Genomic DNA, 72089 nt, shown 5'->3' on the forward strand with positions numbered 1-72089 from the left:
CCATTGCTGGCTCCATTTTGGAGTAGGCATTTTATTCATAGCCACTGGGTGCAACAAGGGCAGTGCTGTTGCACCCCGCTACAACCAAGGCCCTTCTCCTTGTCCTTCCCAGCTGCGCCCCTACAACTTTGACCGACATGGCCAGGCAGTGAAGATGTACTGACCAATCTTCAAAAGATGAAACAATGCCGAACTCACCATAAAAATCTTTCTTTATGAATCAATAAAATACATAGGCTTTGAAGTGCAAGATGCTAAACAGAAGCGACAGCTATTTCGAACTGATTGCACTTCCACAGGCGCAGTCAGTGCAAAATGGCATCTTGCACTTCAAAGCCTATGTATTTCGCGGATTCATGAATAAAGAAAGGATTTTATGGTGAGTGCCGCACTATTTCATCCTTCAAAGATTGGACTGTAAAGTATTTGATCCAGAGCTCCACTTGCTGTATTACGCCTGCGCCAAACAGTACAGCGAACAATCAAGACTTCGGGGCCAGGTGTGAATATGTCACTGCATTGACCTGTCAGTCAAAGTAGTGGGAGTGCGGCCAGGAATGAAAAGGAGAGGAGCCTCGGGTGCAGCAAGGTGCAATGGCACTGCCCTCGTTACCCTCAAGGTCTAATTTGAAAAAAGGAAAAAAAAAAGCCTAGTTTCTCCATTATGGGACCACCGATGTAAATAGGACAAACACCATTAGAAAGTATTCACAAGTGAGCATCTTGCGCATAAGATGGTTTCATAGCGAGATATATGGTGACAGATAAAAGGGGTTATCCCACGAAAACTATTTATAACCTATCCACATGCTAGGTGATAAATATAAGATTGTGGGGGGTATGACTGCTGGGACTCAGTGATCCCTTATAGGGTTTTTTTTCCAGGATTTTAATATTGACTACCTATCCACAAGATCATCAATATTAAAATCCTGGAAAACCCCTTTAATTGTGCATTGGTGTGGCATGTTGCTCCATGGTGGATTGAAATGTGCACTACCACTCCAATCATAGAGGGGAATTAGGCATCTACCATTCTCTGGATCGCATGGGGTCCCAGTGGTTGGACCTCCAAACGTACAATGTTTATCAGCTATCCTGTATTCAGAGAGAAATGTAGACAACTTTATTCAATACATTATATGAACCTAAGGTGATGCCATTTAAAAAAGGGTATGGCTGATGAAAAAAACAAAAAATGTCCTGATTAAAACAAATTATGCTTTTCCCATAAAGAGATACAATCATTTTGACAAATTATGAGTGTTATAGGGGTGTGTGTGTATATATATATACATACATACACACACACAGAGTAGAGAACCGTGGTGTAGTCACACACAGCCTAGTCCCGCCTCCATTCAGAGGCTCATTCGTCCAGCTGTGATAACCCGGAAGTGCTTGCTGTGGTTGCCTTGGCGCTGCGGCGCCTAGGAGTGACGTCATTAGCCGGCGTCTCCAGGTCACCATGGCGGCAGCGCTGCAGGAACACTTTAAAGCGAACAGCAAGACCCGGGAGTTCCCTGCACACACCGCTAAGGTGCACTCGGTGGCCTGGAGCTGTGATGGAAGACGCCTGGCATCTGGCTCCTTCGATAAGACGGCCTGTGTGTTTTTGCTGGAGAAGGACCGGCTGGTGAGACTGCATGTGTCTGTCCTCTGCCTGCCGAGCTGAGTCTACATGTGCCCTCTTTAGGCTCAGGTTCTGTGTGCCTATCATGGCATGTTGTATGTGCCTGTGTGTATATATGGAGGAATTCTCTGTACACAGGGAGAGGGGTTCTGGCTCCATCGCTACAGGTCCTGGGGGTCATCATTTGGTGTGATTGCGTGCTGCCCATGCATTGGTTCACTGGGTCCTGTGACGCATGGGTAAGACGTGGATCTGGCCTCGCTGGTGGTTAGAAAATGGAGAAAGATCAACAACCCTTTTAAAGGGCTATAAATGGTTACTGCCTGTCTACTTGTCCCCAGTGGGACATATCTGTAAGTGGTGCTGCTTAAGATTCTGTAGACTTTATCACAAATTATATCCATCTCAAAAGGCTGCTCTAATTAAATATTGAAATCAGACTCTGCCACTGTTAAACCATCAGCTTGAGGATGAGATCTTACAACTCCTCAAACAAGCAGGGAGGCAGTGCTCCCCCAGCTCAACTGTCTTCCTCCTGGTCCATGGGCTGCAAGATGGCGACGGCTGCTCCTGGGTAGCTTCTGTTCTAAGCATCACAAAGGCTATCATGGCACTGACTATTATCTCTGCTGTCACTGTGATAGACAGGGAGGATCCGATCCAAATTCTAACAAAGTTTGCAGGGATTTATGAGGATAATCTGCCATCACCCAGAACTTTTAATTCTCTCCTCAGCAGAAAACCGCTTTACCCACTACTACTTGGGAAGCCTACTGCTATGCTAATAAGCTTGCCTATTGTAATATCTATACCTGTCTCCTCCCTGTGCAGTTTTAGTTCTCTATAGCTCTTAAAACACATTTATTACATAAAACCCCTCTTGATGTAGATGAAGTATTACCCGAGGTCATTGTACCCCATGAGCGTAGAATGGAATTGGGTCACATTGAACTTAAACAGTTAACATTTCTTGTTAAAAAATTTTCAATGCCAAGAAAATGTTCTCCTCTGGGTTTGATGGCTGGTCTGCAGGTTCATAAAAACAAACATTTTCCAATAGCATCAAGTTCATATTAATGGTCATTATTATTAAACTCCTGGAAAATCCCTTTAACCTAGTATAGGCATTGGTTGTCCAGAAGAGAGAGGGGGGGGGGGGGTGGCGGCGGCAGTGATGGTGAAGGTTGGACATCAGTGACAAGTACTGTATGTTCATATAATGGATACATAAATGCCGATGGTCCTGAAGCAGTGGCTGAAATACAGATAGATCTGTAGAACGTTCAGCAGATGGATGTAAAGTTTTGATCATTTTATTTTTCAATTGCAGATAAGAGAGAATAATTATCGTGGTCATGGCGATAGCGTCGATCAACTCTGCTGGCATCCTACAAACCCAGACCTCTTTGTCACTGCATCAGGTGACAAGACTATACGTATATGGGATGTTAGATCTGAGAGGTGCATTACTACTGTCACCACAAAAGGTGAGTATCCAGTATGCCCTGTGTTTATAGGCTGAAGCTAGAGGTTGGCCTTTCTTGTCGTGTCTTGAGCCAGGATAGGAAATGAAGAGATGAGAGGGCGGGGGGGGGGGGGGGGGGGGGGGTCAGTGAGGTTGAGTATCTGTTTTTTATGTTTTTAAGCTCCTCTGAATATAAATAGGTGGCAGAATATGGTGGGGGAAAAAATATTTTCAGACTTTAATTTTTTTAAAAAAAATTGAAGTTGTAAAACATAATTAATTATGTCAATTTGACATGGCTGTTATTGTATTGAGCAGTAGAATAAGGGCTCATGTACACAAATGTGTTTTTGTTTTTTGCAGACTGTATGCAGAACCATTCATTTTAATGGGTCCACAAAAAACTGAAGTTTTCGTTCATCAAAAAAAATAGAACATGTTCTATTGTCCGCATTACAGACAAGGATAGGACTGTTTTATTAGGGGCCAGCTGTTCCGTTCCGCAAAATACGAAATGCACACGGATGTCATCTGTTTTTTGGCGGATCCGTTTTTTGGGACCGCAAAATACATACGGTCATGTGCATGAGGCTTAAGGTTATGTCACTAATAGCGCAAAATGTATGTCATAAAAACAAAATTGTCTTTAATAATTCTTAGTAAACTTATCGAAGTTTACACTTTTACTTTCAGCTAAAATACATGAATGTATGGCAGATTTTGTGTTTTCAAAGATGGTGCCCATTCAGAAGCTGAATGGGCACTGTAACCACTGGTTACCTCCTGTTTTACACAGCAGAAACCCAGAGGCAGAGGACCAAATTACTTCCCATGCCTAGATTAAGGGGAGGCCTCTAGTTTCTATGCTAGCCATGGGCCTCCTGAAGGTTCTGAGGTCTGTCACAGGGAAGTTCCTATACACTTATACAGAGAATGCTCTCGTTCACTGATAGCATCTCCCCTGTGTACTAAGAGCGGTTAATAAGGAGTGATTTTTAAAGGGAATGTATTATTAGAAAATGACCTATTTAAATTTATGTTTTGCATATTTTTAAATATTTTCAAGGATTTTTAAAGCCTATGTCGGTGTCTATAATGAAGTGAAAACCATAAAATCCTGCAGTTTTCATACTGGCCACTAAGCCTAATAATAAGCACCACTTCTTGGTCTGTACAGATTACTTTACTGCAGTTATCTGCTTGTTTGTCATTCTAATCCTGCCTGATATCACCTCTGTGTATAGATAAGATCCACCATTCACAATAGGCGATTGTCAAAAGCTTATCTATTCTTTCCTTGTATAATGGCCTCTGCACAGGTCACTGAGCTATTCCAGAAAACTCTCCCGTAGAACTCAATTGTCCCCTCCTGACCATTGTGTCTATGGCCCATAGGGCTGCCATAATGCAATTTTCTTAATGCTTTCTAAATGCTGTTAAGAACAGCTCAGGCAAGATGGCTGCCCCCCTAAACATGTTCATGAAACGGAATGAAAAAGGATATGTGTCACTATCTGGTTTTAACTGGCAGATAACAATTTTGGTGACACATTTCCTCTTACGTTTAGGGAAAAATAATCTCACAGGGAAGCAATGGAGGGGGTGGTGCAGTGTTTAAACGGTATTAAGACAGTACATAGATGAGCAGAAGACTTCTTGTCTGGTTTATGAGCCAGTTTGTTAAATTCAACAAAGTGCTTTCTCAGTGCGATGTAAGGCTACTTTCACACTTGCGCTTGATCGGATCCGTTCTGAACGGATCCGATCATATTAATGCAGACGGAGGCTCCGTTCAGTACGGATCCGTCTGCATTAATAACTTAGACAAATTTCTAAGTGCGCAAGATGCCTGAGCGGATCCGTTCCCATTGACTTACATTGTAAGTCTGAACAGATCCGCACGGCCAGGCGGACAGCTGAACGCTGCAAGCAGCGTTCAGCTGTCCGCCTGGCCGAGCGGAGCGGAGGCTGAACGCCGCCAGACTGCTGCAGTCTGAGCGGATCCGCATCCATTCAGACTGCATCAGGGCTGGACGGAGGCGTTCGGGTCCGCTCGTGAGCTCCTTCAAACAGAGCTCACGAGCGGACCGACGAACGCTAGTGTGAAAGGAGCCTAAGAGGGTAGCAAGTTGGAGTTAACCTTAGTTAGATACAAAGTGGGTTGTCTCTGGGTAGTTTTATATTCTAAGTCTTTCTGTACTTTTGCATTCCTTTTTTTCAAACGGGAAGCCTCATCTATGATGGCACCTCCTAATGACTGATTTATGAGCAGCCCAATTAGGGTTGTTGCGGGTATCGAAATTTCGATACCCAATCGATACTTTTGTCCCGGTATCGATACGATACCGGGATTTCCGTTTTTTCGATACTGGGCTGCGCTTCTGCGCAGTCTAGTATCTCTGAACATGAGCGCGCTGCTATCGGCGCGCTCATGTTCTCTCAGCAGCACGGGGAGAAGGAAGCTGTCCTCCCTCCCCCCCTGTGCTGCTGCTGCTGCCACCAATGAGAAGAGAGGGGCGGAGGAGGGGCGGCAATGAGAAGAGAGGGGCGGCACCATGGAGGAGGGGCGGCAATGAGAAGAGAGGGGCGGAGGAGGGGCGGCACCACGGAGGAAAGGCGGCAATGAGAAGAGAGGGGCGGGCGGAGGAGGGGCGGGCGCACTGCGCCACCAATGATAGGTTTATTTCCACACAGAGCGGCGCCCAGCGATGTCTCAGCACTCACCATTAGTCCTGGGCGCCGCTCCGTTCGCCCGCAGTGCCCCATTACTGTCTCCTCTCCTGCTCCACATGCTGCTGATTACTATCGGAGCGATGGGAGGAGACATCAGCTTCACTAGTGGGCGTTCCTTTTCCCTGCGCTGCGATTGGACAGCGCTACAGCCAGGGAGAAGGAACGCCCACTAGTGAAGCTGATGTCTCCTCCCATCGCTCCGATAGTAATCAGCAGCATGTGGAGCAGGAGAGGAGACAGTAATGGAGCACTGCAGGCGAACGGAGCGGCGCCCAGGACTAATGGTGAGTGCTGAGACATCGCTGGGCGCCGCTCTGTGTGGCCTGATAGTGAAAGTCTGGAGTCCCGTATAGTAGTCAGTCTTTAACACATACAGGAGGCGGGTGCTGGCAGCAGAATCGCATTGCCGGCACCCTGCCCCTGACAGGGAGCTGCGATCAGCGGCAGTTAACTGCCGCTGATCTGCCAGTACCCGCCTCCTGTATAAAGGGGTAATTATCATTGGTGGTGCAGTGTGCCCCCCAACCCATTAAAATCATTGGTGGCACAGTGCGCTGGCCCATCTCAACCCCCCAGTATTAAAATCAGGGACCTCTCCCCTCCCCTCCCCTCATTGGTGGTGCAGTGGCAGCTTCTGATCGGAGCCCCAGCTGTGTAAGCCTGGGGCTCCGATCGGTTACCATGGCAGCCAGGACGCTACAGAAGCCCTGGTTGCCATGGTAACATCCCTGATGCTGTGTGCACAAAGCACAGAGCAGCAGGGACAGTGTGAAGTCCTATTCACCCTGATAGAGATCTATCAGGCTGAATAGGAAAAGGGATGAAAGATCCCAGGTTCTAGCCCCTAAGGGGGGGAAATAGTTATTAAATAAAAAGTGTAAAAAAAAACACTAAAATATGAAGTATAAATCACCCCCTTTTCCCAATTTCACATATAAAATATATAAATAATAAACATATTACGTCGCCACGTCAGAAAAGTCCAAACTATTAAAATATAAAAAAAAATCTAGGTGGTGAATGCCGGAACAGAAAAAATAAAATAAAAACTGCGTGATTCGCCATTTTTAAAAATGAGGAATGCACGTGGCTTTTTTTGTTTGTTTGGTTTTTTTTTTTTGCGTGGTATCGAGTATCGCAATACTTTTTCATGGTATCGAAACCGAATCAAAAATTTGGTATCGCAACAACTCTAAGCCCAATTGGTAGCAGGGGATCACATCTGAAGAGGTTCCATTCTGCAGTTCCATTCTTTTGAATTGAAGCTGTTCAACTTCTACACCCAAATTACGTAAAAAAGGAAACTGGTTGTTCATTGGGAGCATAAGAATTGAGGCACAGGCGATGAGTGAAACACTGACCAACCACAATAATATATCTTCCTTAAGGATCTATAATAGTACATTCATTTTCAAATGGTAAGGAATTCTTAATGGAAATGGCCACTCCACTGCTTTTGGAATGAAATGGGCCATACGATAATAGGATATATCTGTGATGAAAATATTTAGGAGGTTGGAGTAAAATGAGATTCCTGAATGCATACAGTATAATGTCAGGTTTAAGGCTGCCACATTGAGAATTAAAAGCTTTTCCATTATGAGATAATTCTACACATGGTATATTAATTATTGTAATAAGTGTTGTCTAGAGATTTGTGTATGTAAGAAAAAAAATAGTGCAAGGCTCCTACTAATGACCAGTGTTACAAAAATGAAAGGGAATGAGTGGAACATATATTATGAAGGTGGCTGCAGTGGACCCCCGAGACCAATATAACATCACAAATACTGCGTGCCCAAGGCAGTCAGGCTGACAACACGGGGCAAATTGGAGCTGCACCACAGCCACCATACAGTGATCAGATATAACAACACAAAAACAGAAATGGCATTTACAGATATCCAATAGATTAAGGAGTGATGAGTGTAGACCTACTGTACTACAGGACAACTTTTGTGGTACTTCGGGCATCAATAGGCTGTCATCAAACTAGGTAAAAAGGTGAAGCCTGTCATAAAGTTGGCCAAATTGGACTCACAAGACCAACAGCACATCAAAGACACTACGGGCATCTAAAGCAAACAGGCAATGGCCAAGGGTGAATGGAGGGGAGGTGCAAGACAGCAAACGTAAAGATGAAATAAACAGAGTAGACTGTCAAACGCCAAAGCAAAAGAAGAGAATATTAGGAATCAGGAGACAAGTCCAGTAATATTTGTAGGCCTGCTGTATAACAGAAAATGTTTTCATAAGGCTATCACCAGACTATATTGGTAGAGTAGGTGGAGCCCCAAAATCAGTGTAACATCAAAAAATGCAGAGAACACCGGAAACGGTCAGGCAGGCAAGTGCCTACAGCCACCATGAATTAATTACGTACAGCCTCATAAAAACAAAACTGATGTCTACAAACATTGAATAGACCAAAATAGGGTGTTGAGTGCCCAAACTAAATAGACAGAGTGTTGGCCAGTAATGTGTGGACATGCTTTACTGCATGGATGCATTTTAGACATCAGAAGACTGCTGCTAAACTATGAAGATGAAGAGGGTGGAACTGGTCTACGAGATCTCGTCGCTTATGGGTTGTGCTGCCTTTTAATTTGCCACAATCTAGCCAGTCATTGAGGCAATAGGTTGGAGATAGTTGCTTGATCAATAGAGATGCACTGTCGTAGAATATGGCATCCTTTCTTTAGTTGTTTGTTAATCAGATACTTGTGGTTTACAGTCTTGCAGGCAACATGAAACTGGAATCCTCAGGTATAGAATTTGGGCTCTATGTAGGACTATGGTCACTGGGTACATGGCTCGGCGTCTCTCTAAAGTTGTAGGCCCTCTGAAAAACCATTGTACTGAGGAATAGACACCAAAGTGAGGCTTTAAATTGCAAGCTGCCACTAGGCGCTGGTCACTTATCTTGGGATAATATTTCTTGGTACGTTAGGATTCCTAGGGTGGCAAAGTGTACTATGAATATGATCCATTCTAAGTATCATTGGGTCCGCTTGAGGTAAGAGGGCCCAGAAAACATTAAAAACAGTAAGCTATAGATCAGTGATTAGGTTCCAGGGAAAGCCTATGTTTGCTCTCTAACTGCGATTTTTCTAGATCCTCCAATTTGTTTCAACACATCCATTCTGATAAGATGGTCATTCAGATGAGACTTGTCCTCCTCCATTGCATTAGCTACTTCAATAATTTTATCTTCCAACTTGGTAACCTAAGCCCTGTAGCCGTTTGGTAAAATGTGCAACTGCCTTAAAAAGTTCTGTTGGAAAAAGCTGTTTTATGTTGGCATAGAGTTCACTGGGATCAAATGCAGTTCAAGTTTAGATGGTATCTGTGAATTTGTATTCCCGTATTGGAATTCTGATTTCTCGGGGTTGTGGAGTACAGAAGACTTCTGGGAGAATATGACGGGACCTCTGCCTAGACTTTTTTTTTTTTTTTTTTTTTTTTTTTTTCTGTGAATTTGAAGTCATTTTAGTTAATGAGTACGGCTAGTTTCAGACTAGTACTTGACATCTCGGGCAGACTTTTCCAGAAGGGAGCATCCTGCCCAAGCTGTCTGGATCCGGCAGCGCTTTTGTCCGTCCGATTCTCTGCATATTTGCCTGGTTGCAGTGGTCCCTTTCATAGTTAATGGGGCGGGCCGGATCCAGGCAACTTCCTGCTGATGTTCAGCGCTAGTGTGAGGCTAGCCTAAGCCAGTTTAATGCTAACAAAGGTGTCATGCTGGTGCAGGTCAATTCAGTAAGGCATTGTAGCTTTAAAGTCAAAACCTATTGTGAGGATGGGTGTTGCAGTGACTTAGAATCCCCACAAGATGGTGGTAGGTGATTAGTGATAAGTTGTGAGTGGTAGAAAAGCTGAATTCCAAAGGAACTATGCATGGTCCATTACCTTAGAGTCTAAGTGCTTAGAAACAATATGCTACACATCTGTAGACTGGCAATGCAGGGGTTGCTACACATGTGCACATACTAGATTGTAAGTGACTTGGAGGGCTAAATCGATTTGGCAATTCTTTTTTTTTTTTTTTTTTTTTTTACACAGAATCTTCAAAGGCAATCTAATTAGTCGCCCAGCCTTACTTTCTGTTTCACTACAGCTAATATATAATTCTGTCTTCTTGTCTTTAGGTGAAAATATAAATATCTGCTGGAGCCCAGACGGTCAGACCATTGCAGTAGGAAATAAGGACGATGTTGTCACCTTTATAGATGTAAAAACCCATCGCCCTAGAGCAGAGGAGCAGTTCAAGTTTGAGGTCAATGAAATCTCCTGGAACAATGATAATAATATGTTCTTTCTTACGAATGGGAATGGCTGCATTAACATTCTGAGGTACCGTGACTGTCCTTGATATGCCATCAATGTAGTAATATGTCATCAATGTAGCTATATACACGTTTTAGCCACCATCTTTGGTTTGCTGGCAGCAAGTGCTTTCCTTTACCACCTCAGCTCTGTTGGAGTGACAGTCCAGATTCTGCTTTAACACCATGAATACACTATCTGAAGTGGGAAGTACATAAAATGTCATCATCTGATATCCATCATACAGGGAGTTTCAGTTCAGCTCGCTTTTAATAGATGGCTATTGCATCCACAATCGGGTAAGCCAACTCTCAGTGACAGAATCCATTTGTATAAGACTGCCGTGAGCTGTCATTCATAGTGATGAACCTTTACATGGTCATGACATTTAGTAGATTTATGGGTTTCTACATCACAGTGAATGAAACATTGTGGCTTAGTAATCATGTAATACAGGGTACAGAAGAGGAATTCCAAAAAGTCACAACATTTTCCTTAAAGGGGTTGTGCAGCCTGTTTGTATTGATGACCTGTCCTCAGGATAGGTAATCAATAACTATTCAGTAGGGGTCCAAAACCCGGTATCTCGCCATTATGCTGTTAGAAGAGGAGGCGGCGCTCCATGCGGCATTACACTATGTGCTGTCTCCCCCTGTAGTGGTGTCGTAGTGTAAGTACAAGCACTTGCTCCATTCAAGTGAATGGAGCCAGAACTTGTAATTACACCGCCGAGACGATGAGCAGTGTAATGAAGAGGAAGTAGCGCTCGCATGGACCGCGGCCTCCTATTCAAACAGTTAACGGGGGTGCCGGGTGTTGATCCCTGCCAATCTGATATTGATGACCTATCCTGGGGATAGGTTATCAATACAGACACTCTACACAACCCCTTAATTATGGCGTGCACCAAACTTTGTGACTTTCTGAGGCCAGATTTCTGGTGTACAGGTGATACTGTCTGTGTATATATAATAGTGTGTATATATGCTGTTCTCAGCTTCAGCAGCGAATATCTTGTGGTCTTCTCCCTAACTTATGAATATTTTTCCTGTATTCCAGTTATCCAGAGCTCAAGCCAATTCAGTCGATTAATGCTCACCCTTCAAATTGCATTTGTATAAAGTTTGACCCGACTGGAAAGTATTTTGCAACTGGCAGCGCAGACGCACTTGTCAGTCTTTGGGACATAGAAGAGCTGGTGTGTGTGCGCTGTTTCTCCAGGTAAGTAGTTTTCCGCAATCGGAAGTCATGTGGTACATCAACTTTTTAATATATATATATATATATATATATATATATATATATATATATATATATATATATATATATATATATATATATATATATATATATATATATATAAATATATATATATAATCTCATTTTCTGCAGTTTGTAAAGTACCAGAGGCCATCCAAGATCCTTTCCTCTAAATAACACTGCATTAAGTGGAGGTCTTAAAAGGGGTTGTCTCACTTCAGCAAGTGGCTTTATTATGTAGAGAAAGTTAATACAAGGCACTTACTAATGTATCCTTACTACCAGCTGTTAAACTACAACTCCCACCATGCCCTGCTGTAGGCTGATACCTGTAGACTGTCTGGGCATGATGGGAGTTGCAGTTTTGCAACAGCTGAAGAGCCTCAGGTTTGCCACCCCTGCTCTATACTAAAGAAATTTGAGATTTTAAATATTTTGTGTTTTTTTTTTTTTTTTTTTTTTTTTTTTTTTTTTTTTTTTTTTTTTTTTTTTTTTTTTATACCAGGTTGTGGCGCAAATCTCCGGCACACATACGCTAAAAAGTGGCCCCCTTATGTATCCTATTGGGACAAAAAAAAAAAAAATGCAAAGTTTAGCCCCTTGTTTTGCAAATCTGACCAGTGTCACTTTAAAACGCTTTTAATTATCCAGGCCATTCTGATTTCCCCCCGTCACATATTGTACTTCGTGACACTGGTAAGGCTACTTTCACACTAGCGTTCGGGCGGATCCGTTCTGAACGGATCCGCTCATAATAATGCAGACGGAGGCTCCTTTCAGAACGGATCCGTCTGCATTAAAATGGCAAAAAAAAAAGCTAAGTGTGAAAATAGCCTCGGACGGATCCGTCCAGACTTTCAATGTAAAGTCAATGGAGGACGGATCCGCTTGAACGGATCCGTCCCCATTGACTTACATTGTAAGTCTGGACGGATCCGCACGGCCAGGCGGACACCCGAACGCTGCAAGCAGCGTTCAGCTGTCCGCCTGTCCGTGCGGAGGCGAGCGGAGCGGAGGCTGAACGCCGCCAGACTGATGCAGTCTGAGCGGATCCGCTCCATTCAGACTGCATCAGGGCTGGACGGCTGCGTTCGGGTCCGCTCGTGAGCTCCTTCAAACGGAGCTCACGAGCGGACCGACGAACGCTAGTGTGAAAGTAGCCTAAAATGGAGTTAAAAATAAATCATTTTTTTATTTATAAAAAAAAATACCAAATTTACCAAAAATCTGGAAAAATGTTCAAGTTTCAATTTCTCTACTTCTATAATACATAGTAATACGTATTACATTACTTTACATTCCCTTTATGTCTACTTACATTTTATTTTTTGGGGATATTACAAGGCTTAGAAGTTTAGAAGCAAATCTTGCAATTTTCAAAAACCCACTTTTTAAGGACCAGTTCAGGTCTGAAGTCACTTTGTGAGGCTTACATAATAAAACCATCCAAAAGGTTTTCAAGGTATTCAAAACCGATTTTACAAACATCGTTAACCCTTTAGCTGTTCTATAAGAGGTAATGGCAAATAAAGATAAAATTTCAGAATTTAGATTTTATTTTTTGGTTGTTTTTAATCTAATTTTTTTTTCCAGTTACAAAGCAAGGGTTAACAAAGCCAAACAAAACACTATATTTATTGACCTGATTCTGTAGTTTGCAGAAACGCCCCATATGTGGCCGTAAACGTCTGTACAGGCACACGGTAGGGTGTAGAGGGAAAGATGCGCCGTGTGGTTTTTGGAAGGCAGATTTTGCTGGACTGGTTTATTTACACTATGTCCCATTTGAAGCCCCCCTGATGCACCCTTAGAGTAGAAACCCCATCTAAGAAACTCCACCCCTCAGGGTATTCAAAACTGATTTTACAAACTTTGTTAGGGCTCTTTCACACCTGCGTTATAGTCTTCCGGCATAGAGTTCCGTCGTCGGGGCTCTATGCCGGAAGAATACTGATCAGGATTTCCCTAATGCATTCCGGAACGGAACGTTTTTTGGCCGCAGCAAATAGCGCAGCATGCTGCGCTTTTTGCTCCGGCCAAAAATCCGGAACACTTGCCGCAAGGCCGGATCCGGAATGAATGCCCATTGAAAGGCATTGATCCGGATCCGGCCTTAAGCTAAACGTCGTTTCGACGCATTGCCGGATGCGACGTTTAGCTTTTTCTCAATGGTTACCATGGCTGCCGGGACGCTAAAGTCCTGGCAGCCATGGTAAAGTGCAGTGGGGATCGGGGAGCAGCATACTTACCATCCGTGCGGCTCCCGGGGCGCTCCAGAGTGACGTCAGGGCGCCCCAAGCGCATGGATCACGTGATCGCATGGACACGTCATCCATGCGCATGGGGCGCTCTGACGTCATTCTGGAGCGCCCCGGGAGCCGCACGGATGGCAAGTATGCTGCTCCCCCGCTCCCCACTACTACTATGGCAACCAGGACTTTAATAGCGTCCTGGGTGCCATAGTAACACTGAAAGCATTTTGAAGACAGATCCGTCTTCAAATGCTTTCAGTACACTTGCGTTTTTCCGGATCCGGCGTGTAATTCCGGCAAGTGGAGTACACGCCGGATCCAGACAACGCAAGTGTGAAAGAGGCCTTAACCCTTTAGGAGTTCCACAAGAGTTATTGGCAAATGGAGATGAAATTTGAGAATTTCAAATTATTATTTTTTTGGCACGTTTTCCATTTTTTTTTCCGGTAACAAAGCAATGGTTAACAGTCAAACAAAACACTATTTATTGCCCTGATTCTGTAGTTTGCAGGAAACACCACGTATGTGTCCGTAAACTACTGTACAGGCACACGGTAGGACGTAGAGGGAAAGGTGTGCCGTGTTGGTTTTTGGAAGACAGATTTTATCTACACCATGTCACATTTGAAGCCCCCCTGCTGCACCCCTAGAGTAGAAACTCCATAAGTGACCCCATTTTGGAAACCATGGGACAAGGTGGCAGTTTTGTTGGGACTATTTTTAGGTTACATATGATTTTATTTTTTTGGTTGCTCTATATTAGATTTTTGTGAGGCAAGGTTACCAAAAATAGAAATTATGAAATATCATCTCCATTTGCCATAAACTGTTGAACACTTAAAGGGGATAATAAACTTTGTAAAATCAGTTTTGAATACCTTGAGGGGTGTAGTTTCTTAGATGGGGTCATTTTTATGGAGTTTCTACTCTAGGAGTGCATCAGGGGGGCTTCAAATGGGACATGGTGCCAAAAAAAGCCATCAAAATCTGCCTTTCAGAAACCACACGGCGTTCCTTTCCTTCTGCGCCGTGCCCTTTGGTCATACAGCAGTTTACAATTACATATGGGGTGTTTCTGTAAACTGTAGAATCAGGGTAATAAATAAGTTTTGTTTGGCTGTTAACCCTTGCTTTGTTACTGGAAAAAAAAAAAGGATTAAAATAGAAGAATTGCTGTTTTGGCACAGTGTTAGTTTTTTTTTTTTTTTTTGACAGTGTTCAATTGAGGGGTCAGGTCACTGGGTATTTTTATAGCACAGATTCTTACGGTCGCGGCGATACCTAATATGTCTACTTTTATTAAAATGAATTTGTTTTACACTATTATCTTTTTTATAAAACAAAACCTTTTAGTATCTCCCTAGTGTTTGGTGTGTGTGGGGTGTTTTTTTTTTTTTTTTCTTTTTTTGACAGTGTTCATCTGAGGAGTTAGGTCATGGGGTATTTTTACAGAGAAAATTCTTACGTGGCAATACCTAATATGTCTACTTTTTATTTTAGTTTTACCCCCAAAAAAAATTTCCCCGATTTGTCAGCGGCTAAATGGAATTAAAATTGGGGAAAGGGATTATAAATGTAGTACTCCATGGAAGTGTGGTACTCCCTGAAGCAACCGTCAATGCAGAGGCCCAGATGATCGGGGCATGTGTCACACTGATTGGTGGTGTCCTTCCGTATCCCCCTCCTGCGACACACTCTGCACTTTTTTGGGTCCGTCCCTTCTTTCCAGTATCGAGGACCATGCCTGGAAAGTGTTGGCCAGGGACAATCCGGCGCCTCCAGTTCCCGAGGTACTCCGGCCTGCTCTTTCCCGGTCAGAAAAGATCAGGTCCTTGGGGACTGCCTCATAGAACTGAAGGAATTTCCCTGTGTTTCCAGCTCTCTGGGCCAGCACAAAAGAGTTTTACAAGGCAACCTGTAACAACTTTTTTGTACCATGCCCGGGTTTTGTGCATGGCATTATATGGCTTGAAGACTTGATCAGATAGATCAACTCCTCCAATATACTGATTGTAGTCGACGATGCAATCTGGCTTGAGGACCATTGCCGTGGTACCTCGCACAGTGACATGGGTGATGCCGTTACCGTGAATTGTGGACAGTACAAGGACATCCCTCTTGTCCTTATATCTGACCAGCAACAGGTTTCCACTGGTAAGGGCATGGGTCTCACCCCTGGGGATAGGTACCTGGAGGGAGTGGGTAGGGAGGCCGCGTTGATTTTTCCGCGCGGTCCCACAAGCGGACGCGGATCGGGCGGCGAGGGACTAGAACAAGGGGATACTAGTTTAATACGGGAATCTCTAAGGAAAATATAGGACGGCTCTGCCCCCGATTCAAGATGGCAAGGTGCACCAGACTGATGTCACACCCCAATAGCCAAGGAAAAATTGTAACAAAAGAAAGAATGGGCACTCTTATAGCTGGACCACACAATTTGTAAAGTGACAATAATTTAATAGGAGATGTTGGGTATTAATACCAATATATAAAATGGCACAAAAATTCTAGTCACTATTTAATATGCACAGAATAAAATTAAAATGATGCATTAATATCCTAAAAATATGCAGGCCTGTAAAATGCAATACAATAGATGATAAAAAAGCAATTCAATCTAGTAACAGTCCACTGTTAACTGAAATCACATCAATTTGGATCTAACATGTGGTAGATTGAATGGATAAATATGCTGGATGGTCTAGTTTCCCGGTCAGATAGTGGATGTTGTATAAGGTAAGGTCTGTCCTAGCTATAGATAAGCTGGCAGGTTGACTATACTCCAATAGCTATAACAGTGACTGATACTGGGTGAATCAAATAAACTCAATCTAAAGTGCACAGGGGTTAATACAAACAGTGAGTGATGGACAAACAGTATCATAAAGCAGATGCAAATAATTAGTGTTAGTTATACAGCCGATTATAATGAAATAAAAGTGCGAAGATATGGTGTTGGATATAAATGTGACGGTGTTCAAATTATAAGAGTGTTCAGTTACAATGGAAAGTCATATATAGTGTCCCTTATTCTCAGGGAGCTCGACAATAGTAATAGACCGTCTAACTAGTTGCCGTAATATTAAAACTCAATCTTTCTGTTAAAGTGTAGCAAATATCCTGGAGCTTCTGGAAGTAAACCTTGTGTTTCAATGTTACAATCCGCAAAGGTTTTAGTTCAACAGCAGCAATGCGGTAAAGTTTTTTTTTTTTTTTTTTTTTTTTAAAGCAGCAATAGATATCACAATTTCAGCAGTATTGATTTAGTTACTCACGCTCAGTCCTGGTGGTCCGTCCGTGGCGTCCCACGTGGTATGAATTCAGGGTAAGCTTACCTCTTGGCAATAAATAACAATCCTGCCCTGCTGCTGAATGAGAATACTGTGCGGTCCGGTCTTGCAGTTGCTCAGGTTCACAGTGGATTTCTTTAATTGGAATGGGTATTCCACATGTCTCTAAGATGGTTAAATCTCACAGGCTCCCTAGTAACACCTGTAAAATGCCGCACTATGTCCGAAGGAGCTGCAGTTTCCTTTTTCTTTGAAAGCGCTTTCTTAATACAGCAAATGATATCTAGCAGTTATAATTGCAGATTAGCCGGTTTTTGTCAGGTCCAATTCCTCCACGCCAAACGTATTTCGAAGGTTATCCACCTTCTTCCTCAGTGGCTTTATTGGATCTGACTTTCTGACTGATCTTTATTCATTTCCCTTCCAAAAGGGCTCCATGTTACACCTGGAATGGATCCAGAGGATCTGGTATTCTCAAATCAACTCTTCCATCTGTTGCGGTTCTCATGCGTTTTTTTTTTTTTTTTTTTTTATGTATTCATGCGTTTTTTCTGCTGTCGAGTCTTAGGTAATGTTCCTTCTGAACCCATCTATTATTTTCATTTATTTCTGACTGCATTTTCATGTTATATAGATATTTATATCCAATAGTGCAATACCTCACCAAGTGATGCATCAACCCAGAAACAAATGTCTGAGTATAGTCACTTGGCTATAGCCATTTGTCACCTTGTTCCACCAATTATGGGCATTTAGTGATTTTATTGTATAAGAGCAAGGGGATATAGTGCGATTTTGGTTTTATATATGCAACATGGTTTATCACAAACTATCAGTTGCTTATGGACTGGTTGCTCTTAAATCACGAGTTCCCTATATACAGCTTTATTTGGGATGCAATGAATATATATTTTTGATCAAAAAGTTGGTCTTAAAATGTTATTAGTTAAAATGTGTTTAAAATGTGAAAATATAAAAATTTTTTTTTTTTTTTTTAAGAGCATGGTTGTAGAATGTAAAGGCAGATACCTTCAGCCATCATGGTATTGAGTGGCGCAGAGAGGACTGTCATTTCTGTTCATAGTGGCCCCTCCTACCTCTCTCAAGATATACAATGTGATGTAGGATATGTATAGTGTACAACAGGTCTATATTTCTCTTGGGGGTCATTCACTCAATGTCATAGGTGGATGTTGCTGTTAGTTCATAGATGGTTTGTACAGATGGATATACTCAGACATTTGTTTCTGGGTTGATATATCACTTGGTGAGGTATTGCACTATTGGATATAAATATCTATATAACATGAAAATGCAGTCAGATATAATGAAATAATAGATAGGTAATGTTCCTTCTGAACCCAAGACTCCAGAAAAAACGGATGGAAGAGTTGATTTGAGAATACCAGATCCTCTGGATCCATTCCAGGTGTATCATGAAGCCCTTTTGGAAGGGAAATGAATAAAGATCAGTCAGAAAGTCAGATCCAATAAAGCCACTGAGGAAGAAGGTGGATAACCTTCGAAATACGTTTGGCGTGGAGGAATTGGACCTGACAAAAACCGGCTAATCTGCAATTATAACTGCTAGATATCATTTGCTGTATTAAGAAAGCGCTTTCAAAGAAAAAGGAAACTGCAGCTCCTTCGGACATAGTGCGGCATTTTACAGGTGTTACTAGGGAGCCTGTGAGATTTAACCATCTTAGAGACATGTGGAATACCCATTCCAATTAAAGAAATCCACTGTGAACCTGAGCAACTGCAAGACCGGACCGCACAGTATTCTCATTCAGCAGCAGGGCAGGATTGTTATTTATTGCCAAGAGGTAAGCTTACCCTGAATTCATACCACGTGGGACGCCACGGACGGACCACCAGGACTGAGCGTGAGTAACTAAATCAATAATGCTGAAATTGTGATATCTATTGCTGCTAAAAAAAAAAAAAGAAAAAAAAACTTTACCGCATTGCTGCTGTTGAACTAAAACCTTTGCGGATTGTAACATTGAAACACAAGGTTTACTTCCAGAAGCTCCAGGATATTTGCTACACTTTAACAGAAAGATTGAGTTTTAATATTACGGCAACTAGTTAGACGGTCTATTACTATTGTCGAGCTCCCTGAGAATAAGGGACACTATATATGACTTTCCATTGTAACTGAACACTCTTATAATTTGAACACCGTCACATTTATATCCAACACCATATCTTCGCACTTTTATTTCATTATAATCGGCTGTATAACTAACACTAATTATTTGCATCTGCTTTATGATACTGTTTGTCCATCACTCACTGTTTGTATTAACCCCTGTGCACTTTGGATTGAGTTTATTTGATTCACCCAGTATCAGTCACTGTTATAGCTATTGGAGTATAGTCAACCTGCCAGCTTATCTATAGCTAGGACAGACCTTACCTTATACAACATCCACTATCTGACCGGGAAACTAGACCATCCAGCATATTTATCCATTCAATCTACCACATGTTAGATCCAAATTGATGTGATTTCAGTTAACAGTGGACTGTTACTAGATTTTTATTTATTTTTTTTATCATCTATTGTATTGCATTTTACAGGCCTGCATATTTTTAGGATATTAATACATCATTTTAATTTTATTCTGTGCATATTAAATGGTGACTCGAATTTTTGTGCCATTTTATATATTGGTATTAATACCCAATATCTCCTATTAAATTACAAATTATTGTCACTTTACAAATTGTGTGGTCCAGCTATAAGAGTGCCCATTCTTTCTTTTGCTATAATACGGGAATCCCGCCCCTCGTACACACGAAACTTGTAAGTGTACCCTGAGGTACTCTAACAAAGGTTGTACAGCTTCACGCCATACCTCGCCCGCTTAGAGGGAACATACTGAAAAATGAGTCTACCCTTGAAAGCAATTAGAGACTCCTGAACCGCGACCTCCCTTCCAGGTACATAGGCCTCCAAAAATTTGAAGGGGGACATGCTGCATTATCTGCATAATGCCGGCATTTCTGGATGGCCTCAAACCGGGTACGTGTCATGGCTGTACTGTAAAGTGGGGTCTGGTAGAGGACGTCCCCCTCTCCACTAATGCCAGACACAGGGTTTTTTGACTAGGCCCATGTGCAGTACAAGACCCCAAAACGTCCTCATCTCTGCTGCACTGACCGGAGTCCAGCCACCGGCCCTAGCCAAAATGAAGCCCGGTGTTGAGCAATGAACTGTTGGGCGTACAGGTTTGTTTGCTCCACCATCAGATTTGCAAAGTGGTTACTGGAAAAAAAAGACTAAAATAGTCATATTCAGTGAAGACCACAGGCTCAAAATGCTCTGGGGTACACCCAGTGAAATTGCATTTAGGGGGCTCTGGTGGACCGGAAAACTAGTACGAGCCGAAGAGCTTCTCTTACTAGTGTGGGCCACAGGGTCTCTAGCATGGTTATCCCCTTGCTTTGCCTGGCGGCGTCTCCGCTGCCTTGGGGGCGCACCATCATTGCTAGATGATGAGGAAGATGCGGATGACAGAAGGAAAGTGGTCATCCTCGTCCTCACTGGGACTCTCCAAGTCGGAGGCAAGCTGGGCGTATGCCTCCTCGGCCGAGAACATCCGGCGAGCCATAGGGGAGTGTGCCTCAGTGTGGGGGCATGGGTGTTCACGTACTTACCCTAAACCTAACAGAATTTTTTTTATAAAAAATAAAAAAAAATTCAAACTCTCTGATCAGCGGTGGGTTGTGCGATTCGCTAAGAGCGCCGGCCATGGGGGCGTGGCCTGACTAGGGATGTGAGTGGAAGTGCAGAGCTGAACATCCTGTAATCCATTCTTCTCCCCGTCCATCTAGGGCTGTAACAGCTCACCGAACAAAGTGCTTCCCCAGGGGTCCTGCTACCGCACCGCTCCGCCATGCGCCGTCAAAAGGCCAAAGAGAAGTAGGGAAAGGACTGTGAAAGTGCCACCCCAGCAAGGCAAGATGGCGCCAGACAGTCAGTGAAGCTGCTGGATGTGGCAGCGCGACTGGAAAAGTTTGCTCACACCACTGAATCTGTTCATCAAGCGCCGGCCCTGAACACATGCGCTGTGTGTGACTTTTTTTGCTTAGAGTCCTCCATTTTCGTGACCGGGATGTCATTTTGAGAGGAGCAAGAGACTGCACTGATCTGACTATTGATGGGAACCGGATCTCTTTGTTTCCTGACTTCGCACCTGACATCCAAAAGAAGCGTGCACGTTTTATTGATGTTAAACGCAGACAGCGACTATTACAGCTTCCATATTTTATGCTATATCCTGCGAAACTGCTAGTCTTAGCGAAAGATAAAACGCACTTGTTTGATCCCAGTGCGGCATGACAGTGGTTGGACTCCACGGAAAAGTATTTAAGGGAGGGCACTTAATCTGCTGATTGCCACAAGTTGTTATGCGATCACCTTTTGTCTATATGGATAGTTGATAAATGCGGGGTCATATTGTTGGTTAGATGCCTGCAAATAATAGTGTGGGGGGCAGACTGAGTGCTTCAGTCAATGATTTGCTCAGTACCGGAGATGGCATTTATTAATGTTTGCACTATGTCCTTTTCATCAGTTAGGAGTGTTATACTATAATGGGGGGAGATCTGATATATGCTAGCATAGCCAGGAATGTATGCCACTTGCTAGTTTTTATTCAACGTTCCCCTTGTTTGCTATTGCATATTTCTTTGAATTATTTTCCCCAGGGCTTCACATGTATGTGAAATGTCTTTATTTGTTATCTATGGGTTGCGAAGGAGGAGGGGGGTTGGGAAGGAGGAGGGGTGGGGGGGGGTGGGAGGGACTGTGAGACCTTATTGACTAGACACCACTGGTTATATGTGTGTGACCGTGGTGAGGCTGCTTACGGACCTGTACTGCTATGGTTTAAAAACATAAATGGGTACCCTTAGAATAATTGCCTGGAATGTGAGGGGGCTGAACCAACCTGCAAAATGCAATGCCGTCTTTTATGCCTTGTAAACGTATCAACCGGCAATTCTGTGCCTATCAGAAACTCATCTCACTTCTGAGAGAACACATCTTATTCATAAGGCTTGGGTGGCACAGAAGTTTCATTCCTCCTATTCCACGCAATTGAGAGGGGTGAGTGTGTTGGTGCATAGAAATGTTCCCTTTATATCAAGGGAGGTACATGTGGATGAGAAGGGTCGCTTTATATGTATTAACTGTTCTGTGTTTCATTACTAAATGATACTAGTGGCCGTTTATATACCTCCCCCATATTCCTGTGAAGATCTCAAAAAAGTATTATCCTTCACTTCCAAATTTCCAGATCTGCCAGTTCTCATAATTGGTGATTTTAACATGTTCATGGACAAATCCCTAGATAAATTCCAATCTGATTGTGGGGCCTCTGGCCCTTCTCTATCCTCATTAGCCAAGACGCTCGCTGAAATAGACTTGTATGATTTGTGGAGGTCCAGAAATCCTGGTGTAAAGCAATGCTCCTGCTATTCGTCATCATGTAGTTCTCTTTCTAGGATAGATCTCACTGTTGGATCTAAAGGAGTGTTAGATAAGATCCCGGATGTTAGGTACTTACCCCGTAGTATTTCTGCCCACTCCCCGTTATTGGTAGTACTGGATTTAGGGAGAGCTATTGGGTCCGAGACAACCATGGCGACTAGACCCTTTTTGGATCCAGTTAGTTGATACTGGTACTGTGAAATCTGCTGCTCTGACTGACACTTTTTTTTAACCAATAATGAAGGTTATGCTAGTCACTCCATTATCTGGGATACAATGAAAGCTTATATTAGAGGTATATACATTAAACAGATTAGTTCCCATAAAACTAAAAGCAGGGCACTTATGACAGAACTACTGGATAGAGTTCAGACTACGGAAGCTAAATACATCTCTGAACCCTCCCTAGAAAATTCCTTGCACTGGACGGAGGCACAAAATCTACTGAAGGAACATTTGATTAGTAGAGCTGGGGACAAGCAATTTTTTAAGACTCAACATTATTTTATGGAAGGGGAATGTAAGGGTCACCTACTAGTGACTATTATTAAAACCCAATCAGGCCCCTCTTGTATATTGGGAATCACTAATAAAATGTACGTACAGGTATCGGGAGAACATATTCCATGAGCACTATGCAGAAGTCTATAAGTCCAGACTAGGGATTGACTGTAGTGACAGAGAGCAATACCTGCATAATAAGATGCCCAGCCTGTCTGATTAACAGAGATCATTAGATTGATGGGGACATTCAATTGGAAGAGATGGTATTAGCGGTGCAGTTGCTTCCTAACGGAAAAGCACCTGGGGGAGATGGTTTGCCTGGGGAATTCTACAAAAAACATCAAGAAGTTTTGCTCCCGCATCTCCTACAGGTGTTTAATGAATCTTATAGGACAGGTATTTTACCTAGCTCTATGAGAGAAGCATTGGTGGTGGTGATCCCTGAACCAGATAAGGATCCCAATATGGTAGATTCATATAGACCCATCTCACTCTTAACAATGGATATAAAAGTGTTGGCCAAGGTACTTGCTAATGGGCTCCTGAATGTTATCGCCACATTATACATGATCAGTGCGGGTCTATGCCAGGAAAATCCACGTCCTTAAAGGGCTTCTGTCACTCCACTAAACTAATTATTTTTTTTTTTGGTCTCCCTACAATCCTTATGCTGCGATTTCTTAATATATATAGCTATTACACTGTTTGGTTCAGTAGTTCTATCAAAAAACTGACTTTTATATTATGCAAATTACCTCTCTAGCAGCAGGTAGGGCGGCTACCTGCTGCTAGCAGCCACATCCTCCATTCATAATGACGCCCCCTCCTCATGTTGATTGACAGGGCCAGCGGACGCGCTCGTCCTCTGACTGGCCCTGTCTTCGTTTTAAATCTCGCGCCGGTCTTCAGTTGGCGCAGGCGCACTCAGAGGAGGACGCTCGCTCGGCCGCTCCATCCTCAGTGCGCCTGCGCCGGGTGTACATGTGACGTCATCGGCACAGGCGCGCTGAGGATGGAGCGACTTCTTACAAAGTCTCATATTCCACTAACTTGCGACAAAAAATAAAAAATTCTAGGAACTCTCCATGCCCCTCACGGAATACCTTGTGGGGTAGTTATACTGCCCTGGCAATTTAGGGGCCCAAATGTGTGAGAAGAACTTTGCAATCGAAATGTGTAAAAAAAAAAAAAAAAAAAAAAAAATGACCGGTGAAATCCGAAAGGTGCACTTTGGAATATGTGCCCCTTTGCCCACCTAGGCGGCAAAAAAGTGTCACACATCTGGTATCGCCGTACTCAGGAGAAGTTGGGGAATGTGTTTTGGGGTGTCATTTTACATATACCCATGCTGGGTGAGAGAAATATCTTGGCAAAAGACAACTTTTCCAATTTTTTTTTTTTTTATACAAAGTTGGCATTTGACCAAGATATTTTTCTCACCCAGAAAATGTCTGAATGGAGCCTTACAGGGGGGTGATCACCCATATAGACTCCCTGATCACCCCCCTGTCATTGATCACCCCCCCTGTAAGGCTCCATTCAGACGTCCGTATAATTTTTACGGATCCATGGATCGGATCCGCAAAACACATGCGGACGTCTGAATGGAGCCTTACAGGGGGGTGATCAATGACAGGGGGGTGATCAGGGAGTGTATATGGGTGATCACCCGCCTGTCATTGATCACCCCCCTGTAAGGCTCCATTCAGACGTCCGCATGTGTTTTGCGGATCCGATCCACGTATCCGTGGATCCGTAAAAATCATACGGGCGTCTGAACGGAGCATGACAGGGGGGGGGGGCGATCAATGACAGGGGGGGGGGCGATCAATGACAGGGGGGGGGGCGATCAATGACAGGGGGGGCGATCAGGGAGTTTATATGGGGTGATCATGGGTGATCAGGGGTTCATAAAGGGTTAATAAGTGACGGGGGGGGGGGGGGTGTAGTGTAGTGTTTGGTGCGACTTTACTGACCTACCTGTGTCCTCTGGTGGTCGATCCTAACAAAAGGGACCACCAGAGGACCAGGTAGGAGGTATATTAGACGCTGTTATCAAAACAGCGTCTAATATACCTGTTAGGGGTTAAAAAATTCGGATCTCCAGCCTGCCAGCGAGCGATCGCCGCTGGCAGGCTGGAGATCCACTCGCTTACCTTCCGTTCCTGTGTGTGCGCGCGTTCACAGGAAATCTCTGCTCTCGCGGGAGGACGCGTATATGCGTCCACCCAGAAGAGCAGGACCGCCGGCAGGACGCAATCCTGCGTACGGCGGTCCTGAGGAGGTTAATGAGGAAGGTCTGGGGAAAGGTTAGGGAAATTCTGGGTGTTCAGGAACTATTGGACCTGTCTCCTGTTTGGAATAACCCTAATTTAATAGAATTGTCCAAACTGCAGGGATTTTCTGATTGGGAACGTAAAGGACTATGAAATTTTAGGTCAACTATATTCACAAGGTATCCTAAAACAATTTGCACAACTTTGCACTGAATATGGCCTAGTGTCTACCCATTTCTATAAATGCCTTCAGTTAAGGCATGCTATCACTTCGCAGGATAAAGTGCGCCCCCTACAATTTGTATCACATCTCATGCTTAAAAACTGATTGCTCCTTTTACAGGACCTGGTTCTATTTTGGATGCTTATAATACTTTGCTATATGAGCAGCTGAAAAAATATCTTCTTAAAGTGAAGTGGGAGAGGGATGTGGGCCCCATCTCGGACAACCAATGGTAATAAGTCCTTGCACAGATTCCTACTCTAACCCCTAGCAAAGCGGCTAGACTGTCTCAACTCTATATGATACACAGGGTATATAGAACTCCAGTCTTATTATGGAAGGTGGGATATAGATCTGACTCCAAGTGTCCAAAATGTGGGGAAGAAGGGGCTGGATTGCTCCATATGCTGTAGAATTGCAGTGCGCTACAGGGCTATTGGATAGATATAATCAATTTTATTAAACAAAATTTATAGCGCTAATTTTAAACTGGATCCTAGGTTTTTCTTGCTTGGTATGTTAGATTCGGATAACTTGCCAGCAAATGTTACAATCTGAATCAACAGAATCTTTAGATCAGGCACGCAAAACCCTAGCTGCTAAATGGCTACAGCCGGTTCCCCCAAGCATATCGGAATTCATTACCAGAATGAATAGTCATAAGATTGGAAAGAGAAGTATACATGAAGTGTAATTGCATGTTGAAATTTGATACCGTTTGGCGCCCCTGGATTGACAGATCTAGAGTTTGTAGTACATGGCTAACTTTGCAGAATAGTCTAAGGATCTTCTTGGGCTAACCCGAGAGGGAAGAGATGGGGCTGAACGTGTTTGTTTAAAGGGACACTAACAGGCCCAATAAGCATATTTAGGTATATATACGACAGTACAGGTCTTATAAAGTGTATTAAAATCATCTAAGTATTCCCCCTGTCCACCTTATAAATACAGTAAAAAGAAGTTTTATAACCTGCTTGAATCGTCTTCAATCTGCCCAAGGGGCGGTGTTTCATCTCCACTTGCGCCCAGCCAGCCACCCCCATACTGCCGTTTTGAAGCGCCGCCCAGCTCATCAATATTCACTTCGCTGGGCGGCTACTACTGTCCCCGACCTTGACTATCCTGTTTTGTACAATGAGTATTTTTGCACTGTGTTGAACATTATGTCACATGACACAAGAATTTTGTAAAATGATATTGTTTATTTTTGCAAAATAATGAAAATGTATCTGACTTTTAAAAAGAGTGCCGGCCACAGTCGGCGTACGCAGAAAAGGGGGGCAAGCTGCAGCACCACTGGGGGGGCCTAGGGTCACAGGTCCCCTCCGCATTGTCCCAGGGTGCCTGCTCAATTATTTCAGCAGGCACCCAGTTCCGATCACCGCACAGCGGTGATCGGAAATGCACAGGACATACAGGTACGCCCTGTGTCCTTAAGAAGTTAATATATGAAGCAATTAAGGAAAATCCACTATTGTAGAATAGTTTCGCTGGTGTTATAATAATTGGATTGTAATATATACACACACTCATTCTTATTCCTTTATTTACAGGTTAGACTGGCCTGTGAGGACATTAAGCTTCAGTTATGATGGAAAAATGCTGGCATCTGCTTCTGAAGACCATTTCATTGACATTGCACATGTTGAGACAGGTATTGGCTCCAGTATTTCATGAGCTCATGTATACATCAGTCAGATGTCTAAATATTGCAGATGGCATATACAGAATTGTTAAAAATTGAATACAGTCCAATAAGCCGAAGTCCTGACTCCGACTACTACTGCATGTTATCACACTCCAGCTCTGATTCCTTCATAAATGGCCAATATAGTAATAAATTTACTATAGTAAAATGGTAAGATCAGGCTTTTTCTTACCATTATGTAAGTAATCAAGCTTATTAGATAGACCTTGAAAGGGTTTTCCGAAATTATAATACTGATGTCGTATCCTAACCCCCTATCAGGGTTCGACACCCAGGACCTCTGCCGATCAGCTGTCTGAGAAGGCAGCTGCGCTCCTGTGAGTACCACGGCCTTCTCTCTGCTTTTTATAGGCAATTGATGACACGTGGTCTATGGGCAGCTCAGCCCCATTCAAGTGAAAATGTAATGCATGTTAATAAAAGATACATTTTAAGATTAAGTGGATATTTAGTTATAGGGTTACTATAGGGATTTTCTTGGCTTAGCGGCAATTAGGTATTGTTTTGTTACCATCTTTTTTACAAGAACAAAAGGTAATTTCACTTGTCATGAGTGCTGCACAGCATCTACTTTGTGGTGGCATTGCAGTGTAATTACAGCTGTTTGTCCTATTCACTTGAACTAGAGTGTTGCAGAAATATTAATAGTTGTAATCAGCTCGCATCAAAGTTTGTGTAAGGAAAAAGGTAAATACCCTTTCCATCAGGCGCAGTCAGACAGACCCGGTTGTTACCATCTTGATTGAATTCTGAGCAACCCCTCCCGCCCCGCCCAGTCTGCGTCCTTTATTTACTAACAAAAGTAAAAGGGGCTGGTTAAGACAAGGATACAGGAAGTGATGACATATCAAAGGACAGGGAGGGGCAATCAATGTGGCTGGGCAGACAATGGACACGCCCCATCCCTGTATAAGGAAGGATGAGTCATGCCCATTACCCGACCAGCCAGGTGGCCGCCCACCCCACTGTCAGCATGGACCTTATTCAATACTGCTCCAAAGTGATCAGTATCTAATAAAGATCATTCTACTGGTTCTCATACTGTTTTACCACTGGTCCCGATTCAGCCAAAGTACCCTCTGCTAGAGTGCTCTGACTAAATCCGACACAGGGAGACAGATGACAATCTATAAAAACTCACACACATCCTAAAGTAAAATGTCTGCATAATAAAATTCCCACAACAAGAGGATAGTGTAATTACACAGCACCACCACTACAAAGTGTATGCATTGCAGGTAAACATCAGGAAGCAGCACTTGCATGAGCCCCGCATCCTCTTCTGTCTTACTGGACTCAACCTGACACCTGCTGGCCCCATTCACTATAATGGAGATCCAGACAACCTGGAAAACATGGCAAGAGACGGCCAGACAAAAACTATATTTTCCAGGTTGTGGCTGGATCTCCCCCGGTCCCAATTTAACCCCTTAAGGACTTAGGACGTACCAGTACATTTAAAACTAGATTGCCGCGCTGCGGGCGGAAATCGGAACAGGATGTCCGCTGAAATCATTCAGCGGGCATCCTATCACAATGCCGCAGGGGGCCTGTGACCCCAGAAGTATTGGAATGCATTGTAAAAGGATTAGACACCCAAAAGTTGAAGTCCCAAAGTGGGACAAAAAATAAAGTTTCCCCTTCCCCCAAAAATTAAAAGTTTCAAGTAAAAATAAACAAAAACGTCATTTTCCCCAAATAAAGTAAAAAATAGGATTAAAAATAGACATATTAGGTATCGCCGCGTCCGTATCGACCGGCTCTATAAACATATCACATGACCTAACCCCTCAGATGAACACCGTAAAAAAAAATTAAACTGTGCTAAATAAACCATTTTTTTTTTTTTGTTACCTTGCATCACAAAAAGTACAACAGCAAGCGATCAAAAAGGTGTTTGCCCACCAAAATAGTACCAATCTAACCGTCACCGCATCCCGCAAAAAATGACCCCCTACCTGAGACCATCGCCCCAAAAATTAAAGAAAACTATGGCTCCGAATATGGAGACACTAAAACATCATTTATTTTTTTGGGGTTTCAAAAATGATATTGTGTAAAACTTACATAAATAAAAAGTATACATATTTGGTATCGCAGCGTCCGTAATAACTTGCTCTATAAAAATATCACATGACCTAACCCCTCAGGTGAATGTTGTAAATGACTAACAAAAACTAGAAACTGTGCCAAAACAGCTATTTCTTGTTACCTTGCCTCACAAAAAGTGTAATATAGAGCAACCAAAAATCATATGTACCAACAATACTGCCACCCTATCCCGTAGTTTCTAAAATGGGGTCACTTTTTTTGGGAGTTTCTACTCTAGGGGTGGATCAGGGGGGCTTCAAATGGGACATGGTGTAAATAAACCAGTCCAGCAAAACCTGCCTTCCAAAAACCGTATGGCATTCCTTTCCTTCTGCGCCCTGCTGTGTGCCTGTACAGCGGTTTACGACCCCATATGGGGTGTTTCTGTAAACTACAGAGTCGGGGCCATAAATATTGAGTTTGGTTTGGCAAACCCTTGCTTTGTAACCGGAAAAAAAATATTAAAATGGAAAATCTGCCCAAAAAGTGAAATTTTGAAAATGTATCTCTATTTTCCATTAATTCTTGTGGGTTAACAAAGTTTGTAAAATCAGTTTTGAATACCTTGAGGGGTGTATTTTATAGAATGTGGTCATTTTTGGGTGGTTTCTATTATGTAAGCCTCACAGAGTGACTTCAGACCTGAACTGGTCCCTAAAAATTGGGTTTTTGAAAATTTCTGAAAAATTTCAAATTTGCTTCTAAGCCTTGTAACATCCCCAAAAAATAAAATAAAATTCCCAAAATGATCCACACATGAAGTAGACATATGGGGAATGTAAAGTAATAACTATTTTTGGAGGTATTACTATGTATTATAGAAGTAGAGAAATTGAAACTTGGAAATTTTCAAATTTTTGTCCAATTTTTTTGGTAAATATTTTTTTTTAATATAAATGATTTTTTTTTTACTTCATTTTACCAGTGTCATGAAGTATAATATGTGACGAAAAAACTAAGCGTTTTAAAGTTATCAGCACTTGGTGACACTGGTCAGATTTGAAAAAAATGGCCAAGTCCTTAACCGCTACAGGACCGCCGTACACAGGATTGCGTCCTGCCGGCGGCCCTGCTCTTCTGGGTGGACGCATATATGCGTCCTCCCGCGATAGACGAGATTTCATGTGAACGCACGCGCGTGCTCACAGGAATGGAAGGTAAGCGAGGTATATTGGACGCTGTTTTGATAATTGCGTCTAATATACCTGCTACCTGGTCCTCTGGTGGTCCCTTTTGTTTGGATCGACCACCAGAGGACACAGGTAGCTGTGTAAAGTACCACAAAACACTACACTACACTACACCCCCCCCCTGTCACTTATTAACCCCTTATGAACCCCTGATCACCCCATATAGACTCCCTGATCACCCCCCTGTCATTGATCACCCCCCCTGTCAGGCTCCGTTCAGACATCCATATGATTTTTACGGATACATGGATCGGATCCGCAAAACACATACGGATGCCTGAATGGAGCCTTACAGGGGGGTGATCAATGACAGGCGGGTGATCACCCATATAGATTCCCTGATCACCCCCCCCTGTAAGGCTCCCTTCAGATGTCCGTATGATTTTTACGGATCCACGGATACATGGATCGGATCCGCAAAACACATACGGACGTCTGAATAGAGCCTTACAGGGGGGTGATCAATGACAGGCGGGTGATCACCCATATAGATTCCCTGATCACCCCCTGTCATTGATCACCCCCCTGTAAGGCTCCATTCAGACATTTTTATTTATTTTTTTGGCCCAAGTTAGCGGAAATTAATAATAATAATAATAATAATATAATTTTATTTTTATTTTTTTTTTTCTCTTACCAAGTCTCATATTCCACTAACTTGTGTCAAAAAATAAAATCTCACATGAACTCGCCATACCCCTCACGGAATCCAAATGCGTAAAATTTTTTAGACATTTATATTCCAGACTTTTTCTCATGCTTTAGGGCCCCTAAAATGCCAGATAAATATTTTGGTCAAATGCCAACTTTGTATAAAAAAATGGGAAAAGTTGTCTTTTGCCAAGATATTTCTCTCACCCAGCATGGGTATATGTAAAATGACACCCCAAAACACATTCCCCAACTTCTCCTGAGTACGGCGATACCAGATGTGTGACACTTTTTTGCGGCCTAGATGCGCAAAGCGGCCCAAATTCCTTTTAGGAGGGCATTTTTAGACATTTGGATCCCAGACTTCTTCTCGCGCTCTTCTCACTCCTGAGTACGGCGATACCAGATGTGTGACACTTTTTTGCCGCCTAGGTGGGCAAAGGGGCACATATTCCAAAGTGTACCTTTCGGATTTCACAGGGCATTTTTTACACATTTTGATTGCAAACTACTTCTCACACATATGGGCCCCTAAATTGCCAGGGCAGTATAACTACGCCACAAGTGACCCCATTTTGGAAAGAAAACACCCCAAGGTATTCCGTGAGGGGCATGGCAAGTTCCTAGAATTTTTTTATTTTTTGTCGCAAGTTAGTGGAATATGAGACTTTGTAAGAAAAAAAAAAAAAAGAAAAAAATCATCATTTTCCGCTAACTTGTGACAAAAAATAAAAAGTTCTATGAACTCACTATGCCCATCAGCGAATACCTTAGGGTGTCTACTTTCCGAAATGGGGTCATTTGTGGGGGTTTTCTACTGTCTGGGCATTGTAGAACCTCAGGAAACATGACTGGTGCTCAGAAAGTCAGAGCTGCTTCAAAAAGCGGAAATTCACATTTTTGTACCATAGTTTGTAAACGCTATAACTTTTACCCAAACCATTTTTTTTTTTTCCCAAACATAATTTTTTTTTTTTTTTATCAAAGACATGTAGAACAATAAATTTAGCGAAAAATTTATATATGGATGTCGTTTTTTGCAAAATTTTACAGCTGAAAGTGAAAAATTACTTTTTTTTTTTTGCAAAAAAATCGTAAAATTTCAATTAATAATGAAAAAAGTTAAAATGTCAGCAGCAATGAAATGCCACCAAATGAAAGCTCTATTAGTGAGAAGAAAAGGAGGTAAAATTCTTTTGGGTGGTAAATAGCATGACCGAGCGATAAATGGTGAAAGTAGTGTAGTGCAGAAGTGTAAAAAGTGGCCTGGTCATTAAGGGGGTTTCAGCTAGCGGGGTTGAAGTGGTTAAAGGGGTTGTCCGAGTTATGAAAAAAAAAATAATATAGCACAGAAAATCTGATATATAACTGAGCTTAGCAAGTTTTATGCAAAAAAAAAAAAATTTTTCCTAATTTTCCCTGGTTCTCTTCTGGCTCTTTGTTTACATGCAATAAAAACAATCTCTGCCCCTTCCCCTGCTCTGCTAAGGGAGTGAATACAAGAGCTGCCCTGAGTGACATGTCAGCCTGCTGGGAGACTCTGCAGCATGTTGTATGTGTAGGACTACATGTCCCAGCTGTATAATGACACTGCTACTACACACAGGATCTTCCCCCTACCTTCTTGTGCAATGCACTCTCTAGTAGATCAGCTCCAGTGCCCAGAATTGTCCCTGCTGCAGAGCTGTGCAGCTGAAGGGGTTAAGAATCCTAGCAGAGAGTAGACTGCAGTGAAGGGGGGCGTGGCCAGCACAGTGACGTCTCGTTTACAGGCTTGTAAAACGAACATTATCAGCACAGGGAGAGACGCTGACATCACAGGTCATGTGACCCTCAGTGAAATCTGAGAAACCAGCCACTGGAGATAAAGTGAGTTAATTGGAAAGCTGTTACATTTGCTTAGTTAGGAACATAGAATAAAAAAATAATTCGGATAACCCCTTTAAGGTGAAATAGGGTCCTTAAGGGGTTAAGTTAATGGAGCCGGACTGCGATGGGCTAGGTTTGGGTAATGCCAGTTTCCCGAACAGCCTACCAGATCTAAAATCTCTAGTGTGAAACAAGCTTGAAACTTTTTCTATAAGGCTGAATTCACATGGTGGTGTGGTGTGACGTGAAGTAAAACTATGTCAAATATTACTATAATATGCAGGGATTATAGCTAGGATATGTCTGTTTACTGTGCAGTTAAAACTGCCTTGATGCTACTTCAGCAGTTCTAGTGTTGGAAATACTGCAGCTAATTTCTTAGATTGTGTTCTTGCAATTTTTTGGGTGCTGTTTTTGATGCATTTTTGGAAAAATAGTTAAACCATGTTTACTAGTCGGTTACAAAAACAAAACAAAACTGGAAACCTGAAGCAAGTGGCACTGGTAAATGCAGTCCTAGACCATTTAAGGCTTCGTTCACATCAGCGTTCAGCTTTTCCATTCTCTTACTCTGTTATAGGGGCAGGAAAAACTGAAAGGACTGATTCGGCAAATAATGGACTATAATGGGGTCCGTTGGGTTTACGCCCAGAGGAAGATCTTTGAAGCGCAGATAAAAATTCTGCATGCACTACTTTTGACTCCATCTTCTGAGCGTAAACCTAACGGACCCCATTATAGCCTGTGGGGCCCGTAGGCTAAGTTCAGCTCGGTTATGTGCCGAATCCGTCGTTTCCGTTTTTCCTGCCCCTATAACTGAGTAGGAGAACGGAAAGGCTGAACGCTGATATGAACGAACCCCGTTAAATGGGAATTGTCATTTTAACTAGTAACGTGACCAAATTGCGCATTGGTCACTGCCTGATAAGATTGTTGTAGTGTTCCACAAACTAGGGATAGGGGAGACTAGTGCTGGGTCTCTGACTAATCTCACCCTGCACTGGATGTACCTTGAGGTGGCAAAGTACTATCCACAAATCCGAAATTGCCAGTCGACACCTAGAAGACCCTCCCTGTCCCTGCGCAGCAATGGAGACTGCCCAGCTTTGTCATGCTGTGGTGGAGGGCGCTGTCACCAGTGTATTGATATTGGTACAGTAGAGCTCTTAAGTCCTATTAAGACATAGGTCCAACTAATCAGGGGACCTATTAGTTATGATCCCAGTTTCGGAGGTGGTGGTCACTTTTACTGGGGTATGTCTGTAACCCCAGATTCAAACCCACCTCTTCCCACTGGTTTACAGTGCAGTAATCACATGCTATGGGGAAAATAAAGCCCCATTACAGTAGTGCATTAGTTAGCATATTACTTGTCTTTGCCCCACCATGTATCGGTCCACACGGATGCGGCTGTATTGTCTTGTAGCAGCAACAGTGCCACATGTACAATGATACCTTTTTAAAGACTGCCTCGTGACTGGGTCATGTGACTAACCCGGCGATGCGCAGCCACCGCCGCCACCTCCCCCAAAGGATCACATGACCTCCGCGCCTCCCGATGATGCGTGAGGCTCAATGATGTGTGCGCGCCATGTGATCCAGGGTGGGGATATCAGGGAGGAAGTATTCCTCCCCCTTTTAGTGTTACGCCGATGTGGGCGGATATTCAAACGAAGGGGAGGAGGGCTTCCCTGCGGGATACCAGCGCTCCTCCTCTCCACTCGTTGTAAGCAAATTTTTCACAGATTGTAATAAGACACTGAAAATGCAGCTATAAGTGCAAACAGCGTGCTATAGAGCATTTTGAACGGCATAAGAATAATCAGCAAATATATTCCTACCATACAGCCTATATTTTTAAAACATAAATTTTAAAATATATCTCTAACTATGTAAGTGACATGATTCACATTTATAAATTATCCACAATTAATCAGAAAATACATCAGATGCTAGTGACATAATTAGCTGCGACATGATTGAATGACCTAATACCATAATTAAAACATGATGAAATAACCTATGTCCCAAAATGTTATAAATAATACGAACTGAATAGATGGCCTAGTGCCGTAGTGTCTCATACTACCTCTAAATCTGTAACTGCATGATTCCATTCCACACTTGTTATTCGTAAAATATTAGTGACCTATGAAGTTCATTAATTGATACACCTATGTCCCAAAATCAAAAACAAAACTCTTTACTTTTTAAAATGAAGGGAAAATACTGTAAATAAAAATAAAACATAAAAAATAAACATGCAAACAAGGTGAAGTGCTCAAGAGCACTAAAAACATGATACAAAGAATATTCACTACTGTAATGATTTCACAAACTACTTTCGCCAAGTTATCCATCTCTGAGAGAGAGGATATAAGTTAATTCAGCCTGTCCAATTATATCAAGTAATCCCAATCAAAGGTATAATTCCTTCACATAGATGAGTCGATGTTTCGTCTCTTGTATATCAGTATCGCTATCAATAGGTATAAGCAGCCGAAAAATCATAAAAACTGATATATATTAAAAAAATTAAAAGGTCAAAAATACTAGACTGAGAGATGGAAAAAGTGAAGTAATGGAATAAAACCTGGAGAAAGAGTTCAAGGTATGGTGAGTTATCTCCTCATTTAGTCCTCCAGGGGCCACACAATCTAACTCGTAAATCCATCTCGCCTCTTTCTGGGCGAGTAGTTTCTTCCAATTTCCCCCTCTTAAGGAAATGAATACTCAATCAATGCCCTTTACTCGGAAACAGGAGCTATCACAATCATGGAAATCTTTAAAGTGTCTGGGGATAGATTTCAATTTAGTTAGATAATTTTCTTCTTTTTCCCCTTTTAATACCTTTTGCAGGGTAAAAAAAAGAGAAGCCCTATCCACATTTATGAAAGCCACACATTTCCCGCAAGGCGAACACCCCCACTTTGGACCCTTTGATCCAGATATCTTTGGCTGTTCACCTGGGTGGTGACTTTTGACCAAGATGTCCGTTAGGTTCCTAGATTTCCTGTATGTGATGGATAAAACCACTGGAAGTGCTTTTTCCAAAATTGGATCCAAGCATAGCACTTCCCAATATTTTGTCAGCGCCAGTCCAGTCTTTTTCCATTGTGGATTATACGTGTATATAATCGCACTTTATCATGTTCTCTAGGTCGCCTTTTATTTGAATCTTAGGTCATCTCTCAATTTATTTTGCCCTTTCGTATCCTTGCATTATAATTATTTTTTTTTTTATTCGGGTACCCCTCTCCTGAAATCTGTATACAAGATCACCAGATTGTTTCTCTGAATTCTCATCTGTTTCAATCTCAGAAATTGACTGTATGGTATATTGTAGATAATATTCCTTGGATGGCAGGATTCTGCATGAAGCAGCGCATTTGTGGATGTCTCTTTCCTGAAAAGATCCGTTGTCACTCTTCCTCCTTCATCAACAAGGATTTTGATATCCAGGAATTCTAGATTTGTTCTCTCCACCCTATGAGTCAGTTTGATGTTTTAATCGTTCTTATTTAGTAAATCAATAAATTGGCCGAATCCAGCCTGTGAGCCCTGCCATATGATGAACACATCATCTGTATAGCCGGCCCACATCTGGACCTCACTAACTGATGGCATAAAGTCAGTAAGGAAAATTGTCCTCTCCCACAGCCCCAGGAACAGACTGGCGAAGGAAGGCGCACAGGCCGCCCACATCGCTGTTCCCTGAAGCTGTAGGTAGAACACATCCTTAAACGAAAAATAATTGTGGGTGAGCACAAATTCAATCAATTCTATTTAAATAAACTCACCCATTAGTTCCTCGATGTCTGTCTGACGATGTCCGAAAGAATCTCACTGTTTCAATCCCATCTTTGTCTGCTACTTGTGTACAGTGACTCCACATCACAAGTTGCTATCCACATATCCGGTTTAAGTTGTAAGCCGTTCAGATGGTTGTAAGATATGTTGTGTCCTTTTAAAAAAAGGCAACTGTTCCACCAAAGGGTTTAACTCAAAGTCAATTAGTTTACAGGCGGGTTCACACAAACTTCCTATTTTTTAAACAATTGGACGTCCAGATGGACAAGGCAGCATGTTTATGAATTTTTGGAAGCATATAGAGACTTGCCACTTTCGGATGTTCAGGGATTAAGCTGTTAGCTTCCTACTCAGTAATTGTCCCCCCTTTCCTGAGCTCTCAACACAATCCTAATTTAGGTCTTTCTTAAATCCTTATCCAGGGTTGTACGTTAACCACATATAGCATGAAGGATCCTTAAGTTGTCTATAAACCTCCTTATATAGTTTTTTTTGGGCCAAGGTACTACGTTTCTGCCCTTTTATCGGCGGGTTTAAAAATAATATCTCCTATTTTTCAACTATAGAATCGCTTTTCTCTGAGCAGATGTATGGGTAAACCTCTTATTGGTGCTTAGAATTTTTTTTGAAACTCCCTTGAAACCAATTGAACAAATGCATAAATATTTGGATATGTGTTAAGGGATGGAAAACATGTAGATTTAGGTATGAGTGAATTATTGGAAGAACAGGAAGTAATGGATACTACAAAAGGAGGTAGGTTCCCTAAAATCAATCAGGATAGTTGCTGCTTCTCTTTCTTCAGGGGTCGGTAAAGTATTAAAAAAATTCTCCTTTTTGGAAAATTTTCTTAAGTTAGTTTCCTGGCAAATGGGTACACATCTTTTATAGCTGAAAAAGAATCAAAATGGCCACAGGAAGCAAAGTTAAGTCTGTGGCTCAATACTTCCATTTGAGAGTTGGAAAACTCCTTATTGGAGAGGTTGATTTGCCTTGAGCGATTGATTGTCCTGTTGTCTGTCAGCCCTCCGTTTGGGATCCTGTCTCTCAGTTGCCTTTTTAGATGGATATCTCGCGTATGATCGAGTAGAGGTGGTAGATTCCCCTCCCATTGAGAGACTAGAAGACAGAGTTTGATCTTGACCTAATCTCATTCCCCATGGAACACCACTTATACACTTGATTATTTTCAAAATCTTGTGCATTCCTCAAACTTTTTAGTCTTCACAGTTTTAATCGGTTTTTCGCATAGGTTATAGAGATCATTGATTTCTCTATCCCATTGTTCTTTTTCAACTGCTAACATTATTGCTGTCAGTTTTTCTGTGTCGCTCTTGATGTCCTTTTCTAAGCCACTGAACATCTTCATGTTTCAATCAATGATAAGTTGAATCAATGATCTTGAACATATATTGCAAATGTCCTCCTGACTAGCATATGATGGGAAGATCTAAACCCTCAGTCCCCGATAGTTGAGATTTTGTGTAAGAGAGTTTTCTAAAGATGCCTTAATCCACCAGCTCCTCACTTGGCGATGAAATGTCTTCAAATTATTCTTCAATTCTCTTGTCTGTCGACATTCAACATCCTCCCTGGGTAATCCATTGCCGCCAAATAAATCATCAGCTTGTGTCTGCCATAAAGCTGTCCGTGCTCAGAATTCCTTCCCAACATTGGGAACACCTAATATACTAACCGGGATACACCACTTTATATGAAGTGGAAGTAAATCTACTACATTGAATACCCTCCAATACAAAAATACCTCCATGTAATAGTGCGTCATGGTTGGCACTGGAGTGGTGCGTGCCCGATCACTGCAGAGACCCAGCAGCACCTGCTGTATCAGCCGGCATAACTGTAAAAGCCAATGCCGGCGGATTGACCCCTTCTGTGCAGTGGTCAGCGCTGACTGCGGCATACAAGGTGCATGCAGCAGGTGAGGGAGCCCATCGGGTCCCCGCGCTGCTGTGGCAGGGACCTGATTTGGTCACAAGGCAGCCCGATGCCATGCACATGCTGCCCAATGCCTTGCACGGCATCAGGACCTGCCTTCTACGGGGGCCAAGGCTGGGTCTCCTAGGGAACCTGTTAGTGTATTACACTGAGTAATACACTAACGGGCAATGCATTACAATACAGATGTATTCTAATGCATTGCAGATGGGATCACACTAAAAAGTTGAAGTCCCAGAATAGGACAGAAATAAAAAAAAGTGTTAAAAAAAAATTGTTCAAATAAAAAGAAAAAACACCCCTTTCCCCTGATTTTATAACTTTAAAAAAATAGAGCGGGGAAAAAACACACATTAGGTATCACTGTGTCCATAGTGACCGGCTCTATAAATATATCACATGATCATCCACACGGTCCGATAAACGCCATAAAAAATAAAAACTGTTGGAAAAATAACAAAGTGCAACACCAAGTGATCAAAAAGGCGTATGTCCCACAAAATGGTACCAATAAAACAGTCACCTCATCCTGCAAAAAATGAGCCCCTACATAAGAAAATCGCAAAAAAAACAACAACTTCATAGCTCTTAGAACATGGAGACATTAAAACATCTTATTTTTATTTTATTTTTTGTTTTAAATATTGTGTTAAAGTGAAATAAAGTATACATTTAGGTATCTTGGCATCCGTAACAACCAGCGCTATAAAAATATCACATGACCTAACCCCTCAGGTGAGCACTGTAAAAAAAATTAAATTAAAACGGTGCCAAAAAAGTCAAAGTGCAACACCAAGCAATCAAAAAAAAAAGTAATATGCCCCCAAAAGAGTACCAATCAAACCCCTCATCCCACAAAAAAGACCCTACCTAAGGCAATTGTTCAAAAAATAAAAAAGCTATGGCTCTCAGACTATGGAGACACTAAAACATCTTTTTTTCAGATGGTTGTAGAGGTTTCAGAAATGCTATTGTGTAAAACTTAAATAAGAAAAAGTATACATATTAAGTATTGCCACGTCCGTAATGATCTGCTCTATAAAAGTCACATGACCTAACCCCTCAGGTGAACGCTGTAAAATTAAATAAATAAAAACTGTGCCAAAACAACCTATTGTTTGGTCACCTTGCCACATAAAGTGTAATAATGTACCCAAAAATGGTACCAATAAAAACGTTAACTCTTCCTGCAAAAAACTAGCCCCTGCAGAAAAATAAAAAAAGGTGTTCAGAAAATAGACACATCATTTTTTTTTATTTTTTTTTAAATACTTTATGTAAAACTAAAACAAAGTAGACCTATTTGATATCATTGTGTCTGTAATAACCTGCTCTATAAAAATAGCACATGATCTACACTGTCAGATGAATGTTGTAAAAACTATACCAAAATGGGAATTTTTTTTTTTTTTTGTGTTACCTTGCCTCACAGAAAATGTAATATAGAGCAATTAAAAATCATATGTACCCCAAAATAGTACTAATAAAACTGGAAGCTTATCTCCTGGTTCCCAAAATGCACTCACAACCTCAGAATGGCTTGGATAAATAAGTGTTCCAAAGCTATTACCACATAAACTGACACGTGTCAGATTTTAAAAAAAATTGCCTGGGCAGGAGGGTGAAAACTGGCCCAGGATAGAAGGGGTTAATCAAAACTCAGCTTTATTGACTATAAACAAATACATAGACATAAATATAGCACCAGTCGATATTCTAAAAGAGGATATAAAGGTTGCTGCAGAGTCAGTCCACACAAATCCATCTATGCCAAAAGTCAAATAAACCCACAGAATGGGAAGAGAGAAGTCATCTAAGTAATGTGAATAAAGCAAATCAGGCGCTTAGTAGTTTTTGCATTGTTACAGCTAAAATTAATGGTATGCATGACTCCAGATAATTTATTTTTTAATTGTTGAATAAACCCTTCAGAGCAGAAAATGGGAGAAGGTATTTTTTCTGGTAATGTACATTACAAAGTTTCTTGTAATATTCATCTGTACTGTTGATTTATGCAAAGTTTGTAGTGAAATTTAGGTTTCAGTGGTTGCGTACTTCCCGTATTCTTTTGAAGTCTCCTGGCCTATCTTTACATCAGGTGATTGCATGCTGAGCAACCAAGGGACCTGTACTCTGCCCAGTGAGTACTGTGCTCCGGTCCTAGCCTAATTAGTAGGGATTGCGCATAATACCTTCTGGGCATCGTATAATTGCCAGGCCCAGCATGTAGTTGTATCTCTCCACGCCTGGAGGGACACATTTGAATTGGTTGTCCAGTTTTAGGAGGAAACCAGACGACGCATAGGATTCGACTGCAATAATGAAGTGATTATTACTTGTCAGATTACGTGCCATCACTCCTCTTCTCCCAGCCGGGATCTGTTTTTATTTGGCTGTAGCAGTAACAACATGTTGACAACATGTCACCTCTACAGCCAGTCACTGGCCTGACTGGAGGTCAGTAATTGGCTGCAGCAGTTGAGTGTTCTCGTCATGACATCACCGCTGTAAAAAAAAATCCTAGTCAGGAGTTCAGGATCTGCCATGTAAAGTGATGATCACTACTTTATTGCAGGCGGATCCCCTGAGCCTCCTGAAAGTGGACAACTCTTTTTTTAAGTGTGTATTGTAGATGGTGACAAATAAACCTGTATCTTATTGCTAGATTTATTCTGTATTATTTTTTTATTTTTAGGTGAGAAGTTATGTGAAGTTCAATGTGAATCGCCTACATTCACTGTGGCCTGGCATCCTAAGAGATATCTTTTGGCATTTGCCTGTGACGATAAGGATGGCAAATATGACAGTAGTCGTGAAGCTGGCACTGTAAAATTATTTGGTCTTCCAAATGACTCTTGAAAAGCAATAGCTCCAGAAAGACTGTTTAGCTTTTGTCTGTGCCCCAACCCCTAATGCCAATACTTAAACCTGAAAGAGGCCGGGATCAAGATGCATGCTGAATGCAACACTTTCTTTTGTAGTAAAATTTAAATTTGTATTAAAACCTTTTCCTTTTTTTATTCTTTGTGCTTGTTATTATACATATTCTCTTCAATATATTAATGATCCCGCAGAAGGCTTGCACAGTAAAATAACAATTTTTGCAGATGACGCTAAACTGTGTAAAGTAATTGACACGGACTGTATACTGCTACAGATGGATCTGGATAGATTGGAGGCTGGGGCAGAGAAGTGGCAGATGAGGTTTAACACTGAGTTATGCACATAGGAAGGAATAATGAAAGTCACCCAAACATACTAAATGGTAAAACACTGGGTAACACTGACATGGAAAAGGACCTAGAAATTTTAGTGAACAGCAAACTAAGCTGTAAAAAACAGTGTCAGGCAGATGCTGCCAAGGCCAATAACATAATGGGTTGCATCAAAAGGGGCATAGATGTCCGTGATGAGAACATAGTCTTACCACTTTACAAATTGCTAGACAGACCACACATGGAGTACTGTGTACAGTTCTGGGCTCTTGTGAACAAGGCAGACATAGCAGAGTTGAAGAGGGTTCAGAGGAGGGCAACTAAAGTAATAACTTGAATGGGGGGGACTACAGTACCCTGAAAGATTATCAAAATTAGGGTTATTCACTTTAGAAAAAGACTGAGGGGAGATATAATAACTATGTATAAAAAAAATTAAATCAGGGGGCAATACAGAGATTACTCCCATCATATATTTAACCCATTGACTGACAAGGGGACATCATTTGCCTATGGAGGGAAGAAGGTTTGTACATAGAAGAGGATTCTTTACGGTAAGAGCAGTGAGACTATGGAACTCTCTGCCTGAGGAGGTGGTAATGGTGAGTTCACTAAAGAGTTCAAGAGGGTCCTGGATGTATTTCTGGAGTGTAATAATATTACAGGCTATAGCTACTAGAGAGTTGATCCAGGCAGTTATTCTGATTGGAGTCAGGAAGGAATTCCCCCCCCCCCCCCCTTAAGTGGTGAAAATTTCAGAATTTTCCTATTTTTAGGGCGTAAAGTCATGATTTTATGAAAGACACGGAGGCGAGTATTGCTATAACCCTTTCATTACTGAACTACCACAGCAGCAAAGAAAAAAATGAAGTACAAACAGTAACCATGGCAATAACCCCTCCCCAGTCTCTGTATATAAGGGACCTTCCTCTTTTTGTTTGTGGTACTGACACCCACAGGACGAAAAAAACAAACTGTTGCAACTTGAACCGGTTAAACTTCAACTGTTGCACAGCATCAGGATTATGCTCCTTGTAGATGATAATCTTCAACCTATGGAGAAAAAATAGAAAAAACAGGCATTGTGTAATAATGTCCGAAACCGCAGTAATGTAATACCATATCAGCATGCAATTCTGTAAACAGACAATATCTAGTACTTTTAATAAATACTAATGGAATAAACACATTATGGGAGGGTGTATGGTGGGGCAATACACTCCTCCGTGTATTTAATAAAATCATGACTGTCATAAAATAGGAAAAATCATGCAATTTTATATCAAGACACAGAGGCTCCTATTGCAAGTTTAAAGTCGAGCAACAACATAGGAGAAAGCATGAGGCGCCGGTCGAAAGTAGAATTCCCGAAAGGTAGAGAGATGGGACCAATCTGCCAATTTCATGACCTCTTCCAATCGGTCCACGGACACTGTCATGGACGTGGCCGCCGCACTGCGGACCAAGTGTGCGGTCAAAATGGACGTGTTTAATACCCGGAAGGGAAAGGGATCCATTTAACCCACCGTGAAAGCGTAACACTGGTAACCGGGGCAAAAGGTCGGCGGAGTGAAATAAACAATTGAGGGGAACCCAAGGAGCATAAGTTCGACGTTTGAGATTCCTATTCCTGTAAGCAGGTGCCCGGACAAAGTTGTGGTGAAGAAAGTAGACTGGCATAGAAGACTGACTGAATGTTGGTCTTTGTCCGACGGGAAATGTTGAAAGTAACCCCATCTAGGGTAAAAGAATGGGCGTCGTGGTCCAATGCGCGAACATCCGAGACTCTTTTGCAAGAAATTAAGCAAAACAATGTTACTAACTTTGTCGATAATTGGCGGAGTGGCAACTCTGAATTTGTCGGCCAGGTGGATAGAAAATTGAGGACAGACGATACATCCCATGACTTGGAAAAATGAGGCCTTGGCGGACGGGAAAGCCAAGAGCCCTTGAGTAAGTGGCACACGAGAGGATGCCGGGCAGCCGTTGAAACCATGATGACTGGAAGATATAGCCGATCTGTATAGATTTATAGTGCAATAAGCCTTGCCCTCCTCTTTATAGGGATGTAAGGAATTGTAACACGGATGTCACGGGTACCTCAACGGGATCCAGATTCCAAACGAAGCACCAACGAGACCAAGTTTCCCAGGCTGCCCGATAGGCCCGTCTGGTACCGGGGGCCCATGCACACTCTAAAAGGAATGCTAGTTGTTCCTGAAACTCCCACGATGTCCCAGGGACCCCTTGGATATGGGCGATCTTGAGGCGTTGCAAAGGTGCCGGAAAAATCGCCTGAATAGAAGAAGCTAACAGGCCTATTACTTGCGCCAGATGCCGCAGGGATATCTGAGGAAGAGCAAGTGTGTGGTGCATCTCCTTGCGAATAGCACAAACTTTCATCTGAGGAAGACTGAGAGTCTGTATGGTTGAATCTATGGTAAACCCCAGGAACTCTATGGATGTGGAAGGAGTTAGACAGGATTTCTCTCTGTTGATGATCAACCCGAGGCTGGAAGGAGCGTCATGGACATCTCTAAATGCTCCTGAAGGTCGGGAGGATTATGGGCCATGAAGAGGATGTCGTCCAGATAAATGATTAATCGCACTCCCAGGCTGCGAAGCCACACCACTACTGGGCGCATAAGCTTGGTGAAACACCACAGGGCGGAAGAGAGACCGAATGGCAGGCATGTGAAACGCCAGACATGATCGTTCTACCTGAACTGGAGTAGATCTCTGGAGGCGGGTGCTACTGGGACCGTCAGGTACGCATCCTTGAGATCCAATTTTCCCATCCAGTGTCCTGGAAGAAGCATGTCTTGGAGGAGATTGATCACCGGATGCATCTGACCCCCTTTCTTTTGTATCAAGAAAATGTTGCTGATAACTCCCATGTGGGAATGGGAGGTCCGTTCTGCTGCTCCCTTCTTGTACAGTGCCGCAAGTTCTGTGTCTATAAGAGAACATGTTGTCTCGGACAGTATCATCGGGTGCGGAGGGGGCAGGTTTAGGGGGGTGTCTGTAAGGTCTATATGGAAACCCGGACTGTGGCTAGCACCCAAGGATCGGAGGTGATGTCTGCCCCCTACGTAAACAACTGAAGAATTCCGAAGAGGTTGAGGACTTACCATATGGTCATTTGGAACACGGATTCCATCTGAAACCTCTGAATCGGCCCGCTTCGGGAAGGGAAAATGGAAGGCTGGTGTCTTTGGTCTTGCAGCGTTGTACTGTGCGTGAAGGAGCCTCGACCCATACCTTGTGTCCGAAAAGATGACCCAGAAACACTCTGCGCATAGAGGATTGAGCCTTGTCTAAGGCAGTAAAGGCCCCTACCAATTTTCCTAACTCTTAAAATGAAAGAATCCACGAATAGGAGATCTTGGGCGTCTTTGCCTGTTTCGGTCAATGCCAGATTGGCCAGTTTGGGCTCAATTTTCATTAGTATAGCTTTACGCCTCTCAATAGCTAGGGACGTATTTACGTTCCCCGCAATACAGATGGCCCGTTGTATACATCCTCTGAGTGCCTCAGGGTCAACATGTTTGTTATCCGCTTTGGCGGACTCCGCCAGGTCAGATTTTTGCCAATGGACCCATTATGTCAAGGAGTTTATCCTGACAGGCCCACAGGGATGAATCTAAACCTCCTACGAGTATTAAAACCTGTTTTGGACAGGAATTGCACCTTTTTGGGATTGACCACAGAGGTCTCGCAGACTTTATTCGGAATTAGTGGCCGTGGGCACTCTGCTCGTAATTTATTTCAGGCTTCCTTACTTAGGGGCTTACGGACCATAGAATCCAGATAATGTGCTACATGAGGAGCAGGGAGCCACTCAGAAGATCGAGTATGGTGTAATGTGTCTGGATCGAACCAGGGTTTACCCGCCGGGTCCATAAGGGATGCAGATGACACCAGGGTCTGGTCAGAATTTGAGCCAGTATGTGGCAATCCAAAAGGGGGGTCCCCTTTTGTTGTAGGATCCACAATGATGTCTACCAGATCCTCATCTGAGTCGTGCAGGGACTCCAATTGTGCCTTCTCCTCGGACTCTCTATCAGAGTCAGGGTCAGACTCGGGTTGCGTCCGAGCAGATTTCAAACTCTGTGCTTTTTCTGCCTGGCGCAGACAGGCTAGTTTGCGCGAACTAGGCACGCTATCATGGGATGGACCAAAACCATCATTCACTTGATTTCTGGAGGCAGATGTGGCTGGTAATAGTGGAGGGTTTAACCCTCGGATAGCCGAAGGCGGCTGGGTTATCGATACTTGTGAGATGGAGTGGGTGAGGACGGAGGACATTGATCCCATAGCAGTCATAATAGCATTAGAAATGGATTGTTGTAGAGCCAAGGCCTGAGCTTCTGATGAAGAAGGTATAGCACTTCTTATAGGAGGGGATGAAGCATGGCCCCTGGGGGGGATTATCCTACATGACTAATGCAGGGGGAGGATAACTATCTGTGGGCTGGATGGACATGGAATCTATTAATTTCTGGAGATTTAAGTCACCCCAAGCCAGAACAGGGTGAAAATAGCCGGAAAAAGGGGGGAACCTACAAGAACAGAGCCGACGTGGACCTAATGGGTGTAGTTGCTGCTTGCTGTGACCACAGGTGAAGAAAAACTGACGATGACGAGTCTAAAATGGAGTCTGAGATCTCGTCTACAAACCCAGCGAGATCTCGGGCACCCGGCATAGTGAGGAAAAACCGAAGCAGGAAGATGGAAATAAAATCTCTCAAGATTTCAGCGCCAAAGAAGACAAGCGCAAGATGGAGGTAGTCTTTATGTGGTGTAAGCAGAGCGGAGCGGAATGGAGGGAAAAGGGCGGGGAAGAGAGGGGGCAAAAAAGCGGGAGAAATTCAAAGAAGAAATGGACCGGATGATAAGGAAAAAGACCGTAAATTAGAAATATGCCTCCAGCAAGTGAGGCAGCTGAGGTAAATAGAGCCAGACAATGAGGCACTAAATAAAATCAAATACCTAAAATCTAGTTGAACACATAGTGAGAGAGCAATAAAGGATAATAATAATAATACTAAGGATAAAAATGGTAAGGAAGAGAATAGACCAATTAAATGGGTTGAAAAGGTTATACAGTGTGTGTGTGTGTGTATATATATAATATGTAATGGGTACTTAGCTGAGGTGGCAGTTGGAAGGGTCCTTATATACAGAGACTTTGGGGGGGGGGGGGAGTTATTGCCATGGTTACTGTTTGTACTCCATTTTTTTCTTTGCTGCTGTGGTTACGGAAAGTAAAGGTTATAGCAAAACTATGTATTGTAAAATAACATGCGACCAAGGTATGATAATTACCGTATTTTTCGCCCTATAAGACGCAAAAGTGGGGGGAAAATGGTAGTGTGTCTTTATGGGGCGAATGCTGCCATTTAACACTGATATGTCGCAGTCCGCGATGCTGCACGGCGCGGCCGGCGATGTATCAGCAGGGAGGGAGGAGGTGCTGGGGAGTGGCAACAGATATGCAGTCACTGTATTCTATTACACTGGGCCCCGCTCACTGTAGTATTCATATGTAACGTGTAGGCATGGGAGCTTTGTTAAACTATAGAAGTCCTCTGCAACAGTAGCGAAATCACTACTCACTTGAAACTCCTGTAGCAGGCAGGTCGGGCGGCAGCGTAACATCACTCACTACGTCACGCGCCTGCTCCTCCCACCTTATGAATGAAGCAGATACGGTGCCTGCCGACCTGCCTGCTACGGGAGTTTCAAGTGAGTAGTGATTTTGCAACTGCTGCAGAGGATTTCTATAGTTTAACAAAGCTCCCATGCCTACACGTTACATATGAATACTAAAGTGAGCGGGGCCCGGTGTAATCGAATACAGTGACTGCATCGGGCCCCGCTGCCATTACAACACCAGTTGCTGAGCCCCACCCCCTATATTGGGGGTCATTCACTATTTACACTATTTATATGTGTCATCTACAGATCACCCCACATAACAGTGCGTCATCCACAGATCCCCTCCATAACAATGTCTTCCGCAGACCACCATTAGTTCAAAAGCACACCTTTTGGTTAAAAATAATGTCTGAACGTTTTTTCCAGGAATAATTTGAAAGGGGGGATTGTAGGTTTTAGCCAGACTTGTAAGATCGCCATGGTGCCCGCCGCTGCCTCAATGTTTCTGGCACCCTGGGCTACATTCCTATTTGTGTCAAAGTAACCACCAAAGCCCAAAGAGGGTTGCTGGGGCAAAGGTAGTGAGCCTGACTGAGGGAAGAGCGAGCATCAGACGTCACTGGGCTCGGCGCATGCCCAGTGACGAGGAAGCTCCTGCCCTCAGTCTCCTGCAGAGCGCACTGGCGCAGCCCTCGGTGGGTACTGCGCCTGCGCGAGAGTTCGTTTGGCCATGAGGGAGGGGGATGGGGAGGGATGAGAGGCTGTGGGCGGTTAGGGAGTCTGAAGGAAGGCGGGCTGGGCACTGTAAGAGGGGCGTTACTGGGCACACTAAGGGGAACAAAACACCCTTCTGGGCACCTTCAGGGCTAATTTGCATAATCATAAAAGTCGATTTTCTCATAAACTACTGGACGGATTGCAAGATAGAATAGCACAGCCGATTCAAGGTAAGCTGTGCTGCATGACTGCTTTAAAATCCGATTTTGGGTTAGGGGAAGTGACCGAATCCCTTTAAGCATGTATAGTAGCGTGGGGAACTCAGTCATTTCAAGGAGATTCATTCTGCCCACGTAAGAGAGTGAAAAGTGTTTCCATACCGAGAGAGAGTGGATTCTAGGGAGGAAAATTAAGATCACACATTCTAATTATATAATTGAATTTTTTTTTTTAGGGATAGTGACCCCCCCCCCCCCAAGTATGTTATGGCCCTATCCTTCCATGAAAACGGGAAAGCCCTAGTCCAGGCCAGTCTCTTGGGTCCGCTCAGAAGTAATGCCTCCTATTTGTCCAAATTGATGGTGTATCCCGATAAGGAGCCCACCTAGCAGCTTTCCGAGTGAGTCCTTAGGATCAGAAATCATCAGTAAGACATCGTCCGCAAACACCGCTGCTCTTAGTTCAGTAACCTATTGCTACCCCACGGAATCTATGCGTGGTATTGAGACGGTACAAGGGCGGGTCCAAATAAAAAAAATATCGGGTATAGGGGACATCCCTCCCTTGTACCCCTAAAGAGATCTAAAACCTGTGAGTTCTTCCCATTAAGGTTATCATGGTTGTAACATCGGTATACATGTTGTTTATAAATTGTCTAAACCCTATCCCAAAACCACGGACTGCTATGGTTCTGTGCAGGAAAGGTCAACACACCTGGTCAAATGCAAATAAAATATATATGAAATATATAAAATAGCTTTAGGTACGTTGCCTTTCTTTCGGTGCATCGCGAATTCCAGTAGTGAAGTGGGCAATGTTCACATCTATAGACATGTTTTCTTTAAACGGACAGTGCTGCACCCGGACAGAGATGAAAAATCCTCTTTTCCAGATCTGACAGGAATTTCTTGAATATGGGTAAGCGATCAGCTCACTTAAGTACACCTCTCCTCCAGGTAACCTTATGAGAAATCAAGGTGCCACCAATAGTGAAGTACATTCACACGAGGTTCCAACTGCAAGGTTTTTATTATACTTACAAGATGGATAAAATCACATGCAGTGTATACAAATCAATTCACCCGACCCGGGTTTCGCTTTGTGAAGCTTCGTCAGGGGTAGATAAAACTTAAGCAGCAACTTTTCCAATATTTATGTAATTCTCAAAACTTTTGGCCATGACTGTAGAATTGAAAAGTTCACCAGCTAGACGCTAGAACAGAGCTGGTCACAGAAAAACAACTTCCTTCTTTACTTTCCTTCACCTCCATAGCTCATCCTATGTTTTCTTCAATATACAACCTATTAGGCTACTTTCACACTCGCGTTTGGTACGGATCTGTCATGGATCTGCACAGACTGATCAGTTCAGATAATACAACCATCTGCATCCGTTCAGAACGGATCAGTTTGTATTATCTTTAACATAGCCAAGACGGATCCGTCTTGAACACCATTGAAAGTCAATGGAGGACAGATCCGTTATCTATTGTGTCATAGAAAACGGATCCGTCCCCATTGACTTACATTGTGTGTCAGAATGGATCAGTTTGGCTCAGTTTCGTCAGACGGACACCAAAACGCTGCAAGCTACCGCAGCATGCTGCAGTTTTCTCCTCAGCCTAAAATCCTGAACACTTGCCGGAATGCCGGATCCGCCATTAATTTCCATTGAAATGTATTTATGCCGGATCCGGTACCTAGTATTCCGGAAAAACTGATCCGGTTTTTCGATCTGCGCATGCGCAGACCTTTAAATATGAAAAAAAAATACCGGATCCGGTAAACACAGGAGAGACGGACCCGGTATTTTAATGCATCCATTTACGTCTGGATTTCCGGATCCGGCAGGCAGTTCCGGTGATGTAACTGCCTGCCGGAATCCTCTGCCACAAGTGTGAAAGTACCCTAAATCATCCAGTATCACTTGTGTCACTTACTGTATGTGCGAACTAGTGATACAAGAGGAAACTCAGGATAATTGCATTCTTTCATTATTTGATCATATTTTCAATGGAAAAATTAGAGAGCAGTTTGTACTTAAGAAAGACTCTATTGACCCAGACAGACTAATGAGACAGGCAACGATATTCACTTAATCACTGCTTAGCGCCAAATTGTATTGGAAAATGTTATGTTTTCAAATGCAAGCAATTTGCCTACAATCCAGTATTCTCAGCATTAAAGTCTAACAGCATTACAGATCAATATGTGCATTCACGTTTTCAGTATGATTACATCTTACTCTTGGCATTGAACTATTAACAGACAAGGCGGTGTCTGTATGAAAATAAGGTTTCAATATTTATATATTAATTCTTTAAAGGTTTTTTTTTTTTAAATCATGGCATTTTACTTAGTTTGGGCTATAAATCATATTTTTTTTCAATGCTCTTTAATTAAAACTGTTTTTATTCTACAGCCCACAGTTTCAGTATATCTATAGGCCTTCTTGCTTTCTGTTTAACATTTACTCTGTGAAAATTATAACAATTTAAGTATAATTAGTGTCTATGAGCTGTCAGGAATTAAGAGGTAAGGACTACACATGAGCTGCTATCTAATGGATTAAGGGTACTTTGACACTAGCGTTTTTTCTTTTCCGGCATAGAGTTCCGTCAAAAGGGCTCAATGCCAGAAAAGAACTGATCAGGCATATCCCCATGCATTCTGAATGGAGAGCAATTTGTTCAGGATGCATCAGGATGTCTTCAGTTCAGTCATTTTGACTGATCAGGCAAAAGATAAAACCGCAGACATGCATATGTGTCTGCCACTCCATTCACATAGGGAGCATGGGCCACCATTCTGGTGGTCAACCAACAGTGATCATTTATCCTGTAACCTGTCGACAGGGTATCAGTCACAATGAGACAACCCCTTTAGTACTGGACAGCTCTAATTAGGAGGTGACTCCTCCCTTTGCCAGCTCCTTGATCAACATTTATTGCAGTGCCTAATGGTTTAAATACCCAGTTTATGAGCTTCATCTCCTCCCATCTGTCCTCCTAATGGTGATCCCATAGGCACCTTCATGTTCATGTACATTTGAGATTTTGCTCCTGCTAATTCTACCACACAATTGGCTACATTCAATCGTGTGGTAGTTCTCGTGTGATCACCAGGGGCATAACTACCATAGCGGCAAATCATGCGACTTTTATGGGGCCCAGAGCAAGAGGGGCCCAGTTTTAGTTTGTCATTATCTCCTCTTCTACTGGAGGTAAAAACTTGCTCAGGACTCTAAAGCAGGGATGCTCAACCTGCGGCCATCCAGCTGTTGCAAAACTACAACTCTGCCTTATTAGCTGTAGGCTGTCCAGGCATGCCGGGAGTAGTAGTTTTGCAACAGCTTGGAGGGCCGCAGGTTGGCCATCTCTGCTCTAAAGGAACAACTTTTAGAAAATGAGGCCTTGGAAAAATGGTCCAAGGGTCATTGAAAAGGGTTTAGGCAGGAACCCTTCTGTCCTGTGTGGGGGCCTGGTTTGATCCTTGCTATGAGACCCTTACATCTCTATGTACATGCAGCACGCCAGACCTGCAGGGTATTGCGATGTGAGGTCACGGTTATGGGCAATCGAGGGTTACTCACTGTTTGTAGGAGAACCCTGGGCAGGCATGCGGCAGTGAAGGAGAGGCTGACACAAAGTTCTTCTGGGGCACACTCTGTATGTAGGGACCAGGCCTGATGGTGGATAAGGTGCCCTGGATGTTGCAGGTGTTTTGAGGTCCCTTTAAGGATCGTGATGCCAATGCCTGTAACGGTGGCACACCGTTTTCCAGTAGCAATAAGTGAGGTACACAGATGGTATGGTGAACCAAACGTTGTTTTACTGGTAAGAGTCCAACTTTGTACAATAAAGTGATCATACAGTCCCTTGCATTCAAATGCTCCACAAGCAGGCTTATTCTCAATAATGGCAGGTATAATCTTGCAAGCTACTCGGAGGGTAATATTAATGAACACACTCAGACCAGGCTGTACCTTCTCCTCAGAAATAGTGTACACTGTTCCTTTTGAACTCCTGGCTGGCTTTCTATCCCAAGGACCGAACACCTAAATGCTGGCTTTTATCCTTGGCAATTAATCTTCCTCCCGTATTGACCCTTGCACTCACTTTAGAGTTCTTCTATCAGCTTACTTATCTTGGCTGGTTACTCTGGCACTGCTTGGCTGGAGGGTACTGCAGGTTTCTCCCAGGAGGCACATCCCTTCTACTGGGGTTGATTCTTCTGAGCTAACATAGGCTCATTAACTGCAGGCAGGCTGGACTATCTAGCTGCATGTCAGGAGGAGGCCCTCAGCATATCTCTGGCTGGTGCCTTCTCACTTCTGTCTCCACAGACTCCTGACTATGACCTAACCCCTCCCTGTCTGGGCCTGAACATTTATACTAGGGGCTCCCTATCTCCCTCTAGTGTCTACGATGCTACACTACACCCCAATGGGCCTGTTGTGCATGTCACAGGGGAACAATACATATCAAAATACATTAAAATGCATAGTTTTTTTTGTAAATTCTTTATTTAAATTTTCCATTTTCAATAGAGCAAAGCATAACAAGCAATGAGGCTGATGCAGGATACATCTCAGCGTCAAAGCATAGGTAAAAATAAACACCTCAAAGCCCGACAGGCCATGAGACTGATGGCGAATACATCTCAGTAACAAAGCATAGGCAAAATAAATGACAATCGACAGGTCATAAACTTATAGAACCCTACTCGGGAGAACCACCACCGACTGTGGAACAGTAATATGCAACCTGAATACAAACATTATGTAGACACGGAGAGGGGGAAACAGGGGAGGGAAGAGGAAGAAAGGGGAGGAGGGGTAAAGGAAAGGGGGGGACAGTATTCGCAAACCTTGACTCTCACTCAGGTGCCAGTAGTGCCTTACAATCAGCCGAATCATAAAAGATTAACCAATGACTCCACGTTTTGGAGAATCTTTTCTCAGAGAAGAAGTGAGATCCTCCATTCGCATAATCTCCTGGACTCTACTGATCCACATTGATATGGAGGGAGCAGAAGACTGCCTCCATAGGCCTGGGACGCAAGCTCTCGCCGTGTTTACCAAATGTCTTACCACAGATTTGTTGTAGGATGCCAGAGGAATCTCGCACTGATGGAGCAGGAAAAAGGCCGGCGTCTTCGGGAGATCGTATGTAGAAAACTTCGATGTGATCCCCCACACAGAGTCCCAGAAAGCCGAGAGAAGGGGACAAGACCAGAATACATGTAATAATGTACCCCTCTCAGAGCCACAACGCCAGCACATGGGCGAGGCAGATGGGAAAATGGAGTTGAGCCTAGTTGGGACCCTGTACCAACGTGACATGAGTTTGAAGCCCGCTTCCTGAATATTGCTGGCCATAGATGATTTGTGAATGCATGTGTATAATCTCAACCGCTGTTCTAATGAAAGAGTTATGTCTAAGTCAGTTTCCCATTGGGAGACAAAATTGGGGGGAGGTTGGTCCGGGGGGGATATTAGCAAGCTATATGTGCGGGAAAGGGTGCGTCTAGTCACTCCAGATTGCTCACAGAGGGCCTCGAAATCTGTCTTAGCTCGGACGTATGTAGACGCAGGAGGAAGTGTGGACCGAAAGTGCATGAGTTGTCTGGACTGCCAGGGGTAAAGTGTAGGAAGTCCCGTTGTCTCAGAGATCTGTTGTGGGGTGAGCCATTGATCCGAGGTAATCAGATGGTGGGCCCTGAACTTGTTGCAGTTCACGAGCTCTTTGAAAGGACCGCGCTCTAACCCTGGGGGGAATTGTGGGTTTCCCAAAATAGGGAACATAGGAGAAGGGGAAGGAGAGATACCCGGGCGATTCTGAATGCTTGCTAAGGCTTTCAAGGAGGGGCCAATTGTGGGGTGTAGGCGAGCCTCCAACGGGACCTGGGTGGACAACCAAGGGATGGCTGACAATGGAGCAGACAGGAAGGACTGCTCAACTGAGACCCATTGCTTATATGCCTGGTGTCGACACCAATCAACTATCCTAAGAAGATGCGATGCCCTATGGTATGAAAGGAAGTCAGGGAGCCCTAGACCACCCTCCAGCTTGGGACGAAAAAGTATTGACCTGGCGATTCTGGACGGTTTGCCTGCCCATACAAAGTGGGTCAGCATTTTCAAGAGAGTGTGGAAGAAGAGTCTGGGGATGTGGATCGGTAGGGCTTGGAAGAAAAAAAGAATCTTTGGCAGTACATTCATTTTGAAAATGGATATCCTTCCAAACCAGGAGAACGTACCAGTATGCCACCTGTCCAAATCTGCTTTTATTGTTCGAAGAAGAGGTGGATAGTTGGCCTGGTAGAGTTCCGCGAGTGTGGGGGTCAGAAAAATCCCCAGATATTTCATGGACGAACGAGGCCATTTAAATGGAAAGTTCTCTGAAATAGATTGAACCATGGAGGGGGGAAGGGTTATGTTTAAGGCCTCCGATTTTTGATAATTAATTTTAAAGTTTGAAAGGTGAGCGTATATTTTTAGCTCCTGAAAAAGGTTTGGAAGGGTAACCCTGGGATTGGTAAGAAAGAACAGAAGATCATCAGCGTAAGCTGCAACCTTGTGCGAAGTCTCATGAATCCGTAGCCCTGAAATATCGGGGTTCCCCCTTATGTGACACAGAAGCGGCTCTAGACAGATCACGAATATCAAGGGGGATAGGGGGCAGCCCTGCCTTGTACCATTACGAATGGACAGGGGCATGGAAAACTGACCATTCACCTTAACCACCGCCGAGGGGTTGGAGTAAAGATTAGTAATGCGAGCCATCATTTTGTCCCCCATTCCCACAAGGCGTAGGGTTTCGAACATAAATTCCCAATTGACCCTATCGAATGCCTTCTCGGCGTCGGTAGAAAGGAATAAAGTTGGAGTCTTGGAAGTAACGGCACGGTAGATCATGTTAATTGCTCTCGTGGTACTATCACGGGCTTCTCTCAGAGGTAAAAAACCTGTTTGGTCTAAGTGGATCAGTTTCTGTAAATGAGGTAGCAGGCGAGTGGCGAGTATTTTAGAAAACAATTTCAGATCCACATTGATCAGGGAGATGGGACGGTAGCTCTGGCAACATAAGGGGTCCTTCCCTTCCTTAGGGACTACAGTGATATGCGCCCTTAGTGTGTCATTTGGAAGTGTGCGGGCCCTATCCAGTGAGTTAAAGGCAGCTATAAAATGAGCAGGCAAAATATCCTTAAACTGTTTATAGTAGGAAAGCGTAAGTCCGTCAGGACCCGGGGCCTTCCCTGTCTGGGAGCCCTTGATGGCTGCCTGTAACTCAGACAATGATATGGGTGACTCCAAGTCAGAAACCGCTTCTGGGGGCATAGATGGCAAGCCTGCAGATTCAAGATAAGTTCTCACTGAGGGTCTGGATTCAGGGCTAACGGATTAATGAGAGTCGTCAAGATTGTACAGGGTGTGGTAGTAAGATCTGAACGCTTCTGCTATTTCCTTCGGGAGAGAGGTCCTTCTACCGGAGGGGAGAGATACCTGGGGGACAAAGGAGCGTAGCCTGGTCTTTTGTAACGCCCGTGCAAGGGTTCTACCTGGTTTGTTACCGTGTTCATAGAAATGTCTGCGGCACTTAATTAAGGTCGCTTTGGCTTTTGAAAGGCATAAAGAGCGAACCTGGTCCCTCAGCTGGGTAAGCTCCGCCCCCAGCTGCAAGTCCAGTGACTGTTTATGCTGCTGTTCTATCGCGTGTATGCGCGCTAGGAGAGCAGCTATCTTCGCTGCCCTTTCCTTCTTCAAACGAGACCCTAGCTTAATAAAGGAGCCTCTGATATAACATTTATGGGCCTCCCATACGGTAAGAGGGTCGCTCTCGGGAGTTACATTAGTCGCAAAATACTCAGTTAGGTCTCTCTGGACTTCCGAAGTGACTTGGAGATCCTGAAGAAGTGAATCATTTAACTGCCAGTGCCAGGCTCTGGATTGGTGGGCCGGGAGGGAAAGGGATATGGAGACCAGGGCGTGGTCCGAGAATGTGATGGGGTCAATCTCTGCTTTAGAGAGAAGGTCCAGTCTAGCATGGTTCAGGAAGAAATAATCCAGTCTAGAGTAAGAGTTGTGGGGATGCGAAAAGAACGTGTAGTCACGGGCCGTTGAATGAACGATACGCCAGGTATCAGCAAGTTGGTGGGTAAATAAGAGCTCCTTAAGTCTGGTTATAGCAGAGAGAGGGAAGGAAACCTGGCCCTTGGAGGAGTCCAAGTGAGGATTCAGGACAATGTTAAAATCCCCACCGAGAATTAGTAGACCCTCCGTGAAATCCTCCAAGGCCCTGAGGGTTCTAGCTAAAAATCCCACCTGACCATTGTTGGGGGCGTAAACTGATGCCAATGTAACTTTAGAACCCGCTAAGTTACCCTTTACAAATAGGTACCTGCCTGCTCCATCAGTGCGAGAGTCAATCAGGTCCCATGAGATAGCGTTGGAGATGAGAATGGAAACACCTTTCGTCTTGGTATCAGGATCAGTGCTATGGTAGACATGTGGAAAGCGCCTGTCCGAGAGTTTCGGAGTGGAAGACGAACGAAAATGAGTTTCCTGGACGAACGCCACATGCGCGCGTTTCTTCCAGAGGAGACGCAGAAGGGACGATCTCTTCTCAGGCAGATTCAACCCCTGTACATTAAGGGAAACCAACAAAACATCAGACATGTTACAATACTACTCGACCGAGACCAGAGACAAACAGAACTACTGGGTGAGAGCAAGGAATGCTGACAGCGGGGGTAAGGGAGAGGAGAGGGAGGGGGGTAGGAACACCGGGACGGAGAAAAGAAGGAAATCTAGCCCTCAGCCGAGGGACAAAAACCTATCAAGGTGGAAGTAACTGCGAGTAACTTGTCTGTTAACACTCACAGAGCAAGAACTCACAGTGCCCTAGTGGGGGGAGAGGAACAGCAGGCGCCTATGAAGGAAAAAGAACACTTGTCGCGCGGAGAGCAATCCGTGACCAGAAAAGAAAACCAGGACAGAATAAGCTACCAAAGACCCCTTCCCCTAAGGTAATGATACTTTAACTGAGTGGAGTAGAGGAGGGTAGTGGCAGGAGCAGAGACACATAAGATAAAGGGATAGGAGGCATCACAAGGATAAGACAGAAACAGAAGAGGAGGTGCGGAGCCTATCTCGGGACCACATAAGTCCAAGAAGAAGGACGGGACGCCAAGGACAGCTCGGCTGGGCCATCCAGAGTAATGCAGACGGACAGTCTCAGCAGTTGGGGACACCCCGGCAGATCAACGAGGAGATGGAGGAAGGCGCCGTGGAGTCTGGTATTGTGGTCCAGAAAGGCGGCCTCGGAGAGAGCTGGAACGGCCAGGAGACAACCGTCTCGGAGATGTAGATGATGCTCTTTGCGGTAAGTCCAATCCCTGGCGCAAGCCTTGCAAGGACGGAGGCAGTGTCCAGTCAGGAACCGTGAAAGGGCGGACATCGAGGAATCTGAACAGTTCCGGGAGGTCAGCCAGAGAGCGAACCTGCATGGATTGGCCGTTAGGGTATCTGACAATAATATGGAATGGGTGTCCCCAGCGATAGGACGCTCCTGCGTCCTTGATTGCCTCCAACAGGGGCCTGACCATTCTTCTCATAGATAAGGTCAGACGTGATACATCAGGTAGGATGGAGACCGGTATATCCTCAAAGAAAATCTCCTTCTTTTCCCAGGCCTTGCGCAGGATACGCTCTTTAACTGTATAGAAATGGACCCGGCAAATGACGTCACGTGGTCTGTCTACATCACGATTTCTAGGTCCTGCAGTCCTATGGACTCTGTCCAGCTCAATTTTGGTCTGAGGAGAATTGTCCAAGATTGAATTAAAAATGTCGACCACAACAGTATGTAGCTGGTCATTAGGAACGGACTCCGGAATATTGCGAAGCTTAAGATTATTGCGGCGACCTCTATTTTCCACGTCGTCGAGGTGTAGTGAGAAATCTTGCATTTGGAGGGTATGTGCAGACAGTGACTCCGAGTGGGAATTAACCACGGAAGCAGTAACTGCGTAGCGGTGCTCTAGCGAGGATAATCGGTCATCCAGATGGTGGACATCGTCACGGACAGCCTGCAGGGCCTGGGCATGTTTGTTCTCAATACGGGCAACCTGCGCCTCCAGATCCGATTTAGTGGGTAGTGCCCTTATCATTTCCCAAAGTTCTGTCAGCGTGCGATCAATGGAGGGTGGGGGTAAAGGGGACCCCTGGTGCTCCTCCGGTTGCTGCGTCAGCGCAGAGAAGATGGCCGGCACGCTTTGGCTGAGGGACTGGGTAGCCGGGACCGGGCCCATGCGGCCTGGAGTGGGGATAGCGGCCATCAATGGCGGCGTCTTGTCCACCGCAGGGCTCTCCTTGGAGGCAGTAACAGGGGACAGCCACTGATCTGGGGCCCTGTCCAAGGGCTGCCTTGATTCGGCAGAGTGTCGGCTTACCACATAGGGAGAAGCAGTAGCGGTGTGCAGGCCCTCCGCTTCAGTAGGCCCCGATCGGGCCTGGACGGCGGTACTTGCGGGATCCGACTGGGATGGTGCAGCGTGCCATGGAGGACTAAGGCAGGCGTCTCGGCTACTCACTGCAGTAACCGCATGGTAAGATCCTTCTTCCCCCAGGTGCCGATCTTGTGGACGAGCGGTGCCGCTGGGCGCAGAGACGAAGGAGCGGCGGCCATTGTGGGCGAATCACCACCTCCCTGCTGGCTGGAGCGGAGGAAGCGGCCGATGGACTGCTCAGGGGGAACCGCAGGCTGACTCCTCGATCGCCTCCCTCTTGTCATGGCCAGGAGAGGCAAGTAGGGAAGCGGTCTTTGCTGGATCTCCTGAATCTAGACACGGAGCTCTCCTCATACACCTCCTCACGCCGCCATGCCGAAGCCACGCCCCCTAAAATGCATAGTTAAATAGAATGCCACTGTCCCTTAAGAGTAAGAGGTAACACGTGACCCAATTGACCCTTGTGTAGTGCCCACCCGTACCTAGTGGGACACTACATACACCACTGGGGATCAAAGATGTATTTTTTGGAGCTGGATTTTCGATTGTTACATTTAAATACACATCACAAAATCATTTGCTTGATGTTGACATGACCATCATGATGATCACATATAGGTTGGTAAAGGCTTTTACAGCAGTTGAATTTGTTTTCAGATCCTTCCATCTGCAAAAAGTCCCCATGTAAGATGCACTGCATCTTAACATATCCTTACACTGTTCTGCAAATGTGCCTTTTCCCAAGCAGATTTATAAACCGGCCAACTCCTAAACAGCAATTTAATATTGAGAAGTCCCTGCAGATTATACATATCTAATTAATTTATGAGTACTGTTACATCCTGCTATGATAACTCTTACTAATTATGTACAATTCAATGCAAATTCACAGCTGGGTTCCCCACAGGGCCTGGGGCAATGTTTGGTAGTATGTGACCATTAATTTTTATAACCTATTGAAATTCTAATTCTGTACTACAAAGTCTTATGAGGATGCTCCCTGTCCTTTAAGGATGTCAATCAAGCCTGTCTGGGCGGCCCCCTGGACTTCTGATCATAGAGCAGGGATTTAGATCAACAAACTACAAGTTGCACTTTGTAAAAACTTCTGTTATGTCAGAGTGACATATTAAAGGTTTTCATTGGTGGGGTTCTGGGTGCTCAGATCACTGTCGATCACTAAAGCGAGGGGTTAGATGCGCTCAGCTGAGAGCTATATCTCCTTGTTACTGAAAATGGCCTCTATAGAAAGTTTGTAAAATACATTTTAATTTTCAGCATGAAGAAGAAACATCACCTAACTGAGCACTTCTAACTCCTTATTTTAATGATCATCATGGGTCCCAGTGCTTGGACCCCCACTGATCAAAACCTTTGATATCTTACTATAAAGGCACGCCGAAACGCGTGTCGGGGTAGGCGCCATCTCTGGCCACATATGCAAATGAGTGGGTTATGATGATTGATGTTACCTACTTTTTACTATGGACTGGGCGCAGCTACTCAAGTAATAATCTGGATCTAGCTATTGCATATGTAATTATTTTGTTTAGAGGATGTGGTCCAGCCATTCTATGAATAATTCCCACTATCCTATGTTATCTATCCTTGCATCATGTAATTTTATTTTGAATTATGTGTCATAAAAAAGACTTAATTATATTTTATGGGTACAGTATTGGCTTAATTTTCTATGTAGGTTATTTATGGCTTTTTGAGATTGTACTGAGTAATTCATAGCTGGGTATATTGTAAACACAACAGCAGTGTACTCTGCTGATTAGAGTGCCATGTGTGCTTCTTCTATTTGTTTTTCTTGTTTATTTACTGTTCTGTTATGCATAGACTTACTGTGCATCAGACTATGTTAACAGGTGGTTTAATATATAGGCAAGTTTTTCTAGTTCATCTGCTGCGCCATTCATACTTAATCTGTTTTGTTATTCATAGACTTACTGTGCATCAGACTGATTGTCAACTGGCAGTCTAATATATAGGCATGCTTATCTACTATACTTTTTTTACTTTATTCTTTTATTTTTAAAAACATATAAACATTCAAACACATCAATAAAATAATAGAACACAGTCCATATTACCACTATAATAAATATTATCCTTATTAATTATCACCCTAATACCCACCCACCACCCCATGGAAAAAAAGAGAGAGAGAGGAACTGGGAAAAAAACAAAAAAATAAAATTTGCTCAACCTAATATGGCCATTTATTCCATATCTCATCAAGTCCTACTGGATTTTTAGTATAGCACTCAGAAGCCCGTTGAGTTTTAATGATATTAACTACTGCTTCACGCCACGGTCCCACTGTGGGCGGGTCTTCCTTTATCCATTTCCTAAGTATGAGGAATCTAGCTTGAAATAGTACTTTACCCAAAACCAATCGTACTTCCTTCTTTAATTTCAAATGTTCAGTTGCTCCCAATATACAAACTAGGCCACTTTATTTGTCAGTCATCAGGACTACGGGATAAATGATGTCATTCCAATCCTTCATGTCCTGGAGGTGATGCTTAAAAATCGGACTGGCGAGGAAAACAAAGATATGGCACCTATATCTCACAGCCACCTATTTCCCTGTAGAGGCTGAACTGGCACAGGAGGACGATAAGGAAAAGGAAAAGGACATAAACACTCAGGAATTCTATACAGAACTAGGTAGTTTTTCTGCCTAAGGGACAGGAGAGGAGCAGGAGGATCTAGAGGGCGACGACGACAAAGACAATACTGATGGCCAGATGCATGCTCAGTTGCTTGCTCAGTGACAGTCGCATTATCGCCATTCGGCAGAGGGATGACTACTGTCTCTCCACAATGTTAGATCCTTGCTACCAGTCCAAAATGGGGGCCTTTCTTATACCTTCTGAGAGGGATGAAAAATTTAACTACTATTGAGACATCCTTTGTATTTAGTTGGTTGCTGCCTACATCGGTGATTTTCTATCCTCACAAAGTTATAACTGGGGGACCCTATGAGCTCATGCTCCACTGCCATTACTGCTGGAGGGGGTGCGATGGCAGGAGCAGCACCAACCCAATCAGCAGCAACTTAAGGAGGACCTTTCATCTGGCAAAAAATTCTGAACTAAGTGTCATGATCTGTACAGCGGCGCCCAGGGATCTCACTGCACTTACTATTATCCCTGGGGGCCGCTCCGTTTTCCTGCTATGCCCTCCGGTATGTTTGGTCACTTGGTTATAGTAGACGGAGATTTAGGGGACTTGGTTATAGTAGGAGGAGACTGCCCTTGTTCTCCTGGGCGACTTCTTCTACCAGGCTGTAGCGCTGGCCAATCGCAGCTCAGAGCTCACAGCCTGGGAGTTTTTTTTCTCTCAGGCTGTGAGCTCTGCACTGCGATTGGCCAGCGCTACAGCCTTGGAGAAGGCGACGCCCAGGAGAACAAGGGCAGTCTCCTCCTACTATAACCAAGTGACCGAACATACTGGAGGGCATAGCAGAAGAATGGAGCGGCGCCCAGGGGTAATAGTAAGTGCAGTGAGATCCCTGGGTGCCACTGTGCAGATCATGACGGTTCAGAATTTTTTGCCAGATGAAAGGTCCTCTTTAAGTCTTGGGTCTCTGATGGGCACTTTTCTTAACCCTCCTACTGAAGAAACCACCCAGCAGCCATGCTCAGACTTGCCCACAGGGCTACAGGTGAATCCCCCATGGTCCGCAAGCAAGGTGGGCCCCTAGTCCCCCATCCCCTGCACACCTGGCATGTGGCACAGTAGAGTGGCTGCAATACATATAGATAGGCAGTGTACAGCATCTCAACCAGACTAAACGTCCACATAAAAAATTTGGGTACATTATTTAACAGCTTATCATTATAGATGACTTGTAGACACAGCAGCAGGCCAGCTAGTATCCTTCTTTTCTAGGCACCTACCTTCTTGAAGTCGCTGCAAGGTCCCCTATAATCAATCACCTTGTAACATCTTGATGCTGTCTGCTGCTGTGTGAACTGGTAATATTTCCATGTATCTGTGTAGTGGGCCCCTAGAATTAATTTGACTGGTGGGCGCAAGGCACCTCAGTCTGACACTGGAGAGGACTACAAACTCCCAGCATGTCTATTCTGTTATCATGGGATATCGGAGGACAATTCAGAAAGCTCGTTGGAAGAACGAGTGAAACGTTTTCAAGAAATCTACAGTACGTCCAGTTGCCTTGATTTATTCTTTACAGATATATACCATGACCTGGATAAATGAGAACCTTCACAGACAATTCAGAAAGGGAGTATAGGAGAAAACTACAACTTCCAAGGTTTCTCAGGCTCACCAATTCTCCACTGCTGAACTCCGTCCGCTTTTGCACTGATCACATGATGGTGACATCATCACAGCTTCTTCAGCTCTTGCACTGTAGCAGATTATAGTGCCCGCCCTGCGGTGCCCCCACCCTTTCCCCCTTGAAAATCACAGATATTTTTGGTAATTTATATATTCCGACTCAACATTTTTTTTTAGGTCCTACAAAGAGGACATATCTGCAAAAAAGAGGACGTATGGTCACCTTTTAACAGGGATGCACAACCTGTGGCCCAGGGGCCACATGCGACCCTTCTGGTAACAAACACGTATTTCTATGTCCTGCGGCTGCTCACATGTATTTTTCATGTATCCTCCGATTAAATGGGAGTCCTGGAACTGGAACTAGACATTAATGGTATATACTGTGTATTCAATATGCCATGAATAGAGGATTTCAGTTATTAATACCCCTTTAAATTTTATTTTTGGCTCTTGTCATTGGTTCAGTCTGGCAATGTGGCCCGAACCAGAAAACGTTGTGCACCCCTGCCCTAAAGACTGCTCTGGAGGAGGATATGGCACTTGTGGGGCACTGTGGCTGCCACTTATAGCACAACTATGGATATACAGTAGTGGAAACTTATAGAGGATTTTGGATGTGCTTTATAGGACATTTATCTATTTTGGGGGAACTGCGACTGGCATCTGTCGGGAGTGGTGGCTGGCACCCCGCTTGGCAAGATATGGAAGCAGTGGATGAAATGTTTTAGGTAGTGTTGATCGAGCACGAAAGTGCTCTGGTGCTTGAGTAGAACACTTTGGGATGCTCGGGTGCTCTACAGAGCACAATGGAAGTCAATGGAAGAACCAGAGCATTAAAAGAGGCCCCCACCGCTCTGAAGAGGGGAGGGTGTCTGGTTCACAGGAAAAGGTCATACATTGATGGAAACACCACTGAAATGGTTCGGGAACAGCATGGGGAGGATGTATGAAAGCATCTTGGACTCTCAGGTCGCTGCTGGGAACGATGTTGTCCGAGTAGTACGCCACTTTTACAGACTGGCAATAATACACACAAATCCGAAGATAAAATCGTTTTAGAGGAAAAGTTGTTAGGAAACATTCTATCCTGTATATTTACTTGTATATAAAATGCAAGTGCTGCCAAAAATTACAAGAGGGACTCTGATACAACCTGTATATCACATAAAGGAGGGCTTCATTCACATTATGGTACAATTGTTCATGTAGTGGGACCTATGTGAAAGGGCTGCCAAAAGTTACAAGGAACCGGCACTCCAAAACACCCTTTGTTACACATAAAGCAGGGAATCATACACAAATTATGATTGAGGGCCTGCTGATGACCCTCTAAAACATTATGTGCAAGGGCCTGCTGGTGACCCTCTAAAACATAAGGGGTGAGTGTCTGCCGCTGAGCTGACCCTCTAAAACATTAGGAGCGAGGGAAGCCTAATAAGCATATTGTTAAGATGGAGGAGGAGGACGAAAAAAGATTGAACCATATACCCTTTTTTGTGGTGGAAGGGGGGTGCATGGGAATACAGTGTATTCAATATACCATAAAAGCCACATTTAAAGTGCCTTTATCTTCAGCCGCTTTCCTCTGGTGGAGTAGAGAAGTCAGGCGCAATCCAGGCCTTGTTCACTTTGATAAGAGTCAACCTGTCAGCATTTTCAGTTGACAGGCGGATGCGCTTTTTAGTTATTATGCCCCCAGCAGCACTAAATACCCGCTCTGACAAAACGCTGGGGTCGAGAAGGGTGAACAACCAGTAATCGGTGTTGGCCAAAATGCGTATAATGCAAGAGTCACGGGAAAGGCAGCATAACATAAAGTCAGCCATATGTGCCAGCGTCCCAACAGACAAAACTTCACTGTCCTCATCAGGAGGATGACTCAATCTCCTCATCCTCTTCAGCCCATCCATGCTGAACAGATGGAATAAACCTGCTATGGGTACTACCCTCTGTAGCAGAGGCAACCGTCTCCTGCTCCTCGTCCTCCTCCTCCTCCTTATCATCATCCAATTGGCACTGAGAAGACGAACTGAGGGTGGTCTGGCTACCACCCTGTGTACTGTCTTCCCCCATTTCCACCTCTTCCACATGCAAAGCGTCCGCCTTCATTGTGAGCAGCGAGCGTTTCAGTAGACACAGAAGTTACGATGAAATTAGCAACATCGCCACTCACCATCTGTGTTGATTCCTCAAAGTTGTGTAAAACCTCACAGAGGTAAGACATCCATGCCCACTCGTTGCTTGTGAAGAGCAGAAGCCGACGACCATGTTACAGCTGGTATTCCACTACTGCCCTCTGCTGCTCAAAATGTGAAATGTGGAGTTCCAGTGCATGCTCATGTCAAACAACAGTCGGTGAGCTGGCAATTGCAAGCGCTTCTGCAGCATTGCCAGACCGGCGGCAACTGTAGATGACTGTCAGAAATGGGCACACACGCGGCGCGCCTTCACTAGTAGCTCATGCAAATTGGGGTAGGTTTTGAGAAACCGCTAAACCACTAAGTTGAACACGTGGGCTAGGCATGGTATGTGTGTAAGCTTGCCGAGCTCCAAAGTCGCTTATCAGACAAAACCATGCCTGGCTGTAGGTTGAGTGGCGAAAGCCACAGCTTAGTCTTGTCCCTTATACCCTGCCAAAGCTCTGCGGTACTGTGCTGTTTGTCACTTAAGCAAATTAGTTTCATCGCGGCCTGTTGCCTCTTCCCCACTGCAGTGCTAAACTGCTTCCAGCTATTGACTGATGGCTGACTGCTGCTGCAAGATGAGAATTCAGAGGTGGAAGTGTAGGAGAAGGTGGAGGAGGAGAAGGGGGGTTGCAGGCACTAATGTAGGTGGTGGCGGAAATCCTGATGAAAGTAGGGCCCGAAATCCATGGCATCGGTAGCATCCATGGCATCCCAGGGTACGACTCGCTCCCGGCCTCCACAACGTTCACCCAGTGTGCCGTCAGAGAAATGTAGCATGCCTGGCCATAAGCACTTGTCCATGTGTCAGTCATTAAGTGGACCTTCCCAATAACTGCGTTGGTCAGGGCACAGGTGATGTTACGGGACACATGCTGGTGTAAGGTGGGGACGGCACACCGGGAAAAATAGTGGCGGCAAGGGACTGAGTAACGGGGGACGGCCACTGCCATCAGGCTGCTGAAAGCCTCAGTGTCCACAAGCCTAAATGGCAACATTTCCAGGGCCAGCAATTTGGAAAGGTGCGCATTTAGTGCTTTGGCTTGTAGTTGGGTGGCTGGGTATTTGCGCTTTCGTTCAAAGGCCTGGGGTATGGACATATGTACACTGTGCTGGGACACAGAAGTGGATGTGTTAGCTGATGGTGCTTGTGAAGGTCCAGGTGCAAGACGGGAGGCATCCGGGCCTGTGTCTTGGACAGGTGATTGGCTAGCATGTAACACAGGGGAAGAGGAGGCAGTGGTGTGACCCGCAGACACCGATTGTGGCCCAGGCATTCAGCCCACCTATTAAGGTACTTTGATGCCATGTGGTGGATCATGCTAGTGGTGGTGAGGTTGCTATTGTTCACGCCCCTGCTCGTTTTGGTATGGCACAGGTTGCAAATGACAATTCTTTTATCGTCTGCACTTTCCTCAAAATAGAGCCAGACTGAGGAACACCTACCCCTTGGCAAGGGAGATTGCCGCAAGGGGGTGCTCCGGGAACAGTTGCGGGCCTGTTTGGTGTGGCCCGCCTTCTCCATTTTGCCACTCCACTGACTCTTTCAGCCTGTTGCAATGCTTCGGGTCCCTCCCCCTCTGTACTTCTGTCCTCGCTCTGCTTGCCACCTTCCCAGGTTGGGTCAGTGATTTCATCGTCCACCACCTCCTCTCCCTGTTACTCACTCTGGTCATCCTCCTGACTTGTTGACCTAACAAGAACCTCACTTATTGACAACTGACAACATCCTCATCATCAACCTCTTGAGACACTAATTGCCATTCCCCACCATCATCTTCTTGTGACTGTGGATGCTCAAGAGTTTGGGAATCAGTGCACAAGATCTCCTCATGTCCCTCTTCAAGCGAGCTTGGCAAGATGCCCGAATCAGGGAATGGCGATGAATAGAGCTCCTCGGAATATCCGAGTGTTGGATCACTTGTTTGCCAAGACTCTCCATGGTGAGAGGAAGGAGGATCAGGGTGAGGATTCTGTTGACCAGACTCTTGGCTACTGAGACTGGACTTTGTGGAAGACAGGGTGGTGCTTAACTAACTGGAAGCATTATCTGCTGCAATCCAACCGACCTCCTGGTCGCACTGGTATGACTTTGAGAGTGGTGTCCTGCGCCGCCCTGCAAAGTGGGACATGAAGCTAGGTATCGTGGATGAGTGTGTTTCTTGTGCTCTGGCAGCAGGCACAGTTTCACTGCGCCCAAGGCCACGGCCTCTGCATGCACCATCAGCAGAACGATCACTCCCCCGTCCCTTACTGCTCGCCTTGAGCATATTAAATGGCATATATGCTTGCAAGTATGTCACACGTACAGTGGCGCAGGTTTTGCAAATAAATTACACTGAATGGCACAGATATTTAGGATGCGCAAACGTTATACAGGAGATGTAGTGCAGGTAATGTCACTGTAGTGCACGTAATGTCGAGTCAAAATTGTGTTCGGCCGAGCATGCTCGCCCAACAGTAGTTTTGGGGTTTTGACTGGCACTAATATGGCACTGTCAATGGCTGTCTCTAATGGTAGCACTGTGTTGATGTGTTAGACTGGTAGTCTGGCTAGCAGCTATGGGGGCACTGTGGATGGCATTTGTAGGAGCACCATGGTTGTCACCGTTGGCATCAATGTAAATAGCTCCTATGTTACCAGTAATGCTGGGAGTTGTAGTGGCAGTGTGGATTTCACTTATGGAGACTCAGTGGCTGGCAGTTTGGGGACACAGTGGTTTTCAATTATGGGAATACAGTGGCTTGCCGTCGATGGGGCACTGAGGCTATCACCTCTGGCATCACTGTGGAGAACACCTGTGGGGTCAATATTCCTGGGATTTCATGGGGAACTATGGCTGCCAGTTACGGAGACAGCAGATGAAACATATGGGGGCATTGACTGGCACTTGTATGGCGTTGACGGTCACTATCTCTAATGAGGAAGTTGTGGATAGGACAAGGGTCCAGAATTCTAGGATCTGTAGGGGTAATGTGACTGGCACCAACTATGGAGGGCTCAGTCTGGCACTTATGGTAAAGGAACACAATGAGGGCACTGGGACTGCAACTTGTGGTCACAGAAATGTGAAAAATCTGTTCCAACTTACATCTTAAGGCCTCATTTGCCAAGGACTGTCCTTGTTGCCCCTAGTGACCAATCAGAGCTTAGCTTTCATTTCTTTAACTGCTCTGGAAAAATGAAAGATGCTCTCTGAACCATAATATAAGACCGTGAAAAGGGGAGGGACCACCAGGATACAGCGAAATCACAGACGAGGAAAGCGACAACACACAGCTTTGTGCAAAACTGAAACTTTACTAAAACATTAATATAGACATAACAATGTGCAGGTTCACCAAAGATCTTATACCCCTGGCCCACAGTCACTGTCCCTGTCCGGTTGGACAGACCTATCGTGATGGCGTGCACAGCAGAGTCTGCAAGTCGATGCTGTGCCGCAAAAGAAAACAAACCTAGCCGATGGTGCACACAGCAGAGCTTGCAAGTCAATACTGTGCCGCAGAACAATTCTGTAAAGCCTAACTAACTATTTGCAGGCCTAAACTTAGTCTCTGATGCTTCAGGCGCCACTACTATAAGGTGATGAGTAAACTGATTTACTGACCTGTGTCTCTTCTGTGTCAGAGGATGTCTTTTAACCGAGATGATCACCAGACCCCCAGTCCTCATGCGGCCTTGCTTGGTAATTAAACTTCTGTTGAAACACTGTAAACAATCCACCTGGAATAATCCCTCTTCCAAATAGCAGGATCTACTGTAGGTGAGGGACAATGACCAGTCCCCCTCCACTGCATTCCCGAACACTCCAGGACACTCTGACACCAGGATGGACCCAGATTCTATCTCACACATCCAGTGCTTTTACCATCTCAGCTCTCACTTACTGGTTCTTCTTTCAGCAACCAGCAGCATGAGTCATCCTCTAGTTTGCATATTTAAATCCAGCAGTAACTTAGCTGTAACAGAGAACCAGCAGCCTCTTGTGGCCAAAATGCAAAATGACAATCCTAAAGTTCAATTATGCATAGCATTATACAGGAAGAGCTGTTCCACATTCTCACAATAACACTGGCGTAGAAGATAGATCCATTCGCACAATAGTGCTGGGAGTCCTAACACTGCTCTGAGTCATAGAAATGCTCTGCTAACTGGGTTATTTCATAATGAATTTCATTTTACGGGATATTCCCATCTGGGATATTTATGGCGTATCCATAGGATGGGGCCCCTGGAGTGTACAGACAGCAAGTTGTGCATGTGTGGCCATCGTTCATTCACCGCCATGGAACTTCAGAAATAGCTGAGTGGTGGTTTGTGAATTTTCAGGGGTCCTATAGTGGTGAATCGAGAGGTGGCTGCGCTTCTGCTGTTTGTTCTCCATTCGCTGCTATAGGACTTCCAAAAACAGCTTGCTATTTGTGGAACTCCCATATCAATTAATGGAGAGGACACCGCACATAAGCAATGTGCTCTTCATTTACTTTGGACTCCTGTTCTGGAGATATAAGCGGGTCCCAGAGATAGGACCCCCACCTATAAGACATTTATGGCACATCCTATCGATATATACAGTGTATGTCCCAGAATGGAATACCCCTTTAACCTCCTCCCTGAGAACATCATGCATATGACTAATGTTTGTAGCAGTGTTACAAAGAGTTAGTCCTTTAGTGCAGTGGCGACTCTAGGAACAATATATAGGGGGGGGCACATAAGATACCACAGTCAAAAATGGGGGTGCGCTAATCATTTTCACCACTTAATCATACTACTGAAAAAAGCAAAATAAGTATATATAAATAAGATTACAGAATATGAGAGTATTGCGGTATTCAGGGATACCTTTTCATTGTACTAACCTAATACTTAAAAGACAAGTTTTCAAGAGTTTTCCTTTCTTCCTCGGTATTGCTTCAGACCTGAGAAAGAAGGAAAAACTTTTCTTTATAGTTTAAAGCAGTTTCAGCAAACACCAGGTCTGTGTAAATAATCCCATATGTGAAACATGTCAGTAAAGAAGACCAATGAACAGACGCTCACAGGCTTATTCCCAAAAGGGTGAAGAGTTTGGAGAAGGGAACAATCTAGGGCAGGCATGCTCAACCTGCGGGCCTCCAGCTGTTGTAAAACTACAACTCCCACAATGCCCTGCTGTAGGCTGATAGCTGTAGGCTGTTCGGGCATGCTGGGAGTTGTAGTTTTGCAACAGCTGGAGGGCCACAGGTTGAGCATGCCTGATCTAGAGCAACATAACTGAATAGTCAAGTGAGCTGAATTGGAGAATTTTTTCAAATCAGCTATGTTGTCCTATATTGTTCACTTCTTCTGACTTCTCCAAACTCTTCACCCTTTTGTGAAATAACCCTGTGGGTGTTGTTGGTGTGTGCAACTAATTCTACTTATTCTGCTTGTAACGCAGAATGCGGAAGTCAGGGGTGCGTGTAGAGCAGAGTGTGGCAGTCAGGGGTGCATGTAACTCAAGGTGCGCTGGTTAGGGGTGCTTGTAACGCAAGGTGCGCTAGTCAGGGGTGCATGTAACGCAGGTGCACTGGTCAGGGGTACATGTAACGCAGGTGGCTTTGGTCAGGGGTGCATCCCAGATAGAAAAGGTGTGCTCTGTCCATAGACTCCCAGTAGTAATAAGGCCCATCATAATGCCCGCCAGTAGTAATAATTCTCCTTATAATGTGCCAGTGCAAAAAATACCCCCTTTTAATGCCCCCAGTTGAGCTAATATTCCCATAGTGCCCCATAATGTGCCAGTATAAAATACTACTATATAGTGCCCCCAGTAAGTGCCCCCATAGTGCTCCTCTCTCCCCTTCTTCCTAGTGCCCCCATAATGTACCAGTATAAAATGCCCCATATATAGTGCCCCAGTAGATGCCCTCAGTGTCCCCCATAATTTAAAAGTATAAAATACCCATTGCCCCCAATAAAATTCCCCCCATAGATGAGCCATAGTACTCCTCTCTTCTTCCCCATAGTACCCACCATAATGTCCCAGTATAAAATGCCCCTATACAGAGCCCCCTATATAAAATGCCACTTCTTTGTGGCCTCAGTAGAATCCCCCATAGTGTTCCTCTCCCCACCTCCCCCATATAAAATACCCCTTCTTTGTGGCCTCAGTAGATGCCCCCATATATGCCCCCATAGTGCCACCCAATAATGGTCCAGTAAAATCATGTGCCAGTAACAAGTACCCCCATAGATGCCCCCTAATAATGTGGCAGTAACAGGTGCCCCCATAGATGCCCCCAATCATGTGCCAGTAACAGGTGTCCCCATAGATGCCCTCCAATCATGTGCCAGTAACAAGTACCCCCATAGATGCCCCCCAATCATGTGCCAGTAACAAGTGCCCCCTAGATGCCCGCAATTATGTGCTAGTAACAGGTGTCCCCATAGATGCCCCCCAATCATGTGCCAGTAAAAGGTGTCCCCATAGATGCCCCCCAATCATGTGCCAGTAACAGGTGTCCTAATAGATGCCCCTAATCATGTGC

The 72089-nt window shown here is 44.1% G+C and overlaps 1 protein-coding gene across 1 annotated transcript; it reads left to right on the top strand.

Annotated features, from left to right (window-relative positions):
- Positions 1 to 1449: 1449 nt before the first annotated feature.
- THOC3 (THO complex 3) lies at positions 1450 to 41763 on the top strand. The gene is made up of 6 exons (XM_044277767.1): positions 1450 to 1636; positions 2964 to 3120; positions 9980 to 10184; positions 11217 to 11378; positions 27022 to 27122; positions 41439 to 41763. The coding sequence occupies exons 1-6, from the start codon at positions 1469 to 1471 to the stop codon at positions 41600 to 41602; spliced, it is 957 nt and encodes a 318-aa protein (XP_044133702.1). The 5' UTR covers positions 1450 to 1468; the 3' UTR covers positions 41603 to 41763.
- The last annotated feature ends 30326 nt before the right edge of the window (positions 41764 to 72089 follow it).

The sequence above is a fragment of the Bufo gargarizans genome, chromosome 2, assembly GCF_014858855.1.
Source record: "Bufo gargarizans isolate SCDJY-AF-19 chromosome 2, ASM1485885v1, whole genome shotgun sequence".
NCBI classification, from domain to species: domain Eukaryota; kingdom Metazoa; phylum Chordata; class Amphibia; order Anura; family Bufonidae; genus Bufo; species Bufo gargarizans.

Coding starts and splice junctions, on each gene's coding strand:
- THOC3 (XM_044277767.1), top strand. CDS start 1,469: ATGGCGGCAGCGCTGCAGGAACACTTTAAAGCGAACAGCAAGACCCGG. Junction 10,185..11,216: donor GGCTGCATTAACATTCTGAG/GTACCGTGACTG, acceptor CCTGTATTCCAG/TTATCCAGAGCTCAAGCCAA. Junction 27,123..41,438: donor CATTGCACATGTTGAGACAG/GTATTGGCTCCA, acceptor TTTTATTTTTAG/GTGAGAAGTTATGTGAAGTT.